General features: G+C 40.9%; 1 protein-coding gene and 2 long non-coding RNA genes across 6 annotated transcripts; all 3 read right to left on the bottom strand.

Moving 5' to 3' along the window:
* Window positions 1–19,082: 19,082 nt before the first annotated feature.
* Window positions 19,083–23,441, bottom strand: LOC131820788 (uncharacterized). Its single transcript, XR_009349785.1, has 2 exons — window positions 23,000–23,441; window positions 19,083–19,831 (listed from the first exon to the last, which is right to left on the bottom strand). It is a non-coding gene; the product is annotated as an uncharacterized LOC131820788 (long non-coding RNA).
* A 9,828-nt stretch (window positions 23,442–33,269) lies between these two features.
* LOC131820786 (uncharacterized) lies at window positions 33,270–35,377 on the bottom strand. The gene is made up of 2 exons (XR_009349782.1): window positions 35,293–35,377; window positions 33,270–33,777 (listed from the first exon to the last, which is right to left on the bottom strand). It is a non-coding gene; the product is annotated as an uncharacterized LOC131820786 (long non-coding RNA).
* A 4,991-nt stretch (window positions 35,378–40,368) lies between these two features.
* Window positions 40,369–64,897, bottom strand: LOC131820784 (conserved oligomeric Golgi complex subunit 2-like). Of its 4 annotated transcripts, XM_059156527.1 has the most exons (4): window positions 63,952–64,787; window positions 43,976–44,137; window positions 42,774–42,836; window positions 40,369–40,561 (listed from the first exon to the last, which is right to left on the bottom strand). In XM_059156527.1, the coding sequence occupies exons 1-4, from the start codon at window positions 64,021–64,023 to the stop codon at window positions 40,538–40,540; spliced, it is 321 nt and encodes a 106-aa protein (XP_059012510.1). In that variant the 5' UTR covers window positions 64,024–64,787; the 3' UTR covers window positions 40,369–40,537. The 4 variants fall into 4 exon arrangements, 3 of the variants coding, with proteins under 3 accessions (XP_059012510.1, XP_059012511.1, XP_059012509.1); XM_059156528.1 differs by lacking the exon at window positions 42,774–42,836 and having other exon boundaries at window positions 63,952–64,304; XM_059156526.1 differs by lacking the exon at window positions 40,369–40,561 and having other exon boundaries at window positions 42,303–42,836; window positions 63,952–64,882.
* Between the last annotated feature and the right edge of the window lie 7,192 nt (window positions 64,898–72,089).

Here is a 72,089-nt window from a genome sequence, read left to right as displayed (position 1 = left end):
AATCTAATTCACAATAGCATCAAAAATAATAAAATACTTAGGAAAAGTTTTAACTAAGAAGATGAAAGATCTGTACCCCATAAACTATGACATTGATAAAGAAATTGAAGGAGATACAAATGGAAAGATAGCCCATATTTATGAACGGTAAGAATTAACATTGTTAAAATGTCCATACTACCGGAAACCATCTGTAAATTCTATTCCTATCAAAAATCCAAAGTTAGGGGCGCCTGGGTGGCTCAGTGGGTTAAGCCGCTGCCTTCGGCTCAGGTCATGATCCCAGGGTCCTGGGATCGTGCCCTGCATCAGGCTCTCTGCTCAGCAGGGAGCCTGCTTCCTCCTCTCTCTCTGCCTGCCTCTCTGCCTGCTTGTCATCTCTCTCTGTCAAATAAATAAATAAAAAATCTTTAAAAAAAAATCCAATATTATTTTTTGACAGAAGTAAGTAAAGAATCCTAAAATTTATATGAGACCATAAAAGACAACAAATAATCAAAGCAGTTCTGAGAAAGAATGAAGAAGAGAAATTACACTTCTTGATTTGAAATTATACTACAAAGCCCTCAAGCTCAAAACAATAAAGTATACTGGCATAAAAACAGACCAATAAACAAGTAGAACAGAATTGAGAGTCCAGAAATAAATCCTTTCATGCAGTCACCTAATATTTGACAGGGGCCAACATATGTAATGGGTAAGGATAGTCTGTTCAATAGATGATATTTAAAACTGAATAGTCACATAAAACAGTATGAAACTGGAGCCTTATATCACTCATAAATCTTAACTTGAAATAGATTAAAGACTTAAATGTGATGCATGAAACTAAATTTCCTAAAGGAAAATATAGGAAAAATTCTCCTTGACATTGGTCTTGCCAATAGTTTTTTGGATACCAGACCAAAAACACAAGTAAAAAACCAAAAATAAATAAATGGTATTACATCAAACTAAAGTTTCTGAATTGCCGAAAAAGAGAGACAGAGAGAGAGAGAATAAAAACACAATCCACAGAATGGAAGAAAATACTTACAAATCTTATATCTGAAAAGAGGTTAATAACCAACAGATACAAATAGAAAAAAATATATAATTTAAAAAATAGCAAAAGGATCTCAATAGACTTTTTTTTTCAAAAAGTTATATAAATGACCAACAGGAGCATTAAAAAGTGCTCAATGTAAAAACTCAGGGCAAAGTCATTATGTTGTTGTTGTTGTTGTTTACTTCTGGAAAACACAGCAAGATATTACTACCTATTAGAATATATACTACCAAAAAATTAAAACTAAAAATTTTGTTAAATATTGGGGAAAATGGGGAACTTATGCTCTGTGATAGGGATATAAATTTGTATGGAAAACAGTATGGAGATGATTCATATTATTAAAAGTAAAATTACCATATGATTCAGTAATCCCACTTCTAGGTATATATCTAAAGGAAACGGAGTCACTATTCGAAGACATATCTGCACTCTTATGTTCATTATAAAATTATTAACTCTAAGCAAGAGATGGAAATAGCTTCAGTATCCATTAATGGATGAATGAATAAAATAAGTATGGTAAATATATACTATGGAATACTACTACTTAACCATGAAAAATTAAGAAATACTGCCATTTACAACAGCATGGATGGATCTTGAAGGTATTATACTAAGTGAAATATTTCAAAGATTTTATATATTTTTTAAATTTATGTATTATGATATCCCTTACATACAGAATCTGAAGAAAAGGCAAACTAATAGAAACTTAGAGTTGAGTTGACAAGGGGTGAACCTGGGGTGGAGTAAGGTGGTCAAAGGGTACAAACTTGCAACTATAATATGAAAAAGTTCTGGGGATCTAATGTACAGCATGATGATCATAGTTAATAATATATACATACTTTTTTATTGTGCTTCCCTTTATTAAACTTTGCATATATCACATTCTTACAAGTTGAAATTTTATAGGATTCTTGTATAAAAAAGGTCTGCTGCCTCCATTTTTCTAACAACATTTGTTCATTTTGTGTCTCTCTGTCACATGTTGGTAATTCTTGCAATATTTCAAGTTTTTTCATTATTATTGTATTTGTTATGGTGATCTGTGATCAGTAATTACGACCCACTAAAAACTCAGAACTAGTTTACTTAAGGTATATACATTGTTTTTCTTTAAAGACATAATGCTTTTGAACAGTACAGTATAGTGTTTATTTTTTTATATGCACTGGGAAACCAAAAAAACAATAATAATTTGACTTAGTTTATTGAGATAATCTCTTTATTGAGGTGGTCTGGAACAAAACCCACAAGAACTCTGAAGTTTATCTCTACTGTACTATATACATAAAAGTTGCTAAGAGAGTAGATCTTAAAATTCCTTACGATACATGCATAAAAACAGTGGCAACTATATGAGATAGTAGATGTATTAACATTTTTATGTAGATTATATTGCAATACAGATGTATACCAATTTATCAAATTGTACAAAATTTACACAATGTTAAAAGTTTGCAATGTTATAAGAAATCATTTCTTAAATTTACAAATTATAATATGTCGATTATTTTTCAATAAAGCTGGAAAAAACTTTTTGTAGAATTAATCTATTTTTCAAAAAAGGAAGTAAGGAAGTAGAAACTGCAACTAACTCTGAAATAATAGAATATAAAATCCATTTTAGTTATATACACTGTGACAATATCTATTACTTAGTTTACAATGAAGGAATACTTATGAAGCATGAAGGATGGTCTATAAATAAGGCTGAAAGAGCTCATTTTTAAGGTTTAAATTTAAAATCTTCTTTTGAGATACTAAACTGACCACCCAGTTTTCCAAACATAAATATCTTAACTGCATGAATTTATTTCATACAACTCTATAATCTAGTTTCATAAGAAAGCAGCATGCAAATTTTGAATAAGACAGACTTGCTTAAGTTTCTTTATGTTCAACAGTTTAGGATACTTCCCTAAAAATAAATAGAAGAAAAATCAGCATATTTATCATGATAATTATTATTCATAATGAGATTCATATTGAATTAGAAAATATATATCCTCAGGGGGGGTAAAGTAAAATGAAATTTATTTTGGTAAATGTGTCTATGAATAGTCAATACAATGCCTCAATATAAATGAATATTATCATTTTGAACAATTTAATTACTATTATTAGAATTATTATAAGTATAAAAATAGCTATCATTTTAGCATGGAATATGAGACTCTCATGCTCCATGCTTCATTACAGCCACACAACAACTCTGCATAATAAGTATTATCATCACCATTTCATGGGTGAAAAAACCGAGGAAACACAATTTAGATAACTGGTTTATGATTACATGGCTAGTAAAGATGCATCACACTAATTTAGGCTTTATGATTTCAGAATTGTACTCTTTCCACTGCACATTCTATTACTCTGTAAATACTTGGCTTGTTTTCATTTAGTTCTTCAATTTTATTCATGTGGTGGTGGCTTAAAGCTTCATTTAAAGGAAGCTTAAAAAATTCATTTAACCAAAAGCTCCCAAGAATTAAAAATGTCATGGATCTAATGTAGACATGGATATCATTAGTTAATGGGTAACTATATATTTTCCACTCTAGTGAGATAACAGAGTATTTTTCTAAGTTTCAGTCTCTGAGTGTTAAAAAGGACTTTGTTAAAATAGAAATATTTAGACAAAGGTGATCAAAAGTCTAGATCAGGTCACCTTAAGAGAAATATTAGGAAACTGAGGAAACCAATGGAGATTTGAACACTGAGCTATGATATAATGAAAGGTTTAAAGTATTTAGTAGAGTATAGAAAAGCCCTTTAAAGCCTGGTCCTAGCCTAGCATTGCAGCTTCTGGGATATCTGTCTATCTATCATCTATCTATCTATCTCTCTATCTATCTAGATATAAACTGGAAAACTTTTTTAACTTAAAGATTTTGAGAAATAGAACATAATCAGCACCATAGAAGATCTCTTTATGATAACAACCTAGCCCCTCCTCCCAGGTTGTTAATATTCTCTCTTATTTAATGTAACATTGTGCAAATATACCACTGCTGATCTGCTGTTATGAATGAAATAACTATAATCATCTGTTTGCATATCCTGGTGAAAATATTCATTTAGTTCCATGTTGTGTTTCTAGGAATGGACCAATTTCTTTTTATTTTTATTGTTAAGTTTTCTAAATATTGTACAACTTACCTCAAATGTTTTTATTATGGGCACTGTCATTCTTTCACATTCTTGCAAGACATTTTTACTGTTGCCCAATATGGTAAGTGTGTAATAGTATGCCATTCTAGGTTTTAATTTAATTTTAATTTTAATTTAATTCCAGATTCATAATAAAGATAAACAGTTTTTATATATGAGTGGCCATTTGGATTACCCTTTCTGTAAAGTACATGCTCAAATCTTTTGATATCTTAACATTGTGTCATACTGAATTCTTTAATAGTAGATTTTTGAATGAACTTTTAGCTGTGTAGGTCTTCTCTATTTTATTTTGAACTTGTTTTCATTTCAAAATCTTTATATTTATTTCCATAATCTGCTTTTATTTTGCTTTGTCTATTATCTATATATTTATATATTTATTTATTTATTAGCAAGCAAGAGAGAGCGAGCGAGCAAGAGTGCAGGGAGGGATAGAAAAAGAAGAGAAAAGAATCTTAAGCAGGCTCCAGGCTCAGCACAGAGCCCAACTCTGGGCTCTATTTCACAACCCTGACATCATGACCTGAGCCAAAATGAAAGAAATAAAATAAAATTAAGGTGTTAAATAAAAGGAAAAGAATTGGAGGTTTAATTAAGTGAGCCACCCAGGCACCCCTGTGGTATCTTAAATTAGCTGTCATATCTTTAAAGTTCTAGAGTATCCATTTGGTTCATTTATAAAATCTTTCTCAATATCATTTTTAGTTTCAGTTTTTTGTTCAATTTGCTTCCCCTCTCATTTCTTTGAGCAGAGTAATCAAGCCATTTTACAATCTTTATTGATCATTTTAATATCATACTTAATCCCATTTTGTCTATCAAATCTTGTTAATGGTTTTTCTTTGCGTGCTTTGTTACATTTTGCTATGTTCAAGACATTATATTTGAAACTCTTATTGAGTAGGGATAATTAAGAGCTATAATAATGGTATGGTCCTCCTTGGCAGGATTTTCTATTATATCTGAGACTCTACAAGACAATCATACTCCAAATTCAGTGACTGACTTTCTCAGTTTACACAGAAGGCAAGGCAGGCTATAGTCTTATTTCTGCTTCTCCTTGTGCTTTGGGGATCTCAACTTAAATTTGGGTTGTACCAAAGTCCTCAAACTTGATTGTTGCTGGATTTTGAATTTTGTTTCTCTAGTATCAAGAGTCTATTAAAAACACAGCTCAGTGTGTTTTAGCAGTTTCAAATGCTCTCATAGCTAAAATGGCTTCAGGGCATATATCTCTAGGCTCTCATTGTATTTCGTATATTGGCCCAGTAATCCCTCACTTATTTTTATAATCATTCTGATATTTTTAACTTTAAGAGCTATTTTGTCTGGATTTTTAGTTGTCTTAAGTAGGAGTTTTTAGATCACCAGTACTAGAAGCAACAACAAATATACATGAAAATATCTGCAGTAGTTTATCACATCTTTATGGCTTCGAAGTTCCATAAGCTGAGGCATCCTTCTCTAATCACTTAGACAAACTCCAATTTACCTTTTAAAACAACACAAGAATTGCTTCATTTAAGAACATGTTCAGGGATGACTCTTCCCCACTGTTCTTACCAACATTCCCACACACTCTTTGCTACCCACACCTTGTTTATGATCTTTCATTAGGTATATCAGCATCACCAGGATTTTGCTCTAGTGTATTTTTGTCCTTTAGAGCTTTAATTAAATATTAATTCCATAGAAAGTCTGTCCCTTTTCTTTCAAACCTGGGTTAGTTATTTCTTCTCATCCTTTGTCAGAAGTTACTTTATTAGAGAAACTTACAGCTGTATTGTGACTTTGGAGCCTTTACAGTTTTTTGACTGGAAAAATCACCCACCCCTGAGATCTTTACACAGCTTCATAGCTGATATTATTCAGAAATCTGTTCAAAACAGACTTTTTAAGGGAGTCCTTTTCGGACCACTCAGTTAAAAAACCTCTTCTTCTCAATCACTGCTCTTTTTAAAATGTGCTTATTTAGTTCAAATATGCATCACTATTAAAGAAAAACCAGTACAATTTTTTTTAAGTTGGCTTACCTATTATCTATCTCTCCCATTAAAATGATTCCTCTGAGCTGGGGTTTTGTTGTGCTCATCTTAGGCCAGGCACTCAATAAATTGTCTCTGAATGATTGAATTGTTTGACTCCCTTGCTAGATTCTCAACTTCATGAGGCCAAGGTTTGTTCTATTCAGTACTTCTTTATCCTCAATGTCTGTTATATTGCAGTCACTTACGTGACTAATGGGAAAAATCACAGAAAGAAAGAGTTAAAACTACAGAAAAACTCTGTAGGTTCAATAACACAAAGCTTTCTAAAATTATTTAGCCCAGGAATTGAATACTGGCTGCACTTTTGATTATTTTTTAAATGATATTGAATTTAATTTAAATGAAAATACTTGAATGGTAGAATAATTTAAAAATTATAAAAGCAACTTGTTCCTTAAAGTAAGAATTATATAGGGCTTGCTTTAGGTAGCATAGACAGTTTCAAAATATTTATTCTTCCAATCCAGGAGCATGGAACATTTTTCCATTTCTTTGTGTCTTCCTCAATTTCTTTCATGAGTACGTTATAGTTTTCTGAGTATAGATTCTTAGCCTCTTTGGTTAGGTTTATTCCTAGGTATCTTATGGTTTGGGGTGCAATTGTAAATGGGATGGACTTCTTAATTTCTCTTTCTTCTGTCTTGTTGTTGGTGTAGAGAAATGCAACTGATTTCTTTGCATTGATTTTATATCCTGACACTTTACTGAATTCCTGTCAAGTTCTAGCAGTTTTGGAGTGGAGTCTTTTGGGTTTTCCACATATAGTATCATATCATCTGCAAAGAATGATAATTTGACTTCTTCTTTGCTGATTTGAATGCCTTTAATTTCCTTTTGTTGTCTGATTGCTGAGGCTAGGACTTCTAGTACTATGTTGAATAGCAGTGGTGATAATGGACATCCCTGGTGTGTTCCTGACCTTAGTGGAAAAGCTTTCACCTTTTCTCCATTGAGAATGATATTTGCAGTGGGTTTTTCGTAGATGGCTTTGATGATATTGAGGTATGTGCCCTCTATCCCTACACTTTGAAGAGTTTTGATCAGGAAGGGGTGCTGTACTTTGTCAAATGCTTTTTCAGCATCTATTGAGAGTATCATATGGTTCTGGTTCTTTCTTTTATTGATGTGTTGTATCACATTGACTGATTTGCGGATGTTGAACCAAACTTGCAGCCCTGGAATAAATCCCACTTGGTCGTGGTGAATAATCCTTTTAATGTACTGTTGAATCCGATTGGCTAGTATTTTGGTGAGAATTTTTGCATCTGTGTCCATCAAGGATATTGGTCTATAGCTCTCTTTTTTGATGGGATCCTTGTCTGGTTTGGTGATCAAGGTGATGCTGGCCTCATAAAATGAGTTTGGAAGTTTTCCTTCCATTTCTATTTTTTGGAACAGTTTCAGGAGAATAGGAATTATTTCTTCTTTAAATGATTGGTAGAATTCCCCTGGGAAGCCGTCTGGCCCTGGGCTTTTGTTTGTTTGGAGACTTTTAATGACTGTTTTAATCTCCGTACTGGTTATGGGTCAGTTCAGGATTTCTATTTCTTCCTGGTTCAGTTGTGGTAGTTTATATGTTTCTAGGAATGCATCCATTTCTTCCAGTTTGTCAAATTTGTTGGCATAGAGTTGCTCATAGTGTGCTATTATAATAGTTTGTATTTCTTTGGTGTTAGTTGTGATCTATCCTCTTTCATTCATGATTTTATTTATTCGAGTCCTTTCTCTTTTCTTTTTGATAAGTCTGGCCAGGGGCTTATCAACTTTATTAATTCTTTCAAAGAACCAGCTCCTCGTTTCGTTGATTTGCTCTATTGTTTTTTTGGTTTCTATTTCATTGATTTCTGCTCTGATCATTACGATTTCTCTTCTCCTGCTGGGCTTAGGGTTTCTTTGAAGTGTGTAAACCTGGCGATTCCTAGACATGTACCCCGTGGGATAAAAATATATGTTTATAAAAAATAAAAAATTTTAAAAAAAAGAATTATATAGGGCATCTCTTCTAGAAGCAAAATTTTCAAATGTCAAACATCTGAAAGCATAGAAAGAGAAGTAAGAATGTGAATTGTACTTCAATGCTCTTCTCTTTATATTCAGCAAACAGCTACCTTCACACCTTTCCAATTTTTTCAACTCTTTTGACAAAGCCTTCAGAGGAGTTACTGCTGATGACAATCATCACAGCCTAACAGGAGAAATTTTATAAAGAAAAATAATAGCATGTTTTCCCCAAATTGTTAAGGATATGGTGAAACTCTGTCGGATTCAAAGGAGGAATGTGCAATTCCATGCTCTATATAATAATAACTTATTTTAATAGTGGCTTTGCTATTGTTCAGATATATCCATTTACTGAAACCACTAACAAGTAATCAAAAACAAACAAATTAACAGGGGTTTGAGACAGGAATTATCTAATCTAAAATTAGCACATGTTCACAGATTACACAACACATATCCCAAGTACTACTATAGGTTTCAAGTAATAGTCAAAACAATAGTAAAAATTCTTCAGACCCTACCAGTCAAATCATAAATGGGACCTTAACTGTAAATCCTTATCTTTAGATCAAAGCGGGTAATTGGGTGCTGAAGATACATTATAGAACTAATATGTTATAGAACTCTGAAATGAGTCATTTATTCCACCACTTTTCCTGCACAGCTGCTGACCCATGTTTTGGTTCCTGGAAATAGCTGCTACCCTGTCATACTTCTTAAAAGCACATATATTGATAACTCGACTCATTCCTCCATTCCTCTGTGACTGTCACTGTGTTAAAATGTGGAGCCAGCTGACTCACTTGTGGTGGTAACTTGTAGAAATAATAAAGTAGAGGAGTTTGCAAAGTATTTTGTTATTTCTAAAAATGCAAAAACCAAGTTACATTGAAATCATAAGGGGTGTTTCAGGGAGAGCTGTAGGATGTGGTTTCTTGTGTAATCCACAGAGATTAGCTCCAACACATATTTAAACTCTCCTCTAGGAACAACCTTAATGGTAAAGCAAGAAGATAAACAGATGTATACACACCCTGGCACAAAATTTTCACTTATGTTTGGCTTCCTAGTCTCCTCGTGTTACTTATTTATCTTAACTTCTCTCTGAAATCAGGGAACACAGAATCTCAATCAGTTGACATTTTTCTACTGAATTACCCAATAGTCTGATCACACCCCTAAGACTTTTTTCAATTAGTTCACTCATAATCCCAAATCTGCTTTGCCTCCTCAGCTCAGTACACTGTAATTTGATTTCAAAATGAGGACAGTTGTCAGTAATGCCACATTCATTAATCTATTTTACAATTCTATGTACTTAGAACTATGAAAATATGTTAATAACATCCATTCCAATAAGCCACCCTAAATTTATTATCATGAAACAAGACCTCAAGAAAGAGAATTAAAAATCATCCATGTATTTGCAATTTATTGCAATAAAGCCTTTATCAATAGACTTCCCTGTGCACATGGTGGTCAAATTGCTGGTGAAAGCCAGCCAGATCTATTACAAGCTTTCTCATGGCTTCCAGGTACCCCAAGTGAGCCTTTATTGATACTGGGAAGGAATAAAGCAGAGAAGGGATAAACAGTGATGTAAGAATTGGCTAGACAAAAGTAATGACCCTCATTACAAAGTGAGTATTTTAAAGCAAAAGAGCCTGTTGGGAATATTGTTTTATGAAATAGTGGTATTTTTTCTACTATCTTTTAAAAATTCAATTAGTTAACATATAGTGTACCATTAGTTTCAAATGTAGATTTCAGTTATTCATCCATAGCATATAATAGCTAAAGCTCAGTACTTACTGTTATAGCTTCTTGAAAGCAGAATTTTAACCCACTGAGCCACCCAGGCGCCCTTGAAAGCAGAATTTTAGATCATATTTTCTGATTACTTCCATGAAGTACAACACTTTTCTGCTAGGAACCTTCAACATATACTGTTTGTTAGAGGAATTTCTTTAATAATAAATAAATAAGAATTTATTTAAATTTATAAATATATAAAATGAATAGGAATTTATTTAAATTGATTTAAATATTGCACGCTGTTTCATTGTTCATAAATAAGGTGATGATAGTATAGCCATTAGTTGGTAGCACTGATATATCACTTTCTTTTTACTTCTCAGTTCATTCTCTGTACACAAAATAGATACATATTTTAAAAGAATCTGAATCTGTGGCAAACTTTTAAAAAACCCTAAACAATAAAGTTTATCATTTTAAGTAATCTCAATTATCTTCCTCAATTGTGATAGTATATCCTTCTATCTAGGCCAGATATTGTATGAGGGATTTGAAGAGACATTTCCAAATTTCATTTTTCTCATCTGCAAAATGCTGATCATGATCTTACAATAAAATACACTTACAATTTTTTTATGAGAATTTATTTATTTATTTATTTATTTATTTTAAGATTTAAATTATTTATCAGAGGGAGTGGGCGAGAGCGCAAGCACAGGCAGACAGAATGGCAGGCAGAGGCAGAGGGAGAAGCAGGCTCCCGGCCGAGCAAGGAGCCCGATGCGGGACTCAATCCCAGGACGCTGGGATCATGACCTGAGCCAAAGGCAGCTGCTTAACCAACTGAGCCACCCAGGCATCCATTTTGATGAAAATTTAATCTGTATAAACAACATATTTGCTGTAATGCGTGGTTCATGGAAAACATCTTATTTAATTATAAGCAACAACAGTATTAGAAATTAAGTAAATGTGTCTATAATATTTCAAGTTTTAACACATGATTCCAGTGCTTTGCCTTATTTTCTCAAATCCCTTTACCATTTTCACTGACAGAGTCAAATGTACTTTTTCTACTAGTAGCCAGCTCTTTGTCTTTTGTCAGATAGATGCCCTTGTGAATTATTTATTTATTTTTTTTTTTTTTTTTTTTTTAAAGATTTATTTATTTATTTATTTGACAGAGAGAAATCACAAGTAGGCAGAGAGGCAGGCAGAGAGAGAGAGAGGAGGAAGCAGGCTCCCTGCTGAGCAGAGAGCCCGATGCGGGACTCGATCCCAGGACCCTGAGATCATGACCTGAGCCGAAGGCAGCGGCCTAACCACTGAGCCACCCAGGCGCCCGTGAATTATTTATAATAGAGATATTAGCAATAATAATAATAACAAATAGCAATGAAAATGTTAAAAAAAAAAGTATTCTTAACTAATTAGGGTTCTTAGACATCAATTAGAGGAACCACCTCTGGCAAGCAAATTAATCTGCAAAACATTCCCAGAATTAACAAGTCAATCAGATACAGGGTTGTCCACAGAGTGAAAGGTGATCAAAAGGACTAGGTTTGGAAAATAGGTAAGGACAGTGAAAACAATGATCAAATTTTTGGGCAAAATTAATTCTTAGGTGTCCTTTCAATGGAGTCCTGGGCATTATGTAGCAGAAACTCTGGAGATTATCTCAATCCTTTGGAGTCACACCGTTTATTAGCTTGCTATTGACAAAGTTATTTACAAACTGTAGAGCAACAGGTTATAATATAGAAAACTGATGGTAATGCACAAGATTCTTGTTAACAATAATGCAAGTTAATGATTTTTCATTAGAAAACATAAATTCTATAACCCAAATTATGGGCCCAGAGCACTTCTGCTACACAACTCTACTTATATCCCAAAGTACCATGTGAACTAGTTTTAATATCTGCTTCTCTTATTAATTTTTGAATAAAAATTCTTGACACAAGTATTTTATAATTGTGTGATAATCATGCATTTAATTTCTTGGAGAAAAAAACACACTTTAGCATAACTATGTTCATTCACAGAACCAGCCTTGATAACACACTTCTATATGTTAGAAATGATATAATAAATGTAGAATATTGGGCACTTGTTTGGTATTCTTTGCCAGGTTTTGCACTATCTAAAATGAGATCAGTGAACTTGGACTGGAGTTAGTAGACATGGAAGAAAATAAAATATTACAGAGAAGAATACTCTGTGGTCCACAACCTAAACGGGCTGGGATTCCCATCATTTGGATCCCTGTAGCTTTACAAAAGTCAATTAAATTTTTGTATCTCCGATTAAAGTTGATTCCCCAGTACTTTTTCAAACATCTCTTGTAAAGTATTGTTTCCCAGAAAAAAGGGATTTTGCACATGTACCTGCCTTTGTCTCTGGTCATGATCTCAGTCAGGATCCTGGGATCAAGCCCCATATTGGGCTTCCTGCTCATTAGGGAGTATACTTCTCAGTCTCTCTCTGCAGCTACCTCCCCCTGCCCCACTCATGCTCTCTCTCTCTCTCAAATAAATAAATACAATCTTTAACTTTTTAATTAAAAATAAGATAAATAAAATAAAATAAAAAGTCTGGTCTTACTGCCCCATTTAGCTCCCTTTTTTTGAGTTGTATTTAAAGCAGCATGAGAGAACATGAGGCTCTCAAACTTTAAAAAAAAGGAAAAAATTGAGTTTTGTTAGGATTTAAGATCTTGTCTGCTAGACAAAAACGTTGGCTTTGTTAACATGTGAAAATTAACAAAAGAGAATAAGGTAGAATTCTAATAATTTTTGTAGAAATTAAAAATTTCCTCCAACCCAATTACATACAGACCCATTAAGTAAATTCATTCCAATGTCCCAAACCAACCTTTTCTAATAGTAATGCATCTGTGTAAACAGGGTCAACCCAAGGAATGTATAAAGATTATTATTTTTTTCCTGTATCTTCCACAGTCACATCTGGGTATATTGGTAGCAATATCCATCTTATAAGACATGATATCATAAGGAAGGGTATTCTGTCCATTTGGAATGACTGAAAATCATTGTAATTTTATCTTGGTGCAGTAACTTGAGATGGCACAGTGTGGGTTATGAATATATATATTTTTTTTTACTGGGAAGAAGAGATTATAGAGATATTGGTTATCCAAGAGAGACTGACAGGTGTTGATAGTTGCCAGGTCAATATCCATCTACTTTTTCCTTTAATATCAGAAAGCACTGAGGGACTGACAACAGGAAACTTAAAACAACATCAAATATTTTATTGTCTCTTTTCTAGTTACATTGTAACCATATGACAAAGTATCAGTCTTACAAGATATCATTCTCTTTTACCTCTATCTTTCTGCCAGAAATGTGGGCTTAATAGTGAGAACTCCAACAGCAATTTTTGCAACCGTGAATAAAAAGCCATGAAAACCTTTAAGATAGTTCACTGGACTTTCTTAAGACTCTGAACCAACACCCGAAAACACTCTCTGTAGTCCTCTTGTTAAATGAAAAACTATGGTTAAACCACTTTTGACAGTCTACTACATAAAGCAAAATGTAAATCTTAATTGAAATATGTTCTCTCAGCTGTGCTTAAGCAACTGAGTCCTGAGCTTTTCAGGTTTTCAGTCTGAAAGAGTACACCTCTGGTGCTCTGAAAGGGAAGAGAAAGGACGCCCTGTTCTCCATATAAATTAAAGAAGAGAAATCTGTGCATTTAAGTGGGCCATATAAAATTTATCAAGCAATTATCTCCTAACTCCTTCCTATCCAAATTACCTGATATGCTCTCCCTACTCCTTTATTCCACGTTACTGCCTTTTCCAGGATTCTGTATCACATCACAACATGTCTTCTGTTATTTCCTTCTTGCAAGCTAGATTTGTTTTCTCCATCTGAAAAAATCAACAATCATTGTGTATTTCAATTCCCATTTTCCTCAAATGCATTGATTCTTCTTATCTATTACTCGTTTCTCATACTCTGTGTCTTTGTCTTTATGGGGTTTGTACTTTGCTTTTCCCCATCCTTTACTGCCATTATATAATCAAATCTAATAGCTTCTTAGAGAAAGTTAAAAATTCCTGCATAGCCACAAGTGAACACAAAGTCACTGATTTTTAGCAAACCTATAAGATAGTCAGACATCCATTCAATTTCTTTTTTTTTAAGATTTTTTTTATTTATTTGACACAGAGAGATGACAAGCAGGCAAAGAGGCAGGCAGAGAGAGAGGAGGAAGCAGGCTCCCTGCTGAGCAGAGAGCCCGATTTGGGGCTCGATCCCAGGACCCTGGGATCATGACCTGAGTGGAAGACAGCGGCTTAACCCACTGAGGCACCCAGGCGTCCCTCCATTCAATTTCTTAACTGAGTCTCAAATGCATCCTGAGTTCTAACCTAAACCTAAGTTCTACTTCTTACACGTTGTTATATGACCAAACTCTTTCAGTTCAGTATTTTGTAACATTTAAATATTAATCAATTGATGCTTTTCTGTGAATTTCTATGAAAATAATTTGAATACAGTAGATTTATTGTTATATTTGTAGATTTATAATCAAATTTTCATCAGTTGAAGTTTTTGGAAATTTCAGATATAGTGATTAACCTAAAATGATACTGCCTCAAATACCTCTGATATCAAGGCCCAACACCTGATTATAGCCACACCTGTGGTGGATAGTTCCATGGGAAATCACAGTTATGTAACACGGATAGCATCTCATGTTCTCTCTCTCATTTTAGAATGTCTCCAACACAACCCAAAAGTGTAGGAGAATTAATGTCCTCCGAGGACAGCTCTCAGTGAAGTGGAAATAAGAACCATAGATAAAATTGTCAGTTTTCAGGTCTTCATGAGGACAACTTAAAGAAGTTTCTCAGGAACTTTCAGTAAAAGCAAGCCTTCATTTTCTATCCACAACAATTATATCAACAATGTACCTTTTTGACAAAGTTGCTTCTTCACTGTCTCACTTTCCCATTCTTTTCTACCTTGGATAATCCCCCAGATAAACTAACAGTACTCAAATCCTTTGTCCTACTCTTTGCTCTCAGGATAAATGGAGCCAAAAGACTTAGATTAATATCAAGTTCTGAATGGGATCTTAGAGCTATTTCTGTCCAGATTTTCATAAACATGGGGACCTTTGAATTATCAGGCTATAAATAAGTTCCAAATGGAGGGGGCAAAAGCAAAAAGTAGAAATTTTTATGTTTGATTTTTTAATCATGATTAAAATATTAACATTAAAAAGTGTGGATATTTGTAAAACAATGTCATAATGTAAGAAATAAGTTGCATAGTCCTTTAGAGAATATTAAACCAAGTGTTCAGGTGCCATCTAATTTCTTGTTTAATCCAGAACTTTGGTGTGCATTATGTTGAGGAATAGGATTTTGAAGTCCGGACAGACTAACAGAAAACTGATCCAAATGTGTGTGTTTATATTTCTGCTTTTGTTGTAAAAATCAAAGTGTGATTGCTGGTTTAAAATGGTAAAACTAATAATGTTCATGGACTCTATTATAAATTTTCTAATTGTATGGGAAGAATCCAAGAAAAATATAATTAGTTGATTTGCAAATCCTCAAAGAGCTACAGATTCAGGTAGTGGTATGTTCTGATTCAACAGCATCATAATGCTGCATTTTATGTCCTCAGTGGCAGCTACTGTAGTTTTTTTGACCATCACCTGCTTCCCTCCCCCACCCCCGCCCCCATCTCATTCCCATTTAGGGATAATCAGCCATACCTAAATGACAGTGGCCAGGCAGGAAGGGTGGCTACTGGGTTTAATTATTTATATCCAGGGGGAAGAGCCGCCTCGCCCCATACATTCTGCTTCAGCTCTTGCCCTGCCAGGGGAGTATTCATCCTTCAAACCATCAGTTATTTGCTGGTGAGGGATGAATTAGGCGGCGGGGTCACACACAGTTTACTAGTCATGCATATTTCTTTCAGAATACCTAAGTACCATTCCCTTGGAGATGAGAAGAAATGATGGGAGGGATGTTAAAAGGGACTCCCAGAAATATTTCTGGACCAGTCATGATCACTAGCCTTTATGATACTCTTGGAGTCATTTTACTGGTTCTTGAAATGAGTGCACTTGCCCTAGGATGGCTTGGCCCCTCCCAGTAATCAGAAGCTCCCAGGATGGGTCAAAGATTACTTTATTTGCTGTAATTCTGCAAGTTGAATGTATCTCTCAGCCATTTCCTGAGAATGATATTATGGGGCAAGCACAGGGGGACGACTATGGGACAGAAACATATCAGGTGAGAGGGATCCTATGCTTTTGTATGAAGGAGAATCCCATTCTCCTTGGTGATGGGAGTTTCCCTTCTGCTCTGACTTCTGCCCAGCTGGGATAAGTGTGGAGCCTCCTCCTTTGGGCGACTGGTCTCTTTCTTTCTAAATCCTCTTTTTTTGGGGCCAAAAAGCAAGAGTACCCTTCTTTTCATCTTTCAGCTTTTGCATCCTGGCCAATGACACTCAAACACCCTCACCCCCAATTTGGGCTGCTAGACTATGGCAAGAGGCCACATACTGGATATATTACCTCAGGCCCAGTGTTTGGACTTCACTGAACCTTAATTGTAACATCTGAGAAGGGTTGGGGGGGCGGATGCTGTGAGGATTCATTAAGACAATGTTAAATTTTTATCACGGAGTCAAGGAAGATCTCTTGTTAGGAATGTGTTCCATCTTACCAGGATAGAGGGCAAAATAGCATTTTACTTATTTTTTTTAAATAAAGTATTTCTTTTTAAAAAATTATTTATTTGACAGAGAGACAAAGCAGGAATACAAGCAGGGGGAGTGGGAGAGGGAGAAGCAGGCTTCCTGCTGAGCAGGGAGCCCAATGTGGGCCTCAATCCCAAGACCCTAAAATCATGACCTGAGTGGAAGGAAGACGCTTAAGGACTGAGCCACCCAGGTTCCCCGCAAAACAGCATTTTTTTAAAGATTTTATTTATTAATTTGACAGACAGAGATCACAAGTAGGCAGAGAAGCAGGCAGAGAGAGAGGGAGAAGCAGGCTCCCCGCTGAGCAGAGAGCCCGATGCGGGTCTCGATCCCAGGACCCTGGCATCATGACCTGAGCTGAAGGCAGAGGCTTTAACCCACCGAGCCACCCAGGCGCCCAGCAAAACAGCCTTTTAAACAATATTTTTATTTTTATTTTATACATATATATGTAAACATAGAATGGAATGTATACATATAAATATAATTTGTAAAAAGTTTTGATATATATTTATGTTTATATTAGGATGCAACACTGCCCTCCTGAGCAGCGCAAGAGGGTGGGTTTTTACACAGAATCACCAAATAGCTTGACCCAACTGAAGGGCCAGCCTTGCGCTGCTGCTTAAGAGAAAGCCTTGAGTTGGGAAAGGTTTGACAAATACTGAGAAAAACCAGTCAATTAATATGTTAAAAACACTACCCAACCACAGTATGAACCATTTAGACATATGGCTTTAATTTTGACTTTAGTCTCCAAGCCTAGGGGTCCCTGGGGAAAGGGAGCAGAGGGAGAGACAGGACCAGCTTCTCTGTGGGCCAGGTTTCTGGGGTTGCTCCCAGCCCTGCCCCCAGAGGGAACACCCCCACCCAGGGCTTTGCTCCCAGAAGGGCCCCTCCCCCAGAAAGCCCCTTCCCAAAGGGCCCTGCCCTTTGGGCCACACCCTCAGAGGTCCCATTATCCACCCCCAACCCCCCCACACGCCCCCACCCCCGCCAAGCACCGCCCTCAGAAGGGTTCTAAGGTGAAGTCAGTGTGCTTCTCTCTCACTGTCTAGGAATTACTCAGTTTTATTTTTGACTTTGTGTTTTTTGAGCGAAGTGGGTGGTGTAAGGACCTATTTTATATTTTTATATTTTAGCCATAGGCTTCAATTGAGGTTACACAATAACCTTGTTGTTTAACCCTTAAGCTGTCCCTGCTCCCCTTCTCCCAGGGGACTTACTTAAAAACAAGTCCCGGAAATCAACCTCAGGTAACAAAGCCCAAATACAAGGGTGGGTCAGGTCAGGTAAAGACATCTGATCAGTGGAGAGTTGCATACTGTCTCCCTAGCTACCAAGGAGTATGGGTCCCGCCCTTTGTGAGTCTTTTGGGCGCCAATCCTAACCAAGGTGATAGGCTAGGTCAAATGTCTACTAAAAGGTAAGTTGTAATTCAATTGGTCACCTAGCATCACTGTGCAGCTCTCTCTGTGTGTTACAATTTCATTGGCCACCTGTGCATGGCCAGGCCCAACCGCATGGCCTTTGCCCTTAAAAGCTAGTCCGTAAAGGAGAGAGGGGTCGACTTCTCTGTAAGAGAAGCGGCCCTGGCTGGTCAGTTTGATTCTTGATGCTTGGTGCAAAATAAAGCTTTGTTTGACCTTCGATTTGTCTCGCTCTTTTAATCATGGACCCATTATTGGGGCATAACAGGTGGGACAGTGGAGCACGTACATAGCAGAGGGGACAGCTCACTGTGGGTATCCACCATTCCTTGCCACCTCATTTGCATGTACTGCTCGCCCTGCCCGGTGAGCACAGCATGGAAATGGACACCTCGTGAGTGGTGGTCAACGAGACTCGCTGACCACGTGACGTCTATGACCGAGTCAACCGGAGCTCGCCTTCCCTACAGACCAGAGCTTGCTCTGAGCACCGGCAGGAGGCGGTGGCCTCTTGTGAGCATCCCAGAACCCTGTCTTGTCCTTTCTCACTCATGTCACCTCCCTGTGTTAGCCAAGCCTTGGAAGTGGTGACTTAGGAGGGAAGGGAAAGAAAGGCAGCCCCCGGCTCCTGATCCTGTCAAGTTCCTTACTCATCAGGAAGCCGAGGGCGGCAGGGTCGGTGGAACAGGTGTGAGTCCCCAGGTGAGGTAAAGACGGCAGAGCTGGTCTTGTGCAGGATTTCCACGGTTCTGATAAGAAGAGGGCACGTGGGTGTGCCCCAGCTGTGGAATCCCTGCGTGAATTATTTAACACTGACATTGCACCCAGCGAAGATGAATGGCAAAAATCATGCCCATAATCACATTTTAAAATTTTTATTTGCTTGGAATGACATTAAATGCAAATAGAAAACAGCAGCCATGCCCCTTCAGAAGACAGACCATGGAGGAAATGAGCTTTCTATTTTAGTACCTTTAACAAACACTTCCTCCCTGTTTTTGCCCAAAGGGCCCTATATCTTCATTTCGCATGGGGCTTGTAAATTATGTAGCCAGCCCTGGGGACAGCTGTGCAGTGTCTCAACGACCCAGTGTGGGGAATGGCAGGAGCCTCCCTCCTTGATACAGTAGTATTACACAAGCCCCTGAAGCTGAAACAGAACTTCAGGATAAAGTCTAGAAGGGAGGTCCTCAAATTTCTGAGTCATGGGTTGTCATAAACAAAATATCAACATCCGGGTGGCTTAGGCAACATACAATTTATTTTCTCATGGTTCTGGGCGCTGGAAGTCCAAGATCAAGGTGGCAATAGGGTTCGATTCTTCAAACGTCTCTCCTTGGCTTGCAGATAGCTGTGTTCTCCACTCTGTCTTCAAACGATTGTCCTTCAGTCTGTATTGTCTGTGTCTTAATCTCCTCTTCCTGTAAGCACACCAGTCCTGTTGGCTTGGTGCCCACCCCCAGTGAGCTCGTTTTCCCTTTATCACCTCTTTAAAAATCCCATCTCTGAATACTGCCACATTCTGAGATGCTGGGTGTTAGGACGTCAACGTAGGAATCTGGGGGCATCCAACTAAGCCCATAACAATAGTCAAAACTGGATCTGAAACTGAAATTTAGACACATTTTAAAATGCTAAAAGTGTATATATATAATTTTTGTGGTAGGCCTGAGATGGTTGGTAGGCTGAGATGTATTTGTAACCTTTGAGGGAAACATCCTTTGGAATGATCAAAGAGAGCTTCTATGTAATTCCAAACATCCACAATTAAACCCCAAGGCTTTCTAATTTGGAATTTGGCTGTTTTGTGCTTGGTGGCAACCAAAACCAGCCTAGGGCTTTTCTTTTGTTTTGGCAGAAAAGTAGGAGGCAGAGGACTTGAGCATTTAGACATCTTGCTGCTCTTTGGTTTAATCATACTCTACTGAGTTGCCCGAAACTAATTAAGCTCTTGGCTCTGTAGAGGAGAGATGATGTTCATTACATGTCATTGGCCACAATGTTCCTTTTTAAAATTGTTGTTAACATTTGTGTTATTTTTCAGTATAAGAGACAAGCTTTATCTTAGTTTGGGCTGATGTAACAAGAGCACCATAAACTAGGTGCTTTAAAGACATACTTATTTCTCTCAGTTCTGGAAGCTGGGAAGTCTACGGTCAAGACCCTGGAAGATTCCGTGTCTGTTCAAGTGCCCACTTCCTGGGTCACAGATGACCATCTTCTCCCTATAACCTCCAAGGTGGAGGGGGCGAGGGATCTCTGTGGGGTCTCTCTCATGGAGATACTAATCTCGCCCATGAGGACTCCACCCTCATGACCTAAACATCTCCCAAGGACCCCATCTCCTAGTTATGTCCCTTTGGACATTGAGTTTTCAACTTATGAATCCTGGAGAGTTACACTGTCTACAGTGAGCTTCATCAAATATCTTTTATGTTCAAGGCACTGTTTTTTGGCAAAATTAATCATTTCAAGCAAGAGTATTTCTGCACTTTGCCTTCCTTTAGAACCTTTCTCTAGAGAGGATCCTAAAAAGTTCAGAAAAGACGCAGAAGAAACCTGCTGGTTAGCTCGTTTTTCACAGTAGAGCAGAATTCATTTTGAAGCAGGTTAATCTTAGAAATCCAGGCGAAGACAATTCGCTTGAAAATCATATCAAATGATCAGTTTTGTTAGTATGAGTAATAGTAACTATAAGATCAATAGAACAACTTTTTGTTCTACTGTGGGCCTACTGTGTGTTTTGTACCTCAGAGCACCTGAGTCGAACCATCTCGTGATCCTTTCAACAGCCCACTGAGGGTCACACTGTCTTCTCCTCCACGTTATGGATGAGCCTTAAGTCTGGGCCAGAAATGACACAACTTTCCCAAAGCCATATTGCTACTGAGGGGCCAGCTGGGATCTACGCCCACTCTGGTGCCAGAGCCTGTGATTTCAAACGTGGGCTGCACTAGCTGTTCAGAACAAAGGACTGTTCATGGGGGTGACACAGCAAACCTGTGAGACCCACCACCCTTTTCCCTAAGGTCATCCCGGTACAACCTGCAGTGATGGCCCGAGTTAAGCATTCGAACTTGGTGCTGCAGAGGGCGTGTTTTAGGGACAAGATTGCTGTTAAGGGGGTCTAATGAAGCCCAGAGAGAATGGAAGGAAACAGGACTTGGGGAAATATCTGGGTCCCTGGAGCAGTGATCTCCTTTTATTACTGTGCACTTCTCTTTCACAAAAATAAATAAATACATAAATACATACATACATACATACAAAAATATTTGCAGACATATCACCAATTTAAGCAAATTTTTGATAAATTATAGACTCTACTACTCTTCTAAATTATTATGCACATTATAAATGACATGCAAAAGATAAACAGTTAAATGAATGACATGAAATATGAATAAAACTTATAATATTTTCTTCCAGCCCCTTACTGGACTATTTCTCAAACTCCCTTTGGAGAAGACTTTTTAAAGATTTGTTTATTTATTTATTGAGAGAGAGAGAGAGAGAGAGACAACACATGTGTGTAAATGTGAGTAGGGGGGTGGGGCAAAGGGAAAAGGAGAGAAGCAGACTCCCCATTGAGCGCAGAGGCCTCACTAGGGCTCAATCCCATGACCCTGAGATCATGACTTGAGCCAAACATTTAATCAACTGAGACACCCAGGTTCCCTGGAGAAGACTTTTTAAGAAAGAGATAGGACACTTGGATTTATAGCAATAATTCCTAGAATTAATCTTTAAAAGTGGGAAGATAGAAATTTTTTTTTAATTTTTAAAGATTTTTTTAATTTATTCATAAGAGATGGGAGGCAGAGGCAGAAGCAGGCTTCCCGCAGAGCAGGAAGTCCAGAGTGGGACTTGATCCCAGGACCTGGGATGGTGACCCGAGCTGGAGATAGACGCTGGAAATACTGATAAACCAAACTTTAGGGGAAAATACTGAACTTTACTGGAAAGATGAAGCAGAACAACAGCATATGGCAGCAACATGAGTTTTAGATAGCTGTTGGTCACCCAGAAGGCTTAAGATGGAAAGAAAAACAAAAGGCTGTAGTGACCCAAAATTGTCTGAGTTGTGTAATTGGACCCAGGAACTACCGGGTGACATAAAGATTTGTTTATTTATTACACGGACAGCGCCATGTGGGGACAGAGCGAGGGGGAATGAGAATTCCATACAAACATGTGAGTGGCTCTTCTCCCATCTCCAGGGGGAAGGAAGAGATTGGGTTTACTCCAGTAAGCATGGTGATGAGTTGGTGAGGTAGGTTGACTAGATGTCTGGACACCTTAAAAAGCCAGCTAAGGGGGCTTCCTGGCCATCTTTTCAGTGTCTTATTGAAAGCTTGTCATGTGCAAGACTTTCTTTTAACAGGTTGCCAGGTGAATTGATGTACAAATCAGACTACCGGCCGCCATGTGTCATTGCTCAGGTGGTCCATGACACAATGTCCTGCAACTAAGGAGATGCACTTAGCATTACAGACATCGTTCTGTCTTTGTTATTTTGAAATTTAGAAAATATCTTATTAATTTGTTCACTCCAAAGAGGTAATTTATTGCTTACGATGACCGTCTTTTGGTAGAGGACACAAAACTGCTTTCTTTGTTATGAAAATCAATGTGTTACACCAATTTTCTGAAAGATGGAAATGAAGTGCCTCCTTCCAGCTGGGTCAGGACATAAGTGTACCCTATGTATTGGTTTTTCAATAGAGTCCATTTACAGAATGTACATGTCTCTCAATACAGAAGACATTTGCTCACATTTATGTGTAGAATATTCCCGAACCTGGTCCAGGTTGCGGATGAAACCGTCACTCTGACTGGCAAGGCATAACGAAGAAGAGTTTTCCTGTAAACAATATGTGGTCATGGAAGGAATCAGCACTGCAATTCGTGGCTGATTCCAAAGGCTCTAAGAGGTGGTAGATGCACAGGCAAAGTGGTGACTTTTGCAGAGGAAGCAGGCTGGGGAGAGATAGCAAAACAGAAGTTTGAGAGGGCCCTAAAATCTCCTCCTGTGGGATTATTGGCCATTGAGCTTGAGAAAGGCTATGGTGAAAACTTGAAAGAGCATCAGATCAAACCCTTGGCCACTGGAGGTTGAAACTGACATGAGCAGCACTATCTCTATTCTTGACCCAAGGCCATAGGATGACAAGCTTTGCTTTTTCAATGTGGCCTCATGTCTCTATACTGCCCTATAAAGAAATTAATACAAATAAATGCTGAGTGTGTAAAGTGTAAGCAGAGCACCCCTTGGCCATTTCCTAAGTTTTGTCCACTCCGAAGTGAGTATCACTTTGGTGAGTGCATTGCAGGAAATGGCCTTAATCATCAATGGCATACCCCCACTCCAGAGTGATATAAAAAGCAATCTGCACCTCCTTCCTGATTTGTCTGTAATGAAACTTGCTTTCCTCAGGTCCCAGCATTCGAGGCAGATAAATATGTTCCCTTTCGTTGGCTCTTACTCATACTTCAGCAAGATTTCCCATGTGCTTTCCTTGGCTGGCTGGGAAACTGGACCACAATTTATGGCATCTTAGGGGACAGGCATGTAGAATTCCAGTGGGATCCCGGAACAGAACCTAATTGGAGATTAGAGACCATTGCGGTGCAAAGCTTTTCTTTGAGATCGAAAGAGGTGCATGTTATGCAAATATTAGCAAGTGTAAGTTCACACTCTCTATTGAAAATTTATAGACTCATTATGGTCAAGAAGGCTGGAAGATAAGTAGATTTTGGGAAAGATGCAGGTAAATTCAGGGAGGTGGCAAATTACCCCAGGTGAAGGAGAATGGTGAAAGAATATGGCCCAAACTTTTTAAAAAGATTTTATTCATTTATTTGACACACAGAGAGCCAGAAAGCACAAGTGGGGGGAATGGCAGAGGGAGAAGGAGAAGCAGGCTCCCCGCTGAGCAGGGAGGCAAGTGTGTGGGACTCGATCCCAGGACCCTGGGATCATGACCTGAGCTGAAGGCAGACACAAGCGACTGAGCCACCCAAGCGCCCCCTGGCTCCAATTTCCAAAGATGGTGTATGAGATACCTTTGGTGGGAAAGAATGAAGATCAGCAACTGTCCTTGATTCTGCTTCTCAGGAAGGCATTGTGATGTGGTGCCCAGGACTTTGGAGACAGACACATGCTTGGTGCCCTCTGGCTCTGCCGCTAAAGCAACACCTTCCAGAGGGCAGCTGCAAGCACCGGGTGGCGTCACACAGGGTCAGACCAGGGAGGTACTCAGCCACGTACCCCTCCACCATCCTGCTGGGTTTGAAAGAGCGCTATCAAAGTCCCTGCTGCCAAAGGACCATCCAGAGTGACATGTCCCATGGGGCACGCCGGCATTCCTTTACCCCTTCAGGTTATTGGCAGCAAGGCTGGAAATTTTTTAAATTGCCTGGGAAAATGATAGCAAACGGCTCCAAAAAGGAGTTTCAAAACACAGACTTCATACTATGTTTAGAGTACATTTCATTCATTTGGCAGGTACTGACAGGGTGCTTAAGTGCCAGGGGCTGCTGCATTAGAAACGGACTTGAGAAGTTAACAGGAGGGGGCTCCAGCCCTCAACCAGCACAAAGTGGATCAATGGACGCAAGTGACAGACAGAGCACTGTGACGGGGAGTACTAGGTGCTCTCATAAGAAGGGTGTGCCAGGAGCTAAGGGAACACTCGGGGGGAGCCAGCACCAACACTCGGGGAGAGCTGTGGGAAACATGATGGATGCAGATGGCTCCAGGGTGAACCAGAGAACTGCTCAGATCCCTGTTTCTTAACAGCTCCAAGTGCCCATTGCTTCAGAGTGGAGGCTGGGCGAGCAGGGAGCTGGGGTGGGCACAGCGATGCCTGAGTTCTGACCTGCAGCCCCTGTGCTGTTTCACCTGTCCCTTTAGGAGTACAATGACATAGGATGTCACCAACGTAGGATCTACCCCTGCATCCTAGTACTGGGAAATCACGCGAGGGCTGAGGAGCTGAAAGCAAGAGTTGGTAGTTCCAGTAATGTGTACAGGGTTTTAAGAAACTATACACGGGAAAATATCCGGTCTTGTTTGCATGTGTTTGTATCATGCTCAATTTTTAACTGCAATCCTCCTTTTACCTTCTTCCATGTTGTTAAGACTCTCCTCTCCTCACCGCTGCCTTTGTCCCTATAATACCTGTTGACAGCCCGGTGCTCATCCATGAGCTCATTCGCCTCTATCCATGCATGCATGGGGCTCTGTCACTATGGCTCATTTTATCTACCTCTTGATCTAGTGCTTCCTAGTTAATAATCCCTCCTGAATAACGTCCTTCTGTTTTTATCTTCATTTTTATAAAGAATGGCTGCTCACCTTTTATCAGGTGCCTTTATTTTCTATCAAATGCATTTATGGTCTTAAGAGTTTATTCACAGTTAATTTAGTGATGAGGTAAATCTTATTGATTTTCTGGTCTTGAGCTCCCTTTATTTTCCTGGAATGAATCCAAGTTGGTCTCAGGATATAGTCCTTTGATAGATGCCTGACTTCTGTTATTTGCTAACATTAGTTCAGTTTCTGTTAACTAATCTGTCCTAAGCCAGATGTGTTCATAGCTTCCCCGTTCCTCCCTCTCAGGTTTGGGTATTAACATTGTGCTCAGCTTCATCAAGTGAATTGACTTATTATTGTTTAATTGCCTGTTGCCATTTAACAGTAGAATGACAGCTATCCAGCTGCAAACCTGTCTGATCTTGGAACTCATCTTCTGAATTTTCCATTCTTGAATCATTTGGATGATTTGGTTTTCCTAGGAAATCATCGTTTCTTCTAGGTTATCATATTGATTAGTATAAAGTGCCTTGCAGTTTAGTGATTCTTTTATATTATGCATTTGCTTTTATATCTCTGTTCCCAATCCTTATCTGTTTTGCAACTCTCTCTCTCCCTGTCTCTGTCCCCTCCTCCCTGAAACCCCCCTTTCCCCATCCCCCTTCCCTCTCTCCCCACCTCCTCCCACACCCCATCTTCCCCCTCTCTTATCCTTAATAGGACATGTGAAGTTTTTTTTTTTTATTATTTCATTAGTCTTTCATAGAAACAACTTTGAGTTTATTTGCCCCTCATATTTTTTATTAGTTTAAAAATTTATCTTTATTATAATTACTTCCTTTCTTTTGATTGAGCTGCCCTTTTCTGATGGGTTTAAATGAGTAGTTTCTTTAATTCAAAAAAATGTTTGAAATTGAAGACATTTGACACTGAAGTGTCCTTAGAGTATAACTTCTGGTGTCTTCTTTAAGTTTTGGTATGAAATAGTCTCCTTTCCATTGCTTTCAAGATTTTCTTCAGTTGTCTTATGATTTCTTCTTTGACTGAAAACTGTATTTCTTAACGTGTATGTAGTTTCAATTTTTTGTTACCAGGTTATCTAATTCTGATTCTACTGGATTGTGATCAAAGAACTGTTCTTTAAATCTTTAATTTGGAAGGCTTGTAAAGGTTTCCTTTGTTGTCTAGTATGCAATTAATCTTTACAAATATGGCTTTTCTTAGGTGTAAGAAAGAAATGTTTTCCGAGGGAAATAAGGATGTCTATTTTCTTTTTTTTAAAAGATTTTATTTATTTATTTGACAGAGATCACAAGTAGGCAGAGAGGCAGGCAGAGAGTGAGAGAGAGGAGGAAGCAGGCTCCCCACAGAGCAGAGAGCCCGATGTGGGGCTCGATCCTAGGACCCTGGGATCATGACCTGAGCCGAAGGCAGAGGCTTTAACCCACTGAGCCACCCAGGCGCCCCAGGATGTCTATTTTCTGTGTGTCCTTGTTTTTCCCTCCTTCTAGTAGATACTCCCATTTGAAAAGCTAAAATTTTACGTTGTTATTGCATTTTTAGAGTCTTTAGGTATTATGTTGTTAGAGGTATACCTGCTTATACCTTTTACATCTTCTTTCCAAACTCTGCCTTTATTTTTTTTTTTTTAAATTTTTTATTTTTTATAAACATATATTTTTTATAAACATATATTTTTATCCCCAGGTCTGTGAATCACCAGGTTTACACACTTCACAGCACTCACCAAATCACATACCCTCCCCAATGTCCATAATCCCACCCCCTTCTCCCCAACCCCCTCCCCCCGGCAACCCTCAGTTTGTTTTGTGAGATTAAGAGTCACTTATGGTTTGTCTCCCTCCCAATCCCATCTTGTTTCATTTATTCTTCTACCCATTTAAGCCTCCATGTTGCATCACCACTTCCTCTAAACTCTGCCTTTAAAAATGTCCCTCTTCATCTTAGTACCTATAACTTTAGACCCAACTTGTCTGCGATGAATTTTGCCATTCTGGCTTTCTCTTTTGCATGGTATGTCCTCACCTGATACATTCTCAATCCCTTTTGCATTTTAAGTATGTTTCTTGAACAGCGTGGATCTGTAACCCCCTGATAGGCGCTTTAATAGAAAAAGTCAGTCTGTACACATTTAAATTAATGATAAACAGTCATGATCTTATTCCTCCCATCTTATTTTGTTTGTTTTTATTTTCCCCATTTTTGATGTTTTTAATCAAGTTCATTCTTTTTCTACTTGATAAATATAGAAGTTCTTTGCATTTTTTGATGACAGCTTAATTGAGATATAATTCACAGGCCATACCACTCACCATCTAATGTGGACAATTTAATGGCTTTCACTATAGTTAACTATACTATACTGAACTACTTACACATTTTCATCATCCTCAAAAGAAAACTTTAGCCATCACCACCAGTCTTAGGCAACCCCTAATCTACTTTCGGTCTCTGAAGATTTAGATATTCTAGAAATTCCATATAAATCAAATCATGCAATATGTGGTCTTCTGTGACTGACTTCTCTCAATCAGCAGAATGTTCTCAAGGCTCCTCTGTGTTGTGGCACATATCAAAATTCTAATCCTTTTCAAGGCCGAATAATATTCCACTGGCTGGATGGATCACATTTTATTTATCTGTTCATCAGTTGATGAACATCTGGGTTGTTCTCACCTTTTTGCTATTACGAATAAACCCTAAACCTTCATGCACAAGTTTTTGTGTGGGCATAGTTTTTTTCTTGGCTCTATACACAGGAGTGATATTGGTGTGTCATATGGCAACTCTGTGTTCAGCATTTTGAGGAGCTACTAAACCGTTTCTAATGTGGCTGCACCATTTTCCAAGCCCACCAGCAATTTACAGGTTCAAGCTCTTCACATCCTTCCAACACCTGCTTTTGGGTTTTTTGATAGTAGCCATCCAAGTGGGTGGGAGGTGGTATCTCACAATGGTTTTGATTTGCATTTCCTGAATGATTAGTGATGTTGAGCATATTTTCTCGTGCTTATTGTCCCATATATTTTATATATACCTTATATGTATCTTAAATATATATTATATATTTCATATTTTATTTATATTTAAATACATATTTAAGAATGTAAATATATTTACATAAATATGTTTATATAAATATACGATAATGTAAAATATATTTATATATACATTTATATATTAATGTATACATTTGAATATTGGAGAAATGTGTATTCAAGTTCTTGCTCATTTTTTTTAAAAATTTTATTTATTTATTTGACAGAGATTTATTGAGAGAGATCACAAGCAGGCAGAGAGGCAGGCAGAGAGAGAGGAAGAAGCAGGCTCCCTGCTGAGCAGAGTGCCCGATGCGGGACTCGATCCCAGGACTCCGAGTTCATGACCTGCGCCAAAGGCAGCAGTTTAACCCGCTGAGCCATCCAGGCGCCCCTCTTTGCTCATTTCTTAACTGGGTTGTCTTTTTATTTGAGTTGTAAGAATTCTTCACACAGTCTGAATGCATGTTCCTTATATATGACCTGCAAATATTTTCTCCCATTTAGTGGCTTGTCTTTTGACTTTGTCAATGGGGTCCTTGGAAACACAAAACTGGGACATTTTGGTTGAGTCCCATTTATTTGTTTATTATTTTTTTTAAGTTGCTTGTACTTTGGTGTTATGGCTGAGGAGCCGTTGTTAGATTCAAGACCACTAACATTTACCTTTGTGTTTTCTTCTGAAAACTTTATTATTTTATTTTATTTTTATTTTTTAAAAGATTTTATTTATTTATTTGAGAAAGAGACAATGAGAGAGAGCATGAACGAGGAGAAGATCAGAGGGAGAAGCAGATTCCCTGTGGAGATGGGAGCCTGATGCAGGACTCGATCCGGGAACTCTGGGATCATGACCTGAGCAGAAGGCAGCCGTTCAACCAACTGAGCTACCCAGGCATCCCGAACTTTATCATTTTAATGCTTACATTTATGTCTTTGATGCATTTGGGGTTATTTTCTCTGTATGGTGTGAGGCAGGACTCCCGTTTCATTATTTGCATGTGGCTGCTTGGGAGTAAAATACTGTTCTTACCCCCATTGAATTGTTTGGCACCCTTGTCAAACATTAGTTGACTGTAATTTATTTTCCTTTTTTTTTTCCCCATTGAGGCATTTCATGTGCCATGTATATTATATTTCTACGAAAAAGGAATCCAGGATTTTCCCTCCTGCCTGGAGTCTTCCTTCTTCATGGTGCATGATGCCAGAAAAATTTTTCCATGCAGTGAAACCAAACTGAGGGGATGGAAATATTCTGCCACTTTTCCAGATCTTTCAGTTATACAATTCTAGGGCTGGTCATGCCACACTTGTTTAACTTGCCCGTGAGGCTCACAGCAGTTTTCCCAGCTCTGTGGTCATCAATAATTTCAAACTTGCCAATGTACTCATGCTTCGTCATCACAGTCAGGAAATGGGACGATGACTTTGGTGCAGGGCCTCCTAAGAACCTGGCCTTCGCCTCCCCTTTCAGCAGTGTTAATGTTCTTGAGGGCATCTGTGGGACATTTGTTCACACTGTTACTGCAGCACGAAAAGATGGCAGAAAAAGCTTTTTTCCCTTTTATTAATATTTGGTCTTGTTCTCCTTCCCTTTCTCATAACCGAATGCATATTTCCCCTCCATCATTTGAAAACTGCATACTGTTCACCAGCTGTTTTCCCCAGAACGAGACCTTGTGTATCAAGAATCCTTATTTCACGGTTATTATACACAATCTTAAAGATTTATGACTGTCCTCTTATTTTACACATGCATACACATGAAGCACTAAATACGGACTTTATCTGAATGGCTAAATGTTGACCAAGACAGAAGCCAGTTGTAGTGGGAACTTCTAGGATAAAGATATAGTCTGAAGTTTTTGTTCTTTAAAAAAAGCCTTCATGGGGCGCCTGGGTGGCTCAGTGGGCTAAAGCCTCTTGCCTTCAGCCCAGGTCATGATCCCAAGGTCCTGGGATCAAGCCCCGCATTGGGTTATCTGTTCAGTGGGGAGCCTGCTTCCCCCTCTCTCTGCCTGCTTCTCTGCCTATTTGTGATCTCTGTCTTTCAAATAAATAAAATCTTTTAAAAAAAAGGTCTTCATATTTTATTAAAAATTTTAGGTGTCCAAATTCAAAAGGTTAATAATATAGTACAATAATAATTATAATAATAATAATAATAATAATATCATCTAATAATAATATAATAATTTCTCCTGCATAGTCACTGCTGCACACTAGTAAAATGAGATGTTTCTTTTCTTTTCTTTTTTTTCTTTTTTAAAGATTTAATTTATTTTATTTATTTGACAGACAGAGATCACAAGTAGGCAGAGAGGCAGGCAGAGAGAGAAGGAGGGAAATGGGCTCCCCACTGAGCAAAGAGCCCGACGTGGGGCTTGATCCCAAGAGCCTGAGATGACCCGAGCCAAAGGCAGAAGCTTAACCCACCCAGGCGCCCCGAGATGTTTATTTTCATTTGGGATTATGGAGGGGCAAGGTGTTTTTGGCTCTCCTGCTGAATTAGGGACTCCTGTCAGTATTGTCTCCACCTTTTTCCCTAATAGTAGCTCTGGAAGATGAAGACGTCCCTCCATCTCCCAGACATGAGGGTTTGACCAGAACATGGGATGGTATAAGCTCATTGACATAGTCTCATGAACTAAGCCCTGGTTTATTGGCCACAGTCGTTCTCCAAGTATTTTCAGGAGTAAACTTCAGGTGTTGCCCTTACTCTAATTTTTCTTTCTGAGATTTCTGACTGCAATCGCTACTTCCTGCAGTCACTCGAGGAGAAACGAGGCATGTGGCAGCGCAACAGTGTGTTTTTCTTTCAAGATGACAGAATCACTCTTGATTTCTATATGCATCCCAGATTTTCATATACGAACATGGATTTTGGTGTCTACCCTGAGGAGATGATACATACGGTGTGAGGCACACCTGTATTCTCATGACACGTCACCTGGGTTACCCAGAACTTTCTGGGCCCGGCAGAAAGGCAGAAACCCGGGTGAATTCCTCATTGTTCCAGCAGGCTGTCAGCCCTCAAAGGCCTTCTGGATGTGTTTGTGCATCGCAGTGTCTGCTGTGTAAGATACAGAAAGAGCACAGTAGTTCAGGGGGGAAATATTTAGGAACACATTTTCCAGGAGGAACCAGGATTCAGTTTGGGTGACTCTTGATCATTTTTCATCTTCTGACGACTGAAAGTGGTAGTTAGTCTACAGTCATGGTTTTAACATGCATTTCGAATGTAATGTTAGTTTCCATCAACATAAAACTATAAGAACTGTCTTCCTAAAGGGCATTCGTGTAAGGCCCGTTATTTTCCAGCTTGATTAATGAAAACAAAATTTTTCTGTAATGCTTTCTTCCTACTCTGTATTAGTTTTCAGGACTGGATTGAAAGTGATTTATTGTGGATAGGGTTATACCTGCTCGTGGAATTTTTTTCTGTTCCTGGGTTTTTAAAGGTGGCAGAGTTGACTTTCTGATTTTAATTCATCTTCACTAGATGAAGAATTCACAAATAGGACTTTTTCTTGAAATAATCATAGCCTGGGGGCGCTTGGGTGGGTCAGGTCATGATCTCAGGGTCCTGGGATCGAGTCCCACATCGGGCTTCCTGCTCAGTGGGGAGCCTGCTTCACTCTTTGCCTCCCCCTCTGCTTATGCTTTCTCTAATAAGTAAATAAATTAATAACCTAAAAAAAAAGTAGTTGTATTTGACTGGAGCTTCATGTGGAGTGACAGATCAACAGAAAGACAAAGGGATATGAGACAGGAAGCAATGAAGGAAAACACAGAGGCGCACAGTACAGACAGATGTTCCTCAGCTTATGACGGCCTCGGCTTCTAATAAACCCACTATTCAGCTGGAAATCTCTTTAGTTGAAAATGCATGGAAAACACCTAAGCGACTGAACATCAGAGTTTAGCCCCGCCAACCTTAAATGTGTTGAGAACACTTACAGTATTGCACAGTTGGGCAAAATCCTCTAACACAAAGCCTATTTCACAATAAAGTGTCTGGTATCTCATGTAACTTACTGAACACTGCACTGAAAGCCAGAACAGGATGGTTCAAGTGTGTTGGTTGCTGACCCTCGTGATCACGTGGTTTGCCTGGGGGCTGTGCTCACTGCCCCTGCCCAGCATTACAAAAGAGGTCCCTACTGTAGATCGCCAGCCTGGGAAAAGATCCAAACTAAATGCATATCACTTCTGCACTATTATAAAAAGTCAAAAAACCATAAACTGAACCAAGGTGAAGTCAGGGATCTTCTGTACCAGGTGTGTTAGGGAAGGTCAAGCGCTCCTGTCTGGCCAGGAACCATAGTGGTATGGGGGGAAAGTTGCACAGTAGAAAGTTCTACAGCGGAGAACCACTAGGACTCAAGCACCAAGGGTCACAGGTTGCGCCAGGAAGACTGGATGCTCCTCTGTGGGCGATGAGAAGCCATGAGCGACTCAGAAAGGCTGCAGAGCTCTGGGCAGGTGGGACAGCTGAGGGCTGCAATGAAGAGGGACAGGTGGAGCTGGGAGACCAGGTGGGGAGAGCCCGCTACCCTCGAACAAAAGGCGACAAAGGTCTGGACTGGGATGACGGAGATGGTGGAAGGTAATGGGATATTCATGAAACAGAACTGGAAAGCCATGGAAATGAAATAAGAGAGGGAGGGAAAACCGAACATGACTTTAATTGCCATCAGTATAAAACGTGTTGAATTAAAATGAATTGGTATTTCTAGACCGATGATGACATCACAATAATGGAAGGAAACCAATTTTGATTTTGAACCTGGTTAAGGAGAAAGTATAGAAAAGAGAAAAGCAGAGGCTCTGGAGTCACACAAATGTCACCGTTGAGATTCGTCCCCACTCTTCATTCCCTTTCCCTGTAAACCCAGGCAAGCGACACCTGCCTCACAGCACTGGTAACAAATAGGGAAGAGCACACGTTCCCGGGTCAGACAGGACAGCCAGGGATCAGCGGCACATGAGGAGGTGACAGGTGGTCACTAAACTGAGCTCAGGTGCATACACAGCAGTTTACGTCACCTTGAGATGGCTCCTCCTGTGACCTCTCAAAGAAGGTGGCAGTGGTGAGGAATGAACTTCAGGAGCTTATTAGCATACATGATCTTCAGGCCGTCCGGATGAGACTCAACGATCTGCTCTACAATCACCTAGCAGAAGGAAGAGCGTTTTATTTTTATTTATTTATTTATTTGTTTGTTTGTGTTTTTGCTTGTTTTTAAAGCACCTACAAGAGAAGTATGAACTATACACTACAGAGAAAAGAATCGAGTAAATCTTAAAAATGCACTTCGTCCTTCCTCCTCCCCACTCAGTATGCTTTCTAAACAGGAGGTAAGTAACAACGACACAAAAATCTAGGTCCAGGGATTTGGGAATACTGCTCCAACCCTGGGGGACACAGAGGCTGAGGGACAGAGACTGGCCTGAAGCTAAAACATCACACACACTCATCTGCTTCCCTTCTGAGCTTAAAAGCGAAATACTGTATCTGCAGACAACAGCTCTGTACCATCTTCACACTGGCCTTATCCTCTACTGTCTCCAGAACAGGGAAAGGGCTGAGATGGAAAGTGATGGAAGAAAACACATCTTATTTTGCTTTAGTATTTTATTTTTTTGGTGAGGCTGAGTTGCAGGAGGTGAATGACAAGCATACAAACTTAAAATACAAACGTGGCCACAGTTCATTTAACGACACGGAAGCATAAAGTACTTCCCTAATTTAGCATATTAGATTCAGTTCAATGAAAAGGGCATAAATTAAATACCTAAAATATTTTCATTTAGTGACAAAGAATAATGTGATCTTTTTCACCCCCACAGAGAGAGCTATGAACTATAATAGGATACATACAAAGAACTGACAGATCATTTACTTTTAGTAGTCCTAATGAAGCTGAGAAGATTACTGAAATTAATCCTTCAATTTCACTTCTATCACTGGGATACTGTCCCGTTTTAAAACTGGAAGCCTTTCATCCTGAAGTCATGGTGGGTAGCTTTATACTTACCGGACAGAAAGAATACTCGCACTGGCAGGTGACTGGAAGAAAGCCCTCAAACGCTGAGACTGGTTTCATGACTTCTGTCAGCCTGAACTAGATGAAACCGACGCTCTCTAAATGGGAAGCTGCTGATTGCTGGCGGCCTCACACGGTGAAGCCCATTATCCGGCCGCTCAGAGGCACGATACACTGACTCCCTGTATTTAACTGTATCCTCATAGGTCAAGAACACTGGGTAACCAAGTTCTGGACTTAAGGTACTACCCTGCTAACTCGCCCTTAAAAGCCCTTTATCTTTGAATATTCCCTCCCTCCCACCTTCCTAGCCTGGCAAACTCCCCCATGGTCTTCAAGACTTAGGCCACATCAATTCTGCGAAGATGCCTCCCCTCACGGACTTTCCCTGAGCACAGAGCTGTCTTCCACCTCCTCCAGTGGGCATGGGCGCCTTGGTGGGGTCACGCTTTGGGCAACTTCATTGACATATAACTTAGGGAAATGGAAATTGACCTGAAAATGTTCTGATCCGTACCTTCTTCCTAGGCAAGTCCCTCACCCCTACTAAATTAAGATGATCCCTAAGCTATGGCATCACTGGAAGAGACCAGAGTGCATGCCTGATTCCTGGCATGCTGATGGGCACCAAGCGGGACCAACCTTTTCTTACAACCAGAAGAGCAGGAACTAGGAGCATCTTCAAGGAAGAGCCCTGAGCTCTCTCGCACCCAGTCAAGAAATGAAGCCAGATTAGATGCTCTGTGTTTGCGGAATGAGGTGCATAGGGGCACAAACTTCATCCATGTACGGTTTCACCAGTACTTGATCGACTAACGCCTCTGCATCCCGTGTCTTGTCAATTGTAGCGTAAGTCCGGAGGCAGTGCCATATGATGTCCACATTGGAAGTCTGAAGCCCTTCTAGCAGCAGGCCTCCCAGGGACTGCTGCAGCATGGCCATAATGTGGGCTATACGCTGCAAGAACAGAGAGACCAGGAAAGAAGGTCCAGGCACAACAGTTTCTAAAAGCTCAAATATATGTGTATAATTTATATACATATGTGTTATATATATAAAGCGAGCCTCTAATTCTACCAGAATATATGTAAGACTAAAATCCCAACATTTCCTAGAGAATAACAATCAATCTCTACTCCCCATGATTGCTTTCTTTCTTTTTTTTAAAAAAGGTTTTTATTTGTTTATTTGTCGAGAGAGAGCACAAGCACACAAGGAGGCACAGGCAGAAAGAGAAGCAGGCTTCCTGCCAAGCAAGGAGCCCAAGGTGGGACTCAATCCCAGGACCCTGGGATCATGACCTAAGACAGAGGCAGTGGCTTAACTGACTGAGCCACTGAGGCGTCCCCTCCCTATGATTTCTATGAAAGTAAGTCGGCTTCATCAAAGTGAAGTTTAGACAATTACTGAACGACAAAAAGTTATTTGCCTCTTAAGCTACGGAGTAAATCTGACAAACGTGCATTTAAACCCAGTCAAAGGCTTTGGATAAATGAACTCTGACTACATCATATGATGTGTCAAGTTACATGAAATTCAGAATTAATTTTACTTGCACAGTTTGGAGACTACGCTTGTGTCTTTACACAAAATCTATCTAGCGTGACATAATGGAAGCAGGGTCCCGAGCAAGAGACACTGAAAAAAAAATTCAAAGCTAGCTTCAAAATCCTGTAGAGTAGCAATTATCAGGGGGCAATGCTAGGTCAAACCAAAATCATCCAGGAAATTCGCAAACAGCAAATTGAAAATCAAAACCAACACTTACTGGTCTTACTTTCTCCAGAAGAGGCAGGCCTTTGGTCTGAACAGCATGAAACTGTAACTGGTTAAATTTTGTGGCAATTCTCTCCAAAATCTCTCTAGTCCAGAGAGGGCTAGTAGAGACAATTAGAGAAGTGTAATTCCCAAAGTTAAAACCTGCCACCCCCACCGCCCCCCATGCCACCTGCACCTGCATGCCATCAATTTTCAGGACAAACTGTCTGTGCAGCAGGCCCCAGGTGCGAGGGGTGAGGAGCGGGGAGGTCGTAGAAGCCACTGACGCAGCCCAGGCAAGGGGATGGAGCTATTTTAGGTCAGTGAGGGTACAACTGCATGTTTCCACCACGTTCCTCGGGCTCTCCCATTCGTGCCCTTCTTCTCCCTTCTTTTCCCATTCTCTAAACCCCTCCTCTCTCTTGCCCTGTCCTACCGTTCATACCCGCATCCCCCTCTTCTTCTCCGCCTGCCTCATTCTTCCTCCCAAGTACCTCCCCAGTACTAACTACTGCTGTCTCCTCAATCAGCTAAAACTGACCGCCTAGCAGCAACCTGGGAAATCGCTCAGAGCAGCGGACTCCAAGTTTACATTTACCCAACGGCAGAAAGAGCAAGCTCGGTGCTCCGGGAGCTGGTGAGAAATCACTCACAGTGCATCTGCCATCAAGTGGACTGGATACACTTCCCTCTTGCCCCCCACATTAGAAAGCGTCAACCCCATTCAAAAAGAAGCTGAACAGTGAAAGAAAAAAAAAACAAAACAAAACACAACAAAGACCCAAAGCCCCTGCTGGGCTCTATGAGGCATCCCACATCTGAGGATGGGCAGTCAGGTAGTGAGGAAACACACTGTAAGGAAACCCAAAATGTCTGGAGACCTGCCACGGTGTGCCCCGTCCCAGAGCATCAGAACTGGTGTGGAGGGAAGGCAAGCGCTCGGCATGACCAAAGCCGAAGCCTAATCCCAACCTCTACTGATTGATCCCATGCGCATTTCCTATTTATCCTTATCTCAGCATTTCTGGGCCTGGCAGAGCATGATGGATTTGCCGTGCGCTGACGCTGCTCTGGCTTTCCTGACTCTAGAGCTCAGAGCTGCTCTTCTGGAGAAAAAAGTCCTCCAAGGTAATTCTGAGCAAGAAAGCGCACAATGTCTGTTTATCAAGGACAGTGTTGCAAAGGGACAGGATTGTAGACACAGAGCTCACCGAGGTGTTTCTATCCGAGGAGCACAGCAGCAACAGCAAAGACGGGAAGAACACTGGAGGGCCAGCTCCCCAGGGGCCGAACGTGGACATGGCTGGAGGGGCTGCAGGCGCTGCCAAGGGCCGCAGCGAAGCAGAGCCGCTGGAGACACACGGGCTGCAGAAGGGCCGCGTACAGACTGTCTGCTAAGTGTGGACGAACGGGGGCAGAAGCACGAGTGCTACGGGCTAGAGACACAAGCACAGTGGAGGCTGACCACTTAGTTGAATGCCTTGATGTGAAAGGGGGCAGACACCTAGGACCAGAGAATCGCTTCCTTTGGGATGTGTCCGTTCTTAATGTCCATCATGAGACATGTGGAGCATATGGTCTCTCAAGTTCCTTCCAAATCTAAAACCTTAATTCCTAAAATTTAGAAACCTAACTCCGCCTGCAGGGGGAGGGACTGTTAGCCTCACACAACAGAGCACGCAGGGCACCAGGCGACCTTGACGCAGGCAGCCCAGCTGGCATGTGCAGGACCAGCCCGGGCTACTCCCACTGCAGCACTGTGCGTCTCACGGTGCTGACAGGACCTAACTACTCATTTTCTGAGTCACTCATCTACCCTGGCTGACTGAAAATTCACACCAGGAAGGGAACAAGACAATCACAGTATAACAAAGAGAGCCATCATCTTTTTCCTATTTCATAAGCTTTTTCTTTCCTGTTTGTAAATTTCAACTGGATGTGTCCTATACTGTTTCATAATAATATAATGCTGGTGCAAAATACATCAATGATAATACTCTGGGCATGTCTAGGAAAAAAAAAATGAGATGGAGAAAAACCAAGATGAATGGTAGGTATGCCTTAAAGATCAACAGGACTTTGCTAGTCCTCAGGGAAGGTGATTCCAAATATACTTTTCCACTGCAAGCATAAGGACGTGTTGGAACTGTGGTCTATAACCAAAGGGTTTATAGGAACGTGTTATAGATTTCACCATTTCATGCTCTCCACTCTCCTGGAGCTACATTCTAGCCACAAACCTGGATTTTCTTCTTGTTCATAAATGAATTCTAACTAAGCCGTCCCAGCCTAATTAGACTAGATGTGAAGTATTAATTTATGTGCTACTTAGTTAAAAAAAAAATGCTTACCTGCTTGCTTCTAGTGCAGAGGTTTCTTTAGAACTTTGTGAATTTAAGATTTTTTCAATCTTTTCAACTGATCAAATAACTTGTATAAGCCTCAACACACACATCTATAAAAATAAAAATTAAGCAAACAAAAAACGTCACCATCTTTACTCTTAATCATCTTTATTTCCCATGCTAAATGCAGGAAAATATAAGCCCAAAAGTTAACTTCAAATATATAGGGCATGCTATATTTTGAATATTTCTATGAAACACAGAATTCTCAAGAATTCAAATCTTAGTTCTAGAATAAGCATACTTCCATATTCTATTGCAAGTTTATAGAGAAAAAAAAAAAAAACCCGACTTTGCTTTCTCATATTCTATACTCTTATTTCTTCTTTTCCCCATCCTGAATCTTTCTATGGGCATTTCTTTCCTATTTTTTTAAAAAAGATTTGTTTATTTGAGAGAGAGAGAAACTGCATGTGCACATGCAGGGGAGGGGCAGAGGGAGAGAGAGAATCGCGAGCAGACATCCTGCTGAGCACAGAGCTCAATGCAGGGCTCAATCTCATGACCCTGAGATCATGACCTGAGCCAAAATCAAGAGTCGGACGTTTAACCAACTGAGCCACCAGGCACCCCTCCATTTGTTTTCTTATGGCCCTTTATTCATGTTTTAACTTTGGCTTCCGATCATACTGACCCTCTCAGTTTACATGTGCATATACCTATATACCCAAGCACCAAATCATTAAAGACCTTTTACACTACAAATATTATCAAAGAGGTTGAGGAACATTATGAAAACTCTCATCCTAAAAGAACAAAAAATACAAAGTCATCCATTCAATAAATAGTTACTGAACACCGCTGGGAGCTCGACATTCATTCCGACGGGGGGTGGGGGAGGAGGGGGGACACGAGAAAATAAAGCAAGAAATACACCCTGCTCTCATAAAGCTTACTGTTTTGTCTGGAAGCGCATGACAAGCATTCTTTGGATAAAAGCTGTGAGGAGATCCAGAGGCGAATTAAACAGAAGGTCCCTCAAACAGGCTTTCTCCCCACTGAGATTTTAACAAATATGCTAATAATACACATAGAAAACATTGTACAGAGCAGCAGGCGAGAGTCAGAAGCCCAGACTCCCAATGCCCGCTGTGCCCCTACATCGGGGCACATGATCATGAATGACATCGGGGACACTTGAAACTGGAGATAGCACTAAGGGGCACACTCCCGGGGTGAGCCCTCAGATGTACAGAGCCGTTGCCTGTCTCACACACCTGAAACTAAGCCAACACCGCATGCTAACTACTGGGAATCGAAAAAATTAAAGTGAACACCAGAACATAAAGAACACAGGATCAGAAAATAACAACAAACCTATGGCAGAATCCTGAGTTTGCTTTGGAAAGCCCACTTCTCCCCTAGTCTCTAATATAGGCCTATTTTCTTTACAGGGCCGCTGACAATTTATACAGTCGTTACCTGTCAAGCGCTGCACCGACAACAGTTATCACTGTTTCTTGTTCTGGAAAAAGTGGGTGATCTTGAGATCGTGTGGGTACCTCTAAAATTCTGTCTTATTATTTCAGGTAGATAACGTGACATAATGCATAAAATGCACATGCGTGAGAGCTTTGAAAAAAAGCTGAATAGTGCTGACAAGTTCGCGAAGACAAGAGGAGAAGGCTTCAACTGGCATGCAGCATAAGAAATCTACTGGAGGGTATGTTTTTCTTCCTTATGTCCTCTTGTTTACACATTCGTTCATCTACTGCCCGAATTCCTTAACTGACAGATGACCTGAGACTCTTTAAAAGAATAATAAAGAAAACGTATTACAGACATTGTTTTGTCACATTATCAAGTTCCTACATCTCATTCAATTCCACAGAACTTAATACCTGTGCACCAGTACTATGCAGATATTGACAAAAAAAAAAAAAAGATATACCAGACACAGTTACTGTTGAGGGAACTCATTATCTGGGGGCATAATGACACGAAGGCAGGGTCGCATGGCCAGAAGAAGAATGACACATATACAGTGAAAGTTATGGGGATGAGGGGGCATAGAATGGAGAACAGATAATATGAAGCAAAGTACAGGAGAGTCAGGAAATGCGACGGGGCTCGAATCGGACACTGAAAGCCATGTGTACACAGCTGCCGAGATGGGGAGGGAATGGGGAGCAGATATAAGTGCAGACACACTCAGGGGCAGGGGCAGACAGGCACACAGCCATGTGCACTGCAGGCTTCCTTCTGGAGAGAAGCAGAAATAGGAATGGAGGGCCAACTTCACTGAGATGAGGTCTTTAGATTCTGCATATTTTGGAGAACGGGAGAATGTCAAAGCGCTGATGCATGATGATGAAATGTGGGTATGGAAATACCAGGAATCAAGAATGAAGAACAGAAGACCAGAAAAAGGCAGAGCGCAGAGGTAGAGAAACATGTCCAGAAGCTAATGAATAAAGAGATAATTAGGAATTAGGGCCAAAACAAAGGTTAACAGAAACAACTAGAATGAAGTAGGCATATCACAAAAATTCCACAGGAAGGTGAATTAATTCACTCCATCAACATTATGAAACACCTCCTGGACGTCAGTATTGTGGCAGCCCACAGGGATACAATGAAGACAGATATAGTCGTATCCCTCAGTGGTCTGAGAATCTCACAGAACAGCTTCAGAGATGGGACCAGAAAGGCAGGTCAGGCCTGTGGCTGAGCAGGACCAAAGTGGCCATAAAGACAGGCCATGGAAAAGGGAGGGGATACGGTGATGGCAGGGGGTGAGGCGGGACGGGAGCCTGTTTGAGTAGAGCAAATCTGCCTCCGGGGAGAGGGTTCGAGAGAAGAGTGGGAGGCCAAAGGAAGGCTAGGCTTGGGAAACAACACCACTATGAGGCCCTGGGAGGAAGAGGCACACCAAGGAGGCAGTGGGAGAGCCCCTCAGCGTCTGGTGTGGAATCCAACAGCAGACCACGAAAATCCCTTCCATTCCAAGGAAAAGTACCTTTAACAAGATTTTGTAAAATTCAAATGAGACATAAACCATGGAAAGTATTGGCTACCTCAAGGCACAACTCAAGATTTTTACCTCTTTCACGAACTCTTTCCTGCCTGCCCCTCCCCTAGGCTTCTCAGCACTGATATTTCCGTTACTCTGCATTTTTCTTGGTTCTAACCATGTATTGTGTCTTCCCTTAAATTATGGTCTCCTTATATTCTCTCTAGGATGCAGGCACTGTCTTAGGGGAGGGATGCACGAGGCCACTCAAGCTAGAGGAGACACACAAGGAAGGATGGTGTCGTTTATGACAAGTTTACGACAGGGCATCAGAACGGACAGAGGCCGGAAGTCAGGGCACCAGACACAGACGGGGGGGGGGGGGGAGACAGGGCAGCACAGATTTCTGTTAGAAGTGATGCCACAACTCCTCCTCCACTGTTCACCCAGGTGGAGTTCCTATTCCCAATGGCTTAGAGGTGGGGAGTCCCATTCCCACAACAGAGATTTTTCTGAGAGAACATGCAAATGTAACATTTATTAAGTATTACATTTTATTTATATTATCCTTCAGTTCCATTAGGGATTACACAGTTTTTGTAGATCAGCCCAGGAACCTAACCACATGTAGATTACGTGGGGGGGGGGGGATATTTACAAGATTACAAACTGTTAAAATACAAGTCATTCGTAAGTTAGAAACCACTTACATATGACCAAAGTGGCATTAATACGTTGAATTTGGAAATACGCTTCTTCTCCCCTGACATTTTAAGGTTGTCTACTCTGAGAATATGTCTTCTTCAAATCGAACATTTTTTTTAGGTTTTTAGCATATGCAAAAACAAGATCATTTACAACTCTTCTGAAGGTGAATATTATAATCATGAACCGTTAAAATACAACCACCAGTACCACCAAACTAACAGATGAATAGAATTCTTAGAGAAAAGCCGACGAGGACAACAGGCGTCACAGCAGACTGTTTTCATTAATTTGGGACTTACCAGAACTTCTCGTAACTGTCCCAAAGGCACAGAAAGTTGATTGAGGGCTTTGTCCATGCCAACCTAAAGCAAAACCAGGTTGGCACAAACACATCACGATAAGGAGTAATAATGATGTATCTATTTAACAATCAAAGCAGTACCAGATTTAAATTATTTTTTTTGGCCCAACCGTATTTTGCTATATAACTAGCTAAACAACAGAAGTGTTATTTGGCCATTAATGTTCTTCATAGAATATGAAAAAATCTGTTGAAATACATGAAACTATAAAAATAAGGGAAGTCATGAGAAACGAAAGTTTCCTTAAGAACAATTTGCCTTTAGATGACATTTTAAATGAATGTGAAAAATTTTCACAGAAGGTGATGATACTCAGCCAGCTGATGTGAAAGTCTGACGGGCTACGTTTCTCTTAAACATTATTATAAGCCTTGAGAAAAATAGAAATTAAACAGAAGTAAAATTTTCTAGGTTTTTAATCCTATTGGGATATTTATCTTAGTGGTATATTTCCCAAAAGCAAATGTGCATCATTAATTTTAATGCTTCTTGAAATTCCCACGGAGCTGCAACTTTCTGTGCTTCTCTGGACAAACAGATTTAAAACAAAATGAAGCATCAACAAGGAGACTTTTCTGCCAAGTAACAAAATCCAACATTTCTAAACGGCTTTTACAAACAATTGATAAGCTCACTGCAAATCATTCTTATATTGTTATAAAACCAAACTTTTAAAATATCAATATTGGCCAATGTTCCCTCAACCTAGCTCTGGCTAACATATACCTGGGAGTAAATTAAACATTGCAAGAGTGGTGGACATTTGCTCCTACAAATTAGTCTAAATCAAGGAAGACTTCAGGGTAATCACTTAGCAACTAATAAAACAACCCCTTGGGTATTATCATCCTTTACTTTTCACTGTTGACTAATGAATTTGAAACATAATCTAACTAGAGCAACCTTAAATGAATAAAAACTAAAACAAACAAAAAAATGTATTCCAAAAAGTTTAGTTCTTTTATTAATGAAATTGGTAATTTCTTCAAGTTTCTGGTGGGGTTGGTGGGGTAATCAACTGAAAGGTTTCTAAAAACTCTGCCCTTTTAATAAATATGAAGGAGAGAGAAAGTGTGTGTGTGTGTGTGTGTGTGTGTGTGTGTGTGTGTGTGTGTAGGACTTGTGAATTTCAGGTTTACCAAGTTTGTGGAAAGGTTGACAAAATCTGCATAATCCTTGTTGATGAGCTCCACCATGGCTATTTTAAGAAGTTTATAGTAGAGTTCCAGATCTCCTCTTAGTTCCTCCAGCTGGACATGCTTCCTATAGTCAGACACAAAGTGATCGACGTCAAAATCTTCCTGAAAATCAAACCAGAAAGAAAAAAATGATTGCAATGATACCACATTTTACATAGAAAAATAAGATCAGAGAAAGAATAAGAGGACGTTTACTGCAGGGGAACACACACAGGGACATCAGGGGGTCTGCTCACTTCCTAAGATTATGGGAAAGGGGGCCCCTCACCAAGACCATTCTCTCCTGTTGCCTAACTCTACAGGTATTTTATTTCTTTTAATTATACATTTCAAAGAGGCTCTTCTTAAAATAGAAACAGCTTTTTCTTCTTAATTTTAAAAGTAACAAATGTTCACTGTCAAACTTTCAACCAACCAAGAAATACTTATGTAAGAGAGAAAAAAAAATCACCCACTCTCTAATGCTCTGCAGTTAAGCACTGTTAATGTTTATTTTTCTTCACTATTTAGCACAGCGATTCACATTCTTCCAGACTTTGTTTTGGTCTTTCCCTTTACTTTTTTTTTTTTAAGATTTTATTTATTTGAGAGAGAGAGACTGAGAGAACAAGTGGGAGAAGGGGCAGAGGGAGAAGTCGGCTCTCTGCTGAGCTGGGAGCCTGATGCCAGGGTTCATTCCAAGACCCTGAAATCAAGACCTCAACCGAAGGCAGACGCTTAACTGACTAAGCCACCCAGGTGCCCTAGTCTTTCTCTTTAAAACATAAATTACTTTTGGGGTGCCTGGCTGGTTCAGTGGGTTAAGGCCTCTGTCTTTAGCTCAGGTCATGATCCCAGGGTTATGGGTTCAAACCCCGCATTGGGCTTTCTACTCAGCAGGGAGCCTGCTTCCCTGTCTCTCTCTCTGCCTGCCTCTCTGCCTACTTGTGATCTCTGACAAATAAGTAAATAATTTAAAAAAAAATAAATATCAATTACTTTTTAAAGAAACTGACATATAATGGACACATGTTAGTTTCAGGCGTACAACATAAAAATTCCATATTTTTATCTGTTGTGAAATGATCACCCTAAGACTAGTTAACATCCATCACCAAACATACACATTTTTTTCTTGTGCTAAGAACTCTTAAGCTTTAGCAACTTTAAATATATAATAATATAGGGCACCTGGGTAGCTCAGTGAGTTAAGGCCTCTGCCTTTGGCTCAGGTCATGATTCCAGGGTCCTGGGATCGAGCCCCACATCAGGTTCTCTCCTCAGCAGGGAGCCTGTTTCCTCCTCTCTCTCTGCCTGCCTCTCTTCCTACTTGTGATCTCTGTCAAATAAATAAATAAAATCTTAAAATATACATATATATATATATATATATATATATATATATATATAATATACTATGCAGCCATCAAAAGAAATGAAATCTTGCCATGTGCAGTGATGTGGATGGAACTAGAGAGTATGCTGAGTGAAATAATCAGAGAAAGATAATTATCATACCATCTCCCTGATATGAGGAATTTGAGAGGCACAGTGGGAGGTGTGGGGGTAGGGAAGGAAAAAAAATGAAACAAGATTGGATTGGGAGGGGGGCACCTGGGTGGCTCAGTGGGTTAAAGCCTCTGCCTTTGGCTCAGGTCATGATCCCAGGGTCCTGGGATGGAGCCCCACATCAGGCTCTCTGCTCAGCGGGGAGCCTGCTTCCTCCTCTCTCTCTGCCTGCCTCTATGCCTACTTGTGATCTCTGTCTGTCCAATAAATAAATAAAATCTTTAAAAAAAAAGATTGGATTGGGAGGGAGACAAACCATAAGAGACTCTTAATCTCACAAAACAAAGTGAGGGTTGCTGGGGGGAGGGGTGTAGGGAGAGCGTGGTGGGGTTGTGGACATTGGGGAAGGTATGTACTATGGTGAGTGCTGGGAAGTGTGTAAGCCTGACAATCCACAGACCTGTAACCCTGGGGCTAATAATACATATTTCTAATAAAAAATAATAAAATAAATATACAATAATACACAGTATTATTTACTACAGTCACTATGATGTACATTACATCCCCAGGGCTTATATTATTAACTGGAAGTTTATACCACTGGACCCTTCATCTATTTCCTCCACAACCTCGCCTCTGGCAACCACCAATCTGTTCTCTATGACTTCATTTTGTTTTGTTTTTTAGATTCCACATGTGAGGGAGATCATACAGTATTTCTCTTTCTCTGTCTGACTTATTTCACTCAGCACAATATCCTCAAGGTCCATCCATGTTGTTGCAAATGGCAAGACTTCCTTCTTTTTATGGTTGAGTAATATTCCATCGTATACACACACATTTTCTTTATCCATTCACCCCGTTGGTGGACACTTTAGTTATTTCCAAGTCTTGGTTGTTGTAAATACTGTGATACTCACTACTGTGAGTGTGAGTCTTGCTGGCCGCTAGAGCCAGGTGATCTAGAGGTATACCCTGGGTAGCAACTGCAAACCTCGGGGCATCATACGAGCATTCAAGCTCCTTTCCAGGAGATACCAGAAAGCAGAAGCGAGGCAGAGGGACAGCGCAAAGATGGTACCCATCAGCTCCATCTTTGGAGAATACCTTACTAGGCTCCTAGATCCATGTTAAATGAGATGCCTGCCCCTCAGGGCTTTAAGATAAGCAAATGGGCCTCTTTCACAGAAATCTGAACGCATTTCAGTCTGCTGCTTCTGTGCTGAGTTCCAGGGTGGGTCAGTCTACTCGCGCGACTGCTTTAAGAACTCTTTCTCAGTTTGCTATAGCCTTGTGGGTCTCATGGGTGCAAGCTCTGATGGCTTTCAAAGCTGGATGTTTTGGAGTCTTGTCTCTTAGATGTACATCTTGAAAGTTGGGGTGCCAGAAGTGGGGCTCAAAGCCTTTACTCCTCAGGGAGAAGCCTGGGGTTGTGAGTACCCTCTCAATTCCAGGTCGCTGTACCAGGGGTGGGGTTTATGGCAAGAGTGATTCTTAATTCAACATAGGTTTTTTTCCTTACTCACCTAATGTGTAGGAGTCACTCAGCTAGTTGTAGGGTTTTTTCCACAGGAAATTTTTCCATATGGAGCTATAGATTCAGTGTGTATTTCATAGAAGAGATGAGTTCAAGATCCTCCTATGCCACCATCTTGAATGGAAACCCCAGACCTTCTCTATGTATGTGTGTAAACATACACACACACACACAAATATTCATGCTCTTCTAAACTATTTCCCATCTACGGGCACCTGGGTGGCTCAGTGGGTTAAGCCTCTGCCTTCGGCTCAGGTCATATCTCAGGGCCCTGAGATTAAGCCTCACATCAGGCTCTCTGCTCCGCCGGGAGCCTACTTTTCCCCTACTTTTCCCCCTCTCTCTGCCTGACCTCTCTCTCTCTCTGTCAAATAAATAAATAAAATCTTAAAAAAAATTAAAAAATAAAAAATAAAAAACCATTCTATTAAAAAAAATTTCCCATCTAAAAATATAACTTGAATGTCTTTACGTAAAACACATACATTTCTATTAATATTTTATGTGCATGCTGAGTGTCCCATTGAACAGATGTTCCAAATCTTTCATAACCTATTTCCAAGTATTGGTCTCACAGGATTAGCTATCCTGTGTTTCCCCTTTACAATACTGTGATACCCCGGTAGGCTTATATGCTTAGAGGCAATAAATTACTATCTACTTCCCCTGTGACTCTGCTACTCCATGACCTGTTTAGTCAGCAAGAATCAAATGTGATGATTCCCAAACTAGTTAAGGACACCTACACTTACTTCGTAATTATATAGCTTCATTAAACACTATGTAAACCAACAAAATATGACTGCAAAAAAAAATCACTATTCTTTTGAAAACTAACAGAGCTATTTTGGAAAGATTTGATACAAAGAAATCAATAAGAAAATTTTTGCTAAGTTAGGTATGGGTGAGATGACCACGTACCAGGCAGGAAGGGAGTGATCACAGGATTCTCACTCAATTCAGTTAAAGAAACTGAAACTGAATGCAAAAAAAGACAACATAGAAAGCTTTTTTTAAAAAGATTCTTTTTATTTATTTGAGACACAGACAGACAGTATGAGCAGGGAAAGGGGCAATGGGAGAAGGAGATTCCCTGCTGAACAGGGAGCCCAATGCGGGACTCTATCCCAGGACCCTGAGGTCATGACCTGAACCGAAGGTAGATGCCTAACCTATTAAGCGACCCAAGTGCTGTGATAACTCAGAAATCTAATCTGCAGGCCAGTTTCCAAAGAAAAGATCTGGCACTGTTTCAATGGAGAATAAATGTACATATATTTTTTCCAAATAAAATGCTAAAAACTGTATATACCATTCCCTAAGAGTACTTGTTTAAACTGACTTTCTTAGTTAATCAACCAAAGACTGACCCTGCTAGTGTCAGAGAGAAGGACTTCATACCAAACCGTAATTTCACAGTCATCTACAGAAAGCCACCTGCTTCTTACACTGGTGACCAAATTAGCCTGGACCTTTCTCTCCTGAGACCATCTCAGACCTTACATCATAGTTAGGTAGTACATCACGGAAGGGGGTCTTGGTTCATAATCCTGGCCATCCTACTCACCAACTGTATACCTTTAGGTCGATCACTTTCCCTGCCTCAGTTACACATTGTTGAAGTTCTTGAACTTCATGATGGCATTCTAAATTGTATAACTGGGGTGCCTATGTGGCTCAGTTGGTTAAGCATCTGCCTTTGGCTCAGGTCATGATCCCAGTCTCTTGGATTTGAGTTCCACATCAGGCGCTCTGCTGAGCAAGGAGCCTGCTTCTCCCTCTGTCCCTTCCTCCTGCTCCCGCACTCTCTCACTCTCAAATAAAATCTTAAATAAATAAATAAATAAATAAATCATATAACTTAGCCTCAGTGAACAAATGCTATTAGGTAATATTAGTACTCAACTCACCATTTATGCATTTGTTCTCAGATAAACAAAAGTTGCATAACACATGACTAAATAACTCAGAACATCTGTGAATACTGGGTTAGGCAGCGTTTGCTGTGAAAAGCAAACCCAAACTCACAGTGCCATAATAGAGACCCATTTCACTTAACCAAGAATGGTTTTACTACTTTAGGAATGGTTTTACTTTATAGTGTAGATTTCCCAAGTATTCAAAAAGAAAGTATTTACAACCCATACATTTATGGTCAACTGATTTTTCACAAGGATGCCAAGACCATTTAATGGGGGGAAAAACAGTCTTTTTGAGTGCCTACTACTGGGACAAATGAATATCTACATGCAAAAGGATGAACTTGGAACAGCAACGTCACACATACACAAAAATATAACTCAAAATGGATCAAAGATTTAAATGTAAGAGTAAAAACTGTAACACTCAGAGAAAACAGGTGAAAATCTGTATGACTTGGGATCGGGCAAAGCTTTTTTAGACATGATACACAAAGCAATAAGAAATATTAGATAAGCTGAACTTGATCAAAATAAAAACTTTCGTGTGTCAAAGGACACTACGGAGAACGTGAAAAGACAACCCACAGAATGGGAGAGAGTATCTGCAAATCATTTGTCTGACAAGGACCTAATAACCAGAATATGCAAATATACTCTTAGAACTCAACAACAAAAAGACAAATAACCTAATTTAAAAACAAGCCAAAGACTTTTGAATAGACATTTCTCCAAAGATGATACACAGATGGTCAAGAGCACATGTCGGGATGTTCGACATCCTTAGTCATTGGGGAAATGCGAATCAAAAGCACATGCAGATGCCACGTCACACCCACTAGGACAACTATGGTAAAATAAGAAAAAGAAAAAGAAAAAAAAAAGAAGAAGAAAAGTGCTGGCAAGAAGGCGGAGAAGCTGGAAACCTCCTGTATTGTTGGTGAGAATGTAAAATAGTGTGGCTAAGGCAGCAAACAGCTCGGTAGCTCCTCAAGAAGTTACACACGTACAATTACCCAGCAGTTCTACGTCTAGGGGTATGACACCGACAGAACTGACAACAGATGTTCCTGCCACAAACTGTACATGAATGGGCACAGCAGCGCTGCTCGTAACAGCCAAATGAGTATATACCCAACGTCCATCAACTGATGAATGGATACATAAAATGTGGAAGAGCCTCTTACACAACCATAAAAAGGAATAAACTGTTACATGCTACAACACGAGTGAAGTCTGAAAACATTCTACTCTCAGGTTAAAGGAAGCCAGACACAAAAGGTCACGTGTTATACAATTCCACTGATAGGAGATGTTCCAGAAAAGGCAAATCCATAAAAACAGAAAGTAGATTCATGATTGCCAGGGAATAAGGGGAGGGGAGAATTGGAACCAAGAGGTTTATTTTTCGGGTGATGGAAGCATTCTGGAATTAGACAGAAGTGACGTATGTACCATATACACAGTAAATATACTAAAAACCAGAGAAGAGTACACTTTCAAATGGCAACTATTATGCTTTGTGAATTATATTTTGATGAAAAATGAAACAACTTAAATATCAACAAGTTAAATGCTAGAATACATTAAAAAAAATCCAAAGTAACACTAATCACAGGAACAATGGAGTAGCTACATGAATTTCAGACAAAGCAGATTTCAGAGAAGGAAAATTATCAGGCATAAAGAGCAGCATTACATAATGATAAAGAAATCGACTGACCAAGAAGACACAATTATCCTTAACGTATGTGTGCCTGATCAACACAGGTGAGACACAACCTAACAGAACTGCAGGGAGAAATAAACAATTGCATTATCACAGCTGGTGACTTCAACACTTCTCCATCAGTAATGGGCCGATCCAGCAGCAGGGCAACAAGGATCTGACAGATGTGGACATTCAGTCCAGACATGGCACACTCAACACCACCATCAATTACCGTACAACAGACGTACACAGACAATTTCGCCCAGTAATAGTGCAACACACATTCTTCTTAAGCTCATATGGAACACTCATCAAGACAGAATAATTCTGGGCCACAAAAGACAACAAATTTTTAAAAATAAAAATTATACCAAGTATGTTCTCAGACCACAATGGAATTAAAAATCAGTAACAGAAGATAGCTGAAGAAGTCCAAAATACATGGAGATTAAATGACACACTTCTAAATGACAGGAGACCAGTCTCAACAAAATACAATGTAGCAAAATGTGTGGAATGCTGCTTAAAGGGAAAATATAGTACTGAATGCAAATATTAGAAAAAAAAAGATTAAAGACAATAATCTAAGCTTCCATTTTAGGCAACAACAACAAAATCAAATCTAAAGTAAGGAGGGGCTCCTGGGTGGTTCAGTTGGTTAATCATCTGCCTTTGGCTCAGGACATGGTCCTAGGGTCCTGGGACAGAGCCCTGCATCAGAGCTTCCTGCTCAGGGAGGCTGCTTCTCCCTCTCCCATTCCTCCTGCCTTTATTCCCTCTCTCACTGACTCTCTCTGTGTCAAATAAAATCATAAAAAAACCCTAAAGGAAGTAGAAAAAAATAAAAATTAGAGCAGAAATCAATGTAATTAAAACCAGGAATTTTTTTTTTAATCAATAAACCCCAAGTCTGTTTCTTTGAAAACATCAATAAAACAGATACACCCTTAGCCAGGCAAACAAAGAAAAAAAGGTAGAAGACATAAATTACTAATATCAGATGAAAGAAGGGAGGGCTACTGCTAACAATCCCAATCACTGTAAATTCAACCAAACATTTATGGAATACTACACAATTCTCTAAAATCTCTTCCAGAAAGTAAAACTACAAGGAATACTTCCTAAATCATTCTAGGAGATCATTATTACCCTGACACCAAAACCAATACTACAAGAAAAGAAACTACAAACTAGTATCTCTCATGAACACAGACACAAAATCTTCAACAAAAATTAGCAAATAAAAGCAAACACTATATTAAAAAATTATACACCAGGATCATGTAGGATTTATTCCAGGAATGCAACATTAGAAAATGTTCAACATTAGAAAATCAATGTGATCCATCATATCAACAGAAAAAAAAATCACATGATCATATCAATGAAGGGAGGAAAGAAAACATTTAACAAAATCCACACCTCTTCATTATTAACCCTCAGGAAACTAGGAATAGGAGGACTTCCTCAACTTGATAAAGAATGTCTCCAAAAATCCACAGCTAACATGATATTAATACTGAGAAAATAGAAGACAGGGAATCAAGGCAAGGATGTCCATCCTACTACTAGTATTCAATACTATACTGGAAGGCAAAACTAATGAAATAAGGTAAGAAAAGGAAACAAAAGGTATACAACCTGGGAAAGAATAAAACTTTGTTCACAGATGACATGACTGTCTACAGAAAATACAAAGACTTCACACCCCACACCCACACCCTCCTGAAACTAGTCAAGTGATTATAGCAAGACTGCACGATACACAGTTAAAATACAGAAGTCAATTGCTTTCCAATGATGTATCAGACAAAGGGCCAGTATTCAAAATTTATAAAGAATTTATCAAACTCAACATCCAAAAAACAAAAAAAATCCAGTCAAGAAATGGACAGAAGACATGAATATACCAAAGAAAACATCCAAATGGCCAACAGACACATTAAAAAGGGCTCCACATCACTCAGCATCAGGGAAATACAAATCAAAACCACAATGAGGGCTCCTGGGTGGCTCAGTGCGTTGAGCCGCTGCCTTCGGCTCAGGTCATGATCTCAGGGTCCTGGGGTCGAGTCCCGCATTGGGCTCTCTGCTCAGCAGGGAGCCTGCTTCCCCTCTCTCTCTGTCTGCCTCTCCATCTACTTGTGATTTCTCTCTATCAAATAAATAAATAAAATCTTGAAAAAAAAAAAACCCACAATGAGACACCACCTTACATCAGTCAAAATGGCTAAAATTAACAAGTCAAGAAACAACAGATGTTGGCGAGGATGTGGAGAAATGGGAATCCTCCTACACTGTTGGTGGGAATGCAACTCTGGAAAACAGTATGGAGGCTCCTCTAAAAGTTAAAAATGTAACAACCCAACGACTTAGCAATTGCCCTATTAGATGTTTATCAAAAGTACACAAAGTTATTTGAAGGGCCAAAAGCACCCCAATGTTTATAGTCAAACTATTGAAAGAGCCCAGATGTCCATCAACAGATGAATGGATAAAGAAGATGTGGTGTACACACACACACACACACACACACACACACACATTACTCAGCCATCAAAAAGAACAAAATCTTGCCATTTGCAAGGAAATGGATGGAACTAGAGGAAGACAAATACCATATAGTTTCAGTCACATGTGGAACTTAAGAAACAACAGATGAATACAGGAGAAGGGAAGGAAAAATAGAAACAGACAGGGAGGCAAATCACAAGAGACTTAACTACAGGAAACAAACTGAGGGTTACTGGAGAGGGGAACATTGGGGTAACTGGGTGAGGGGTATTAAGGAGGGCACTTGTTGGGATGAGCTCTGGGTGTTGTATGCAACCAATGAATCACGAAATTCTAACCATGAAACTAAAAGTAGACTATATGTTAACGAGATTGAATTTTAATTAAACAATTTAAAAAGTCAATTGTTTTCGTATATACCAGCAATGTACAAGTGGAATTTGAAGTTAAAACACAAGACCATTTACATTAGCATACCAAAAAAAATTAATACTTAGGTGCAAATCTAACGAAATATGCACAAGATCTATATGAGAAAAAGTATAAAATTCTGATGAAAGATAACAAGCAAGGTAAGATGTGAAGTGGAAAGAAAGTCCATAATCTTGGGTAAGAACACTCAATACTGTTAAGAGGTCTGTTCTTCCCAAAATGATCGACAGACTCAATGCAATACCAATCAAAATGCCAGGAAGTTATTCTGTGGATACCAACATGTTGACTCTAAAATTTGGATGGAAAACTGGAAAACCAAGAGTCCCAGAGTAGTCAACAAAATATTAAAGAGCGGGGAAAAAAAGGAAATTGAGGATTGCCACCACCCAATCTCAAGACTTACTATTAAAGCTATAGTGATTAAGACAGAAGATGCCTGGCAAAAGAGACAGGTGCTTGGAACAGAATGGAGAGCCCAGAAAAACATCCACACACACAGGCAAAGGCAACTCAATGGCAAGGACAGTCTTCAACAAATGGAACCGAACAATGGCACATTGATAAGAAAAAACAAACAAATGAAAAGAATAAAAACAAACTTTTCACACCTTTCACAAAACCTAAACGTAAAATGCAAAACTTCTTAAAGATGACAGAAGAAAAAATGTAGGGATCCTTGGATTTGGCAATAACTTTTCAGATATAAAACCAAAAGCATGATCTACGAAAGAAAAAAAATTGATGAGAGGGACTTTGTTAAAATTAAACTTCTCCGTAAAAGACACTGTTAAGAGAATGAAAAGACGGGACGCCTGGGTGGCTCAGTTGGTTAAGCAGCTGCCTTCGGCTCAGGTCATGATCCCAACATCCTGGGATCGAGTCCCACATCGGGATCCTTGCTCCGCAGGGAGCCCGCTTCTCCCTCTGATTCTGCCTTCCACTCTGTCTGCCTGTGCTCGCTCTCACTCGCTCTCTCTTTGACAAATAAATAAAATCTTAAAAAAAAAAAAAAAACGAGAGAGAGAGAGAATGAAAAGACCAGTCACAGAGTAGAGAAAATATCTGCAAAACACATCCATGGTAAAGGACTTAAAATAAGAAATATAATATAAAGATGTCTTAGTAGCAACAAGAAATCAAACCTAATTTAAAAATGTGAAAAGAGCGGTGGCTGGGAAACCCAGTCAGTTAAGCATCTGCCTTTAGCTCAGGTCGTGGGACTGAACCCCACACTGGGCCCCCGGCTCAGCGAGGAGCCTGCTTTTTTCCCTCTCCCGCTGCCTGCTGCGACCTCTCCATGTGCTTGTGCTGTTAATAAATAAATAGAATCTTTAAAAAAGAAAAAAATAGGATCTGAAAAGATGCTCAACTTTGTATGTCATTAAGAAATTGCAAATTTAAACAAGGTACTATTATGTATCACGTAGAATATAAAAAATCCAAAGCACTAGTAATACCAAATGCTAGCAAGGATGTGGGACAACCAAACTCTCATTCACTGTTTGGTCAGAATGCAAAATGGGAGGCACTGTGTGAGACAGCTTGGCAGTTTCTCACAGAACTACACACATTCTCACTGTAAGATCAGTAATTGTGCTCCTTTGTATTTACCCCAAAGAGCTTAAAACTAGTGTCCACACAAAAACCTGCACACGGATGTTTACAGCAGCTTTATTCTCTGAAGTGCCAAAACTTGGAAGCAATCCAAATCTCCTTCAGTAGGTGAACAGGTACACTGTGCCACACCCACACAATGGATTATTCGACAATTAAAAGATGAATTATTAAGCCACAAGACTTCGAAGAACCTTAAATGCATATTGCTAAGTGAAAGACCAGTCTCAAAGGCTAAATACTATATGATTCCAACTCTATGAAATTCTGGAAAAGGTAAAAATTAACCAACATTTTTATTTTTATTTATTTTTTAGGTCATCTCTATACCCAATGTGGTGGCTAGAACTCACAACCCCGAGATCAAGAGTAAGATGCCCTAGCAACTAAGCCAGCCAGGTGCCTCTGAAAAGGTAAAACTCTAGACAGTAAAAAGATCTCGGGCTGAGGGGTGAGGGAGGAGGGTGCAGAGAGAGGAGAAGAAACAAATAGATGAGGTACAGGGGTTTTCAAGGCAATGAAACTAGGCTGTAAGATACCAACAGTAGGTAAATAACATTATACATTTGTCAAAACCCACAGAACTATAGAAAGAGGAGTGAACCTTAATGTAAACCATGGATTTTAATTAATACTGTATCAATGCTGGTGGTTTATCAGTTGTAACACATGTACCACAACAATGTAATACATTAATAATAGGAGATAGTGTAGTTAGAAGAAAAATATCTTCTCTTTGTACTCAGGGGTATTTCCTATATGAACCCAGTTAAAGTACAAATCCCCCAAAAGGCCAGAAGTTGGGAGATCACAAGAGGTGTTGGAACACAGGAAAATAAAAGAGCAAACCAGACAAGCTGCAGGTAATTAAGAACCATTAACCATAAGAGAAGCAGTGACATCACTCAAAATTAAAACCAAGTAGAGTTTAAAAGTTTAGCTACTTTACTAACTAGCTGCAATCAGGGATGGCAAACAAAGACTAATTCAAAGTAACCTGGGAATTAATCATTTAAAACTTACCAATAATCTGAAATTAGTAGCTTTAATGCTATGAAAATTACATGGAATTTGGAAAGATTGAAGTTCTCTAAGCTGCCAAGAAGTAAAACACTCCTTCCCAGATACATGGACTTATAAAATCACTATATACTATCTCCACGAGAAGCAGAATCCCCCAGAACCATCACTCTGTAATGATGAGAAGTACTAAGAGGGCATATGAAATTTATGAGCTCTGCCCTGAAACATGTCCCATTTCAGGGAGACAAAAAACCAAAATAGTTAAGCACTAATCTGCACACTACATAGGGGTTGAAAGACATAGAAAGTTTGTGTGAGCTCACGTATGTGTGTATTTCCAACCATTCTTGAAAACAATGGACAACAGAGATGAATAAATGTCCCTGTATATCCCATAAATATTCCTCAAATATTGATCATGCAACTCCAGCTCTGCTCTAAGACCTGGGGACACAGACATGAAAAGAAAAGACAAGGTCTCTGCTTTTAAGGAGCAGATATTCTAATGCAGAAATGAGAAAATAAATATGTAAACAAACATTATATTAATGAACAGTGATCAAATAGTGATTAATGAATAGTGATCACAGCTAAAAAGAAATCAGGACACAGTAAAGGTCTGAGTGACAAATGGAATGTATTTAAACTTGGATGAACCAGGAAATATAGAACAATGAGTTGAGATCCAAATGACACAAAGGAGCTACCCACAGGAAGTGTTGGAAGAGTGTTCCCGCCCAAGGTATCAGCATGTATACAAAAATGTCCTTGGAGCTCTTCCCTCCAGCCCCTGCTCTCAAATCTCTGCCCCAGCTAGGTGGGGACATAATCTAGGACTTGTGTCTCCCAAAACTCATTCTAAATGTTTGTTCAGTGACTAAATTATTCAAGCTTGAGAAATTAAAAACATATGCTAACAAGATCTTCCCACCATCTACAGAGAGATCATCTTAAAAGCATCATGAAATAGTAACACTGAAATTCTAAAAAACTTCTGTTCTAACATTTTAATCAATTTTATATCAAACTCCTTTGTTGAATTTATATACCCATTTGACATATTTATGAAGAGACAAAAAAAAAAAAAAAACAAACCCTACATTCCGTAAATGTATTTATCCATCTAACAAATATTTGAGTACCTAATTACACTCTGTTCCAGCTGATTTCTTCTCTTTATCTCTTTTTTCCCCTCAATTTAACACCAATCATAATCTATGTAGGCTTTTAGTTCGCTTTTCAAAATTAATTTCTTGAGCTATTTAAAGGAATTATCCAGTGCTAGAGTTCTCAACATTGGTCACACATTAGAATCACTTAAGGAACTTTTTTTTTTTAAGATTTTATTTATTTGACACAGAGAGAGAGATCACAAGTAGGCAGAGAGGGAGGGAATAATGCTCCATGCTGAGCAGAGTGTCCCATGCAGGGCTCGATCCCAGGACCCTGAGACCATGACCTGAGCTGAAGGCAGAAGCTTAACTCTCTGAGCCACTAAAGCACCCACTCACCTGAGGAACTTAAAAACAAAAAGCCGAAAGGGCACCTGGCTCGTTCAGTCACTGGAGCGTGCAGGTCTTGATCTCAGGGTTGTGAGTTCAAGTCCCATGTTGGGTGTAGAGATTACTTAAAAAAAAAAAAGAAAAGAAAAAGCCCAAGCCCTAGTTTGTGATTAATTTGTTTAAATGTTTCAAGAAATTTGATGCTAAATGTTGTAAGACTATTTAAATAACAAAAATATATATTTACATAATACTTCTTGCTTTCAAATTTTGAACAAAGAACTTACTAATAATCAATAACTTAGTAGGCCAACATTTTATTTAAATAAGTTTTATGGTACTACAAAGAGTGAATCAGAAAATCAAAAGCAAGGAGAAATGGGCATGGTGTGAACATGGGGAAGCAAGAGAAAGCAAGCAAGTATGTGACCGGGAAGCAAATGCTTAGCTCTGAGATCCTTCTCTGAGAGAAGGACAGATTAAAACCTAAAAAGAAAGAAAAGAAGGATCCCATGCACTCAAGGAAAGAGAAGTCCCCCAACATCCCTCCTGCTTTTTCCAATATAAACACACAGCTGGGCCGACTTACCACATCATGGTTGGTACCGACTTTATCAACTTTTCTATTTAGGCCAAACTTGACCGGTCAATGATGGACGGGCTGTGTGCCAAGTGTACCAGTTGTACAACTGACTGAGTAATGGCTGAAACTGAGAAACCGGGGTGAAAGTATCAAGAGGCTCTAAGGATTGCGAAAGAGCCAAGATTCAAACAATTACCACGTACACACAAGACAAACTATGCAGATGACTGCTCAGTATGGAAGTAATTCAGAGTGTTACACTGTGGCATCAGCTGACCCAGACCCAGAAGATTGCTGGAGTTCCGATCATGGACATCTCTAACCATATAGACGACACTGAGTGAATGCCAGATGATGACGGAGCCCCTCACTCCTATATCTTAATAGAGTTCCTCAGCTCTCCTTTACCAACTTTTCCTGTTGCCAGTTCATACAAGCAATTCTCCTTACCCAGTTCCTCTGTTCTGAGCTATGGCTAAAGACACTCACTTTTTTATGTTTTGAAACTGATTATCTTGTACCATTTTACTTTTTGTTGCATCTTTTTATAAATCAGATGACCGCTCACAAGACCAAAAAAAAAAAAAAAAAAGTAATGGAAAGGAAAGATCAAAAGGGAGGACAACAACAACAGAAAAAACAGTTCTTTTTTGCCGGGAACCCTTCTTACAAGTGCCAATCAGATAAACTTTATCTGATGTTACATCGTCACAACTCCTCTATCATCAGGGAAAGTAGTTCACATAAGAAAATTTCTCTATAAAATGAGTTGCAGGCTTATATTCCATATTTGTCTAATTAGAATTTCATTAAGATATCTGTCTCAAACTGATGTGGAAGAGAATGGAATCTTGTCATCAAGACGTGACATCGAACTAAGAACCCACAGGGTAAGGACTCAGCTCCTGTGATACGAAGACGGCTCCTGGGGATGGGCGACCCTGGGCAACAGTGGCTGACCTGCGGGCCTGCGGCTATCTGCTGTCTGTCACTCTTCCCTCTTCCTCCTCTGTCAGCTGCTATCCCCAGCCACCGTCAACAAAGTCCACCTCAAACAGCCATCACATCCCTCTGGTCCCGTTTACTGTAGCTAAGCTCCAGGCCAGGCATCCAGATCACCAGCCCTGTGGGAACTTCTTCTAAGGTAAGAGGTGGCCCTATTGGTAAAATGCAGGTGCCAAGGCATGCGGACATTGTGCCATCTTCTGCGCTATTCTTAATGTTCTGATTGTCCCACTTCCCTCAGTTCCCACCTGTGGCCTCTGGAAAGGAACATATTACAGTAGGATTTCCAAGGACTGATGTGTGGGGGTCAGGAGATCTGGCCTGTGATTGGCCCCAACTAGCTGTGTGGCTTTAAAGGAAGTCATCACACCTCAGGCCTCAGTTTCCTTATCTGCAAGCCAGGATGGACTAGAGTCTTTTCAGAGGAGCCAGCAAAGATCACATAGATAAGCACCACCTCATTATACTAACAAGCAAACAGAAGGCCGGAGGCGAGTGATTTGCCCCAAGTCAGACATAAGCAGGCAGAGAGCAGAGCCGAGGATGGGACCCACATCTGCAGGTCACAGCTAATCAGCCAGCACAGTACAAACAGATCTGAGCAGCTGCTCATTCTTCCCCTTTTCCGTTTTGTCCATCAGAATGCATGCTCCCTGCAAACAAGGACACACAGGACCTGCTTCCTGTCTCAAAATTCCCAGTTCACCCAATTAGAACAGGGAGGAGCCTCAAGGACTTATCCCCCCCACCCACACACACGGTTCTTTTACCTATGGAACATGAGGGTACATACATTCACCATCCAGAGGGCTCCTGCCTTTACTTCTCATGGAAAAGGTCATCATGTGCCTACCTGGGGTGCCAACGAAGCCACAGGTTCCAGAGAGGAACTGACACAGAGAAGTTCGAAGGAGGCAGACTGGCTCAGCGCAGAAACAAACTGTCTACCAAGGAAAACTACCCCATGGGGGACTGATTCTCTTTGAAATACGTTCGAGTGCGTGGGAAAATGGTTTTTCAAGAGCCGGTGGACTGACCAGTCACCTGGTACATACAAGATCACATCCGCATTCTGACAAGAGTGGCTAGCCTGCAGTGTAGACCAGGGGCCAGAAAGACAAGGAAGGCGCATGGAGACTGGGTGAGAAGCTTCTACGGTGTGATGGCAAGGGCGCACTGCAAAGGTATGAGAAGAGATGGAAAGAAGTATATGGGTTCAAGAGGTTTAGGAAGCGAAATCCACAGGACTTGGTGTGACAGACTAGATTTTGGAAAGGTGACAGAGTAGGAGTTGACTTCTGGTTTCCCGACTCCAGGCTAAACGGATGAAGTGTTTACCGAGAGAGGCAATAGAATAAGAAAGGTGGTTTTCAGTGGAGGAGGTGCTCATGAATTCCGTCTTGAACCTGATGAGTCTGAGGGGCCACAGACACATCCGAGAAGAAAGGTCAGCAAGTCCAATACACAGAACTGGTGCTCAGGAGGCGTGTGGGCCAGAGACAGGAATCTGCCTTACCTGCTGACAGGTGGTCATGAAGCTGCACAAAAGGTCATCTAGGGAAAGAAAGGAACACGTGGCTGAGCCCATAATTAGCATTCAGTGGCTACCAGGAGCATGACTTTGCACAGGAGACACATCAGAGAGGTAGAAGAAAGACAGGAAGCAATGCAGAGCATTTGGTCTACTGCGATGTCGAGTAAGGAGACAGAGAAAGGTCAGGTGCGCTGACTTAGAAACAGTTTTGGTAAGAACTCTTTAGTGGAATGACAGGGCCTGAAGGGTGGAAGGTGGGAAAGTCAAGTCAACCCCTGAGCACTGGCTGTGATGTGCGACACTGACAGGGCAATACGTAGAGGTGGGGCATTCAAGTGGGAAAGGATCAAACAGGAGCGCGTGATGGGAAGGAGTGCAGGGGAGAGGATCCTTGCAGGCTCCTGGAAGGGCAGGAGGGCATGGACTCTTAGCCAGAGTGGAGACTGAACCCGAGGAGGAAGGAGAGCCCCTCCCCGTACCAGGCGAGGAGGAGAAGGGGACAAATACAAGAATGGGATCATGATCAGCAGGATGGAGGAGGTCCCGTGGGATGGCTGCTAATTTTTCTGTACGACTGGAGATGAAGTCATATGTTGAGATGGAAGAGGAAGGCTACATGTGATGTCAATAGCACACCCATGTAAATGGTCTAATTTATCTGTTATGCCACTTTCTCCCCCTACTACCAATACCTTATGTCCTGCTCATCTATTAGTTGGCTGTCAACCCAAAGGATTTTCGTATTTCTAAGCCGACAAAGTATGATGTTGCCAGTGCTTCTGCCCCAGGTGACCCTTCCCCATCTGCCATTCCTGCACTTTGATCACCTACCTCTTTTGCATACCTTTCCCGTTCTATTTCTCATTAGATCTCATAAACATGACTTTTTTTTTAAAAGATTTTATTTATTTATTTGACAGAGAGAAATCACAAGTAGATGGAGAGGCAGGCAGAGAGAGAGAGAGAGAGAGAGGGAAGCAGGCTCCCTGCTGAGCAGAGAGCCCGATGCGGGACTCGATCCCAGGACCCTGAGATCATGACCTGAGCCGAAGGCAGCGGCTTAACCCACTGAGCCACCCAGGCGCCCCTAAACATGACTTTTTAAGTAGTCTCCTGCCACCAGTCAGCTCGAACTCAACAGATATGACCATGCAACTTCCTGCTGTAAACCTGACTGCAGCTCTACCGTGAAGACTGCATCAACGTGGACCCCTCAACGTATGCAGTGTCCAAGGTGCAACCCGCAGCCCCACCCCATCTCCCTTTCTACCATCCCAGTCTCATTCCAAAATGTGCCAAACAAGACACCTATGTAGAAATACAACCCCGACAGCAAGCTCTCCACTCATTTCTGCCTCGGAACTGTAACTTAACAAAACATCTCTCTGACGGAAACACAAATTGCAAATAACCTTTATCTCCAGCTCCCACATAGAAGATCAATACCACTTTACACAGAACAGCTGTTCCATGTATTTTTCTTCTATGTATGAAGGGGTCACGTTCATTAACACTACAAATTGTACATTATATTCAGAAATTTCAGAGCCTTGAAAGAATATGGAATTGCTGGCATTCTAGCCACTTTCCCAGTTTGCTCTCTCCCTACCTCTAAGTCCTACTTTAGAACTGCTATTTTGAGATTTCTATTTTCCGAAGCTGCTTTGACCAAAGGCATTCTGTCAGCTCAGAGTGAGAAAGACGGCGGGGCTAGGAAGTGTGAGAAAATGCTAGTGTTAGGCCCAAAGAAAGTCTGACGAAGTCCAAAGACAGACAAGCTAAAGAGACTTCTGTGCTTTGAGATTCTTTAAGTCTGTGTGTGTGCTTTTCTTCTTCCAATGACCTCTCTCCTCATCACGTGTCCTTCGTTAAAAAAAGGTTTCTGGATCAGAGAATTCACTCTGTGCTCTCCTTCAGACACTCCATTCAATTTACACCTTTTATTACAGTGGCTTAACATCACCATACAAGAACAAGAGTACAATATACCTTCATCTAGACATCCCTACATATTAAAAATGATATGGCCACACCGCAGAGGATCCAGACATAAGCACTTTTAAAACCAGAGTTTGGGAGATGTGATCTGAATGCAAGTATCAAAAAGGAACTAGCTGGTTAACCCAAAAAAGAAAAAAACATATTATGACTTGAAGCCATAAAAAAGTAAGAAATTCAAACTCTTTTCAGAATTCTAGGTACCTACAGAGCCAAAACTTTTTAACACTGAACCCAGCTACTAAATCCCAATCCTTAGAAATTAAACATATACGTTTTGATAGTTTAAGTACAGACCCAGAGGGATACAGAAAACAGATAAAGCTCCTCCTGGCTCTGATTCAAACCTTGGCACATTTTCAAGGCTATGTCTGATGAACCTTTCCTGTCAGTAAAGTCTTTTCAGTTTAAATTTCTATTCTGTAAGTTTATGTCCTACAGTTATCTGCTGCCAGCTTCAGGCTGACCTCACCAAGAGAAGTAGGGCAACTTTAGAAAAGGAGCTTGGTATGCTTTGTAGTACTGGACCAGAACCAGTAAGGACAGTACAGTCTTTCAGATTTCTCATTCCGGGAGCTTAAGACGAAAGTCAGGCATAAACGTTAGGTTAAGTGCCTTTTTGACCCGATTTCTGGTAAGTACGTGCGTTCAGAGATGTGTTCAACGCACAGTCGCTGAGCTTCTAGGCACAAGGCACTGGGAGACTTCTGTCAGGCCGGGGGAGCGGCGGTCTGACTGTGCCGCACGGTACCAGAGGCGGATCCTACGGGTCCGGGGCTTTTACGTTTAGCTCAAAACCACTTGCCCTGAACTTTCAGGCCTTTTCATTCAATGTGTACGATTTCACAGGAGTGCTTTCTTCAGGCTGCACCTAGCCCACCCGAGGCCAAGAGACTCACTGCGAAGTGCAGTGAGGTCCCGGCCGAGGACCCCTCCGGGGCGGGGACGGCCCAGGAAGCCCGCAGGAGAAGCCCGAGGAGAGGCCCCGGAGGGCCAAGGAGGGCAGGCCACACACGGCCGGGCTCCGCGGAGCAGAGACCAGGCGCGCACCTTCATGAACTCGTCCTTGTCGAAGCAGAGCGTGTCCGGCCCCTTGGGCAGGTTCATCCTACTTCTCTCCATCCCGCCGGCCGCCGCCTCTCAGCACCAACACTCCAGCGAGAAGGAAAGGTAGGAGGCTGCGCTCCCCAACGCTATGGGTGAAGCCACGGCGTTTCCACCTCACAGAAGGCACCGCTTCCTCCAACATGGCAGCGCCCTCGCCGCGGCCAATGAAAGAGGACGCCGCAGGCGCGCCTCCGCCTGCCTCCACCAAGAGAGGAGCCCGGACCGATGCCGCCGAGCCAGCAGGTGATCCAGCCCCGTGTGGCGGAGGGCGACACTACAACCCCGAGTACGTTTCTTCGGAACAGTCCTGTCGCCTGTGCGGCCGGGTGAGCGGGAGAGGGGAGGGCGGGGAGGGTCATGGGCGCTCCCTCCCCACCTCGCCGTTTCCCTCGGAAAACCGGCCTGCGAGCCTCTTCCAGGACCTTCTCCCGAGATTGTCCCGCGGGAAGCATAGCTGTGGCGGGATGCTGGCCCTTTACTTCTGCGGCCGGTTGTCCAGAGTGGGGGGCGCATCCCGGTGTCAGGCCTCCGGTCCCCCGGCGCCGCCGCTGCAGCCGCCTGGGCGCGGAGGCCTCTGTGGGAACCCGGCTTCCGCCCTTAGCCCCGGCACCCACCCGCGAGCGTGGCTTCTCCCCCGCTGAGCTTGGCTCCAGCGATCTGTAGGGAGGAAGGTGGTCAGCTGGCAGCCTCAGGTCGTCTGGGCAGCTCCCAGCTCCACTTCGGCTCAGCTGCGGGGCGGCCACAAGTTTGGGTTCTCAGAGCTCTTAAAGAATCACCTCGCTACCGGCAGACAAAACGCAGCCGACAAGTAGATGTGCGAGCATGTTTATGTCCAGTCCACTCTAGAATGGGCGGAATCGTGTGTTTGTGACTAGCGTTGGTTCGATCGCCACACCTGTCCCCAATTTCCGAGACCCCCTCCTCCTCCTGCCATCCACCCCATATTTATTTTGAGATTTTTCTTTCCTCTTCCCTTGCTCTTTCTCCCGCTGTCCTCCCCTTTAGTGGGAATGTCATGGTCAAATGATGATTCATTTCTCTTTTTTTTTCTCCGTGAGACTCTGACAGCTCAAACCACAGATCTCACGCGCGCCCTTCAGGCTGCAGCTTAGCTGTAATAGCCCAGGCCTGGGCTGCCCCTCCCAATGCTGTGATCTCACAGAGATAGCACAAGCAGTCCTTAGAAAGGGGTGGGACACAGCAAGACAAGGGCTTAGAGTGAGTCTTGCATTCGAGTCACTCCAAACGGAAAACTGGTCACTTTTTTTTTTTAGGACGTGAGTACAGGGACGCCTGGGTGGCTCACTTGGTTAAGCAGCTGCCTTCTGCTCAGGTCATGATACCAGCGTCCTCGGATCGAGTCCCACATCGGGCTCCTTGCTCAGCAGGGAGCCTGTTTCTTCCTCTGCCTCTGCCTGCCATTCTGTCTGCCTGTGCTCGCTCTCTCCCCCTCTCTCTCTCTGATAAATAAATTAAAAAGAATCTTTAAAACGTGAGTACAGAATCTGAAACAATACATTCCCTAGCAGTGGGCCTGGCAAGGCCTTGTTGAGGAAAACGTTGCCAGTCAATATCCAGAGACTATGACAGGTAGGACGAGAGTTGGAATCTTATTTGGAGAATCAGAATAAATTGCCAGGGGAGCAACTATGAAAGTGCATTCTATGCCCTGTTGTGGTCATTTGGATATAGGGAATGAAAGCCTCATTATTTGGTCTTTGTTTGTTTACTCTTATTATGAAAATTCTCAAGCATACACCAAAGTGTGTAGAGCAGAAGGATCGCAGCCCTTCCCAGTACTTATCACTCTGCTTCCCCAACTGTTTCTTAGGCCCTCCTCCTTCTACTGCCCCCGAAGTGCCTGTATTTTTGTTTTGGGGGGAGGGGGGAGGTCTGGAATATATTTTAAAGTAAATCCCAAACATCACATCATTCCCTGCTCCCCAAATACCTTGGTTTACACATCAAAGAAGGAGGAGGAAGAGGTGGAGGAGGGGAAGACTGAGAAGGAGGAGGGATGAAGAAGAGAGATTTCTGCACAGGCCCACTATGTCAGAATCAATAGTTCTAATAAGCTATTCCGATTGGCTCTGAGAGGCATGACTTTTAGCCCAGGGCCACAGTGCTAATAAGCAACAAGGGCAAATTCAAGCAGCACAAACAGCAAGGCCCACACTCATCACCAAGGCACCGAGAGGGGGGGCAAGGGTGCCAGACCGACGGAACAAAGTTGTCTGGGAACCCCACCTGCCCTAGAAGTCCAGATGAGCGAGTAGTTGAACTGTTTTTTACCTTCATTGTCATTCCTTTCTGAAATTATTGCCGGCCTTTGGTAAAGACATGAACCTGAGCTTGTGCAGCCTGGGGTACTGATCTTGGGGTTGCTGAAGAGAGTAGGTGCCAACAAAGAATGAAAATCCCTGCTGCCTGCTCTCCTTCCGAGAGTCAGGAGGGAACAGTCAAGACCCCATACAGTGCACTGCCACTTGGAGCCCTGGCTGTGGCAGTGGCGTGGCCCACCAAAGCCAGGAGCAACAGGCAAGACCCCAGACCCCAAATGCTAATGGAACACCCTGGGGAAGACGAAGGAAAGGCAGAGAGTCAGCGGAAACCTTCCCAAAGGACATTTCCCTCAGTTTCATCTGGGAGCTGACATTCAGCTGGTACACACACCCCTTCAGCCACACAAAGTTTGGTGACTAGCCTCTGGCCAGAACCTGCTGTATGTCTCCCTACCCTGAACCCTTCCCAAGATCCCTACCATGGCCTCGCGATCCAGGAACTGGGCGTGTAACACTTGACTCTGCAGGGGTCCCCGGGCCAGGTTTTGGTTAGTTAGTTGTCCGCGCTGTTAAAGATTTGACTACTGTTACATGTTTGACTCTCGTCTTTGGTGATGGTACCTATTTCATAGGAAATAGAAGCTGGAATCCAGGAAACAGGCTGCAAGATGAAATGAAAAAGTGGATACAAATCAGAGCCAGACACAATTGGCGATCAACTATATCCCAGTCTCTCCCCTCTTCTCTGATCTGTACTTTCCTTAATGAGGAATGAGACTTTAAGTTGACTTCTTTTTATCTTCAAGTCTCTCTCTCTCTCTCGATTCCCTAACTTGCCTCTCTTTCCTTCATTTCATCCTAGAGCTTGTGCCCATGACTTCTTTTCTAAGTAAATATTAAACCCTTTGACTCTGAATCTCTGGAAGTTTCTCAGTTCCCTATTTTCGCTGACACTGTGACAGGTCCTCATTTCTCCTTCCTACTCCTCTATATTTATAGTTTTCACATTTTTTTGGCAGGTTGGCTACAGAACACTCAAAAATTGCAAAGAGAAATATTGTGTTCTGGAAATCCGTCCGAGCATTTTTTCCCAATATCGTCCTTATGCTCTTCTGATCCTCTCTTGAACTGTTGGACTAAAGCAGCTGACGCTTCCACCAGAAACCAGAGTCATCCTGTCCACCACTGTGGGAACAGAGGGTTTCCATTTGGAACTGCAGACTGAGCCTAAAGTGTGGTGCCCCTGTGGTGCCAGGATAGCAGGTATGGGACGGGTGGGACATAGAGGACAAGCATCATGGTAGAGGTCTCCATTCAACCAGGAAAGCTCACAATGAGCCAACAGGTCCATTTCAACATCTTCTGTATTTTCCTTATAACCCGTTTCATTCCAGAGTGGATTTGAGATCATTTAGTTTGATTCTTAAATGTTTCCCATTCCAACCAGAAACAGACTCATCCTAGGGGCTCCCAAATTCTGCCTCATCTTCCTAATCAGTTAGTACCCCAAATTGGGTATGATAGTGCCAGAACATTCTTCCATGTGTATTTTATAACAGACTAGTATTTTATTAGTTTTTTTCAAACTAATAAGAATGATAAGGGTAACTTTTTTTTCTTTTAAAGCATAGGCAAAATCACGAAAGACATTGAAATGAACCTAAAAGATTATAGTGTCTTCCAAGGGAAAACAGGTGTTGTCTCATGTACCCTTCTGGGCTGACCAATTCTATGGGATATTCTGTGCCTTTCTTGTCTTTGAGCTATTTTGTAACTCTATAGACTGTACATAATTGATGTGGATGCAGATGATCTTGTCTAGCTATATGTAAATGAATTTTGTCCACTGGAAGTACAGTTGACCCCCTTTCTTTTGGTAGAAGGCAGTTTTGCATCCATTTGCATTCTATTTGCATATCTATTTGCATCTATCAAAGCAAATTCGTTTAAGTATTACTGATTGTATATGTGTCTGCCTTGAGATTCTTGCTTGAAGTGGTGGTAACCTCTTAGTGGTTCTCGAGCTAATGAATGAATTAAACAAAATCCCTTCAGGCGTTCATCTCATATTTGTAAAATGGTCCTTATTTAATCTTTTCGAGAAAATGATACACTAGCAAACCATGACAAGATTCTGGTAAATGAAAAGTGCAATGAAATCAAATCGTAATTTTAAAATTACCTTCAATGTGGCCCAGGCTATGCCAGAGGCAGAGAATGAAAGAATCTCAAAGACATGGCTTCTGGCCCCCAGGAGTTACAATAATCTGTGTCAACATTGGCATGCCTGAGAAATGCATGTGACTTTCCCGTCAGGCTTTCCCCGGGGGTTCAGTTAACCTTTCTCTTCCAAGCTACCCGCTCTTGTAGTGATATCAACTGTGCCCTTGGTTTCAGCTCCCATTCCCTAGCCAACATCTCTCCCACTGATACACGACCATCTGTTTCTTTCCTACACACCAGGCCCGTGTAACTGACTACCTACTCATGCTATTTCACTGATGTCCCACCTGTGCCTCAAAACCCAGCATGTTCAAAACTTGATTCATCATCGTTTCTGAAAGAACGGCTTATCCTCTTTTGTTTTGTTTCTTTAGAAATGATTCTACCAATGCCAGCGGCATGCACCAGAAACCAGGAAGGAATCATACAGCTGAGCCAACCTGCTGTACTTTAAAACACTTGACCACAATTCTCCAGTGGATACTCAACTCTGGCTTCAAACTCCCTTGTCTCTCCGGTGAGTTTGCTTTCCCTCTAATGGATGACCGTTTCACACCTTCAAGACTTGCCTCAACAATCCCTACCCCCACCTCTTCTGAACTATGTCACCTCACTCTCAGCTCCTGTCCTATGGATGAGGGAGCAGAAGGCAAACTGAGGACAAAGCAGAAACTGGCAGCCTACACCCTCTCCCCATGCCATATGTGTAACATTCCTCATGCACTCCCGGCTGCCCTAAAGGAAAAACGATGCTTAACTGATAAAGATCCCAGTCCTGCAGGACAGGAGTCTCCCTCCATCTACAAATGTCCTAGCGACTTACAAGGAAGGAAGAAGCTTTCTCATCAATAGCCTGACTTCCAGAGACCCATACCTCAGTTTCCGGAAGCCCTAACATCACCCTCCCCTCCATAAAATTGAGGGAGGCTAAGGGGAAGGGAAGTGTAATAAAACTGAATTTCTTCTAAGCCCAAAGCCCACTGACAAGGATGTGTGATAGGAGGAATGTAACATATCTCCAGGAAACTCCCAACTGTCTTCATGCTTTCCCTCATTGGAGGCAAAAACAGCCTTGACTTGACAATAACCAGGTCTCACTCATCCTGAAATTCTTCTTTAGCATATGACAGTCCTTCTGGACACCCACTTTGTCCTCACCTTCCTCAGCTCCCAGTCAACCATGCCTCTGTCTGAGCAGCTCTTTCTGCCCCTGGGTCCTGTCCCTGTGTTTTAATAAAACCACCATTTGCACCTAAGACGTCTCAAGAATCCTTTCTTGGTCATCGGCTCTGGACCTCACCCCACCAAACCTCACCTGTGTTCCAAAACTTCATCACTAGTGTCACACTTCAAGAAAATAAAAGCCCCTTGTGCAGGAATTCCCTTATCTTACCACCACCCAATCAAATCTATACCTACATTTGTATCCATTTTTAATTTTTTTTAGACATTTACTCAACAAATATTTAGTCAGTACCTACTGTGTGCTACACACTGCCCTGAGTGTTTGTAAATCTGTGGTGAACGACACAGAAAAGTCCCTGGCATCATGGAATTTACATGGTAATTGGAGAAGTGTACAAGAAACACAGAAAGAGTTGAAGACAGCGCAGGTTTATTGAGAAGAGCAGACATCCCCAGCTGGGGTTTGTTCTTCCTTATGCCTGGGATTTGTTCCCTCCAGCCCTCTCCAGGACTTCACTCCAGGGTCAATATCAAGTTCTTGTTCCAATGGATCCTTCCAGTCAGAAGACAAATGACCTTTTTCTTAAAAACAAAAGGAAAAAACGCAAAACAAAGACTTCCTTTAACCTTCTATCTTCCTATAACAACCTCCATATTTCTCTCCCCACCTCATTCCCAGCATAGCTTGTAAAATATTTGTCTACACCTGTGGGTGTAGGGTACCATGTCCCCAAGGGTAGTTGAAAAATCTCTATAAAGAATCCTTATGTGCAGATCATTTTAAGGGAGTCCATTTCCAGATCCAAACTCCATGTATGCTCTGTAGGATAGGTGATATGCCCATTCTTGGGTCTGATATCAGGATACTCCTCTCCTTCCTGGAAGATCAAGACACTCCTCTCAGATCTTATTAGAGTGTAGGACTTGGGCTGATACCAAAGTTGAAATACCAGTTTTGTTTCAAATAATGCCCTTCTGTGGGCAGTCCTGGGGCTCTGCCTTTAGGGCTTCCTCTCCTTATTAGGGTAAAGGTTAACATCGGAAAGGGGATTTGGGCAGATGTTGGAAGTGCTCTGACATCAGAATAACAATCAGTTTTGGTTAATGACACTCATTCCTTCATATTTAAATTAAACAACATATTTTTAGGGACATAATAGGAAAAAGCACAAGTAAGGATTTTAATGGTTTCATTCCATTCCAGTGTGGTTTGGGAAATAAAATAACAGAAAATGAGACTGTTCTGCTTTAAAAAAAAAATCAACTTGGAGCAACAAATGTTATTCCAATGAAGTAGATCCTTTCCTATCTCATTTTCTTTTTCAAGATTTATTTATTTATTTGGTAGAGACACACACACACACAGAACACAAGTAGGGAGAGCAGGGGAGGGAGAAGGAGGCTTCCTGCTGACCAGGAATGTGGGCCTTTGCCCCTGGGATCATGACCTGAGCCAAAGACAGCTGCTTAGTGACTGAGCCACCAGGTGCCCTCTATCTCATTTTTTAAATGTTTAATATTTTCAACACCTAGTTAATAAAATACACATATATTGTGATGAAAATTTTATGATTAAAAAGTTTCAGATGTCCACTTAAAAATGTGCAAGGTGTGAATTCTCATAGGCGGTCCATGCACCATACACGCCTATTACTAGCAAACGTGGATGTACTCAGTGTCTCCAGGTTCCCGCTTCCTTAGTGCCCTCTTAATCACATGGTTTCTCTTCCTACCATCCTGGATCTGTATTCTCAATTTGCTTCTCTATTTCATCTCCGCCCCTTTGAAGAGCTTGATTCTGGGTCTTCTGTAGCTATGAGTTCTCTCTCTCTCTCTCTCTCTCTCTCTCCCTCGATCAGGCTTTCGCAACCTAGCACTATTGATACCTGGTGGGTGATTCTCTGCTGTGGGGCTGTCCTGTGCCCTGCAGGACAGTTAGCAGCATCTCTGGTCTCTAACTACTAGATGCCAGCAGCACCCCCCCGCCAAGTGGTGACCACCAAAAATGTAGCCAGATATTGTTCAATCGGCCCTGGGAGCAAAACTCCTGGCCTCCCAGCCCCAGTTTAAAAACCACTGCTTTAGCCGATTCCATTCAGCATCACTGATTTAAGTTCTTTGTAGAAGCTGAAGGCTCTGAAGTTAACGTCTTTAATTCTAACCAGCCCTTGGAGCTGAGAATCACATGGCCAGCTGCCTGCAGCATATTTCTCCATGAATATGTAACAGGAGTCTTATTTTCACCATGATTTCTATCCTGCTCCCTCTTCAACCTGCTCCTGTCCCAGTCTCCCCATCTTAGTAAACAGCATCCCCTCCTCCTACTGGCTAAAGCCTCAGCCCCTGGGATAAATTCCCCCTTTCCCTTTTCTCGTATCTAATCCATCAGCA

Source organism: Mustela lutreola, chromosome X (genome assembly GCF_030435805.1).
Source record: "Mustela lutreola isolate mMusLut2 chromosome X, mMusLut2.pri, whole genome shotgun sequence".
Lineage (NCBI taxonomy): Eukaryota > Metazoa > Chordata > Mammalia > Carnivora > Mustelidae > Mustela > Mustela lutreola.
The sequence above is the reverse complement of the archived record's forward strand: the minus strand, read 5'-3'. Positions and strand labels throughout refer to the sequence as shown.

What these genes read in the sequence shown, in the direction of transcription:
- LOC131820784 (XM_059156526.1), bottom strand. Translation starts at nt 64,023, where the DNA reads ATGGAGAGAAGTAGGATGAACCTGCCCAAGGGGCCGGACACGCTCTGC. An exon ending in ACAAGGACGAGTTCATGAAG is followed by an intron (nt 44,138 to 63,951) that starts GTGCGCGCCTGG and finishes TTTGATTTTCAG; the next exon opens with GAAGATTTTGACGTCGATCA. An exon ending in TCAACCTTTCCACAAACTTG is followed by an intron (nt 42,837 to 43,975) that starts GTAAACCTGAAA and finishes GTTTTGCTTTAG; the next exon opens with GTTGGCATGGACAAAGCCCT.